Source organism: Beta vulgaris, chromosome 8, assembly GCF_026745355.1.
Source record: "Beta vulgaris subsp. vulgaris cultivar EL10 chromosome 8, EL10.2, whole genome shotgun sequence".
Classification (NCBI taxonomy): domain Eukaryota; kingdom Viridiplantae; phylum Streptophyta; class Magnoliopsida; order Caryophyllales; family Amaranthaceae; genus Beta; species Beta vulgaris.
The window spans coordinates 55137751-55200528 of record NC_079209.1 but is presented as its reverse complement, the minus strand read 5'-3'; the positions used below and the strand labels follow the sequence as shown (position 1 = coordinate 55200528).

At 34.1% G+C, this 62778-nt stretch overlaps 3 protein-coding genes across 8 annotated transcripts; all 3 read right to left on the bottom strand.

Moving 5' to 3' along the window:
* Nucleotides 1-12102: 12102 nt before the first annotated feature.
* On the bottom strand, nucleotides 12103-35684 carry LOC104901968 (uncharacterized). Of its 6 annotated transcripts, XM_048635051.2 has the most exons (17): nucleotides 35357-35684; nucleotides 34735-34802; nucleotides 34267-34334; nucleotides 33594-33752; nucleotides 33337-33504; nucleotides 23548-23698; nucleotides 23083-23162; nucleotides 20226-20498; nucleotides 20010-20153; nucleotides 16466-16600; nucleotides 16084-16182; nucleotides 15104-15157; nucleotides 14586-14790; nucleotides 13784-13902; nucleotides 12891-12968; nucleotides 12618-12716; nucleotides 12103-12513 (listed from the first exon to the last, which is right to left on the bottom strand). In XM_048635051.2, exons 3-17 carry the CDS (start codon nucleotides 34315-34317, stop codon nucleotides 12274-12276), a joined length of 2055 nt encoding a protein of 684 aa, XP_048491008.1. In that variant the 5' UTR covers nucleotides 34318-34334; nucleotides 34735-34802; nucleotides 35357-35684; the 3' UTR covers nucleotides 12103-12273. The 6 variants fall into 6 exon arrangements, with proteins under 6 accessions (XP_048491008.1, XP_010687905.2, XP_010687906.2 ...); XM_010689603.3 differs by lacking the exon at nucleotides 34735-34802; XM_010689604.3 differs by lacking the exon at nucleotides 34735-34802 and having other exon boundaries at nucleotides 13784-13899.
* Nucleotides 35685-38103: 2419 nt separating this feature from the next.
* On the bottom strand, nucleotides 38104-48978 carry LOC104901966 (probable glycosyltransferase At5g20260). The gene is made up of 4 exons (XM_010689600.4): nucleotides 48546-48978; nucleotides 48167-48336; nucleotides 39227-39587; nucleotides 38104-38919 (listed from the first exon to the last, which is right to left on the bottom strand). The coding sequence occupies exons 1-4, from the start codon at nucleotides 48816-48818 to the stop codon at nucleotides 38257-38259; spliced, it is 1467 nt and encodes a 488-aa protein (XP_010687902.2). The 5' UTR covers nucleotides 48819-48978; the 3' UTR covers nucleotides 38104-38256.
* Nucleotides 48979-56426: 7448 nt separating this feature from the next.
* LOC104901965 (probable glycosyltransferase At5g20260) lies at nucleotides 56427-61641 on the bottom strand. Its single transcript, XM_010689599.4, has 4 exons — nucleotides 61270-61641; nucleotides 60962-61152; nucleotides 58779-59142; nucleotides 56427-57715 (listed from the first exon to the last, which is right to left on the bottom strand). The coding sequence occupies exons 1-4, from the start codon at nucleotides 61468-61470 to the stop codon at nucleotides 57062-57064; spliced, it is 1410 nt and encodes a 469-aa protein (XP_010687901.2). The 5' UTR covers nucleotides 61471-61641; the 3' UTR covers nucleotides 56427-57061.
* Between the last annotated feature and the right edge of the window lie 1137 nt (nucleotides 61642-62778).

The following is a 62778-nucleotide window of genomic DNA, read 5'->3' as shown; positions in this document are numbered from 1 at the left end:
CTAAACTGATCTGAACTGAACTGAACTGATTGGAGCTGAACTGAACTATTAGAGCTGAACTGAACTGAAAATAAGCTGGGGAGAACAGGCCCGAACTGTTAACACCTCTATTTATCGCTTAAAAATGATCTTGATCAATTGATTGATTCTTCGGGAGAATTAAAAATCTTCTTATTAATTCATTCAAGGAACGCTTCTCCTCACCTTCTTGCCTATCGATTTATCTTTTGTTCAACTGATCATCTCCAACTTGGATGCTTCCAACTTGATAGCCCCCTTTACGGATGATGAGATCAAAGCGGTATTTTTTAACATGATCAACCCCCATAAACCACGACGTTGTGTCGCTGCTTCTCCCTAGGTGTGGTGTTGCTTCGAGGATAGACAGTGCTCGGGCAAGCCATCATTGTTGATGTCGAGGTTTGTTGCTACTACTAGTGTCGCTTCTCCGTCGTGTTCCTCGATCATTCAAGAAAACCAAATAATTCTTTTTCTAAACATTGTTTTTTGTTTTAAAGAAAAAAACGAGTAGAATAAGGGGTGGCTAAGGAGGGTGGGGGAGGGGGTGGTAAGGGAGGAGAGGCGGCGGATGAAAATGGCAGTAGAGGAATTGTCATTAAATGTCATGAGAGATGCACGTGTAATCTCCCGTGTTATAAATATATTTTAATATATAGTTATATATAATTAAGTATATTTTAGTATTTAAATAATTTATTTCTTCAAAGGTTGACTATTTGAAAGTCAACAGAATTATTTTAATGATTTAAAGAAGTTAAACATTTTGTCTAATCATGCTTTGAAAAATATTTGAAAAGCTTAAATACTTTTTGGGTTGTGAAAAGGATTTTTAATTGCGTATGAGGAACCCAAACACTCGATTCATCAATCATTAAACTCTAGTTTGAGCCCAATGATCTTTTCCTAAATACAAAAGAGGAACCTATATAAACCCCCAAGAAACCCCAAATTCCCACACAATTTATTTTCTCACTCCTTCCTCCCAAATTTCCGGCTTTCCTCCTTTTTCTTCTCTCTCTTCTCTTTTTCTCGCTTCTTCTCTCTTTCCTTCGGCACTCCTCTTCAGTTTCTTCCTCCTCCGTCGACGGCGCAGCAGCTGCTGCCACCGCCGACCATGCCAGCAAGCCGCCAACACCCACTGCCCTTGGTTGTCGTCCGTCTTCCTCCTTTTCCTTCTTGCTTTGGTTATTATTTTCTTCCTCCTCAAGTTTATTTAATGCAAAGTTTGTATTTTTTAGGGTTTATTTTAATATGGTTATGTTTAAAAGTTATAGTTTGATGATTTAAATATATGAATCTAAGATTACATAATATGTAATGAAGAAAATAAAATTCAGATCTACTTATTGTCTTGTTATGTTTCAATTGCCATTTTAATTATCAAAGCATGAATTTTTAGGGTTTTATAAGTTGGAAAAACATAGTGGAATGTTATAGTATATGTGATTGAGTATTGTCTTGTTATGTTGTTGGAGATATGAAAAGAGTATTAATGATGAATTATTTATGATTTAAACATGAGTTTTTGAGAGTTTTTAACAACTAGTATAGTAGTACTATACAAGGAGGTTTTACTAATTAAGTTTTAATGATGGAAAGGTTTTTAAACACTTTTAAGAAGGGTTTAACGTATTTATTATTGCTGTAAATTCATAAAGGATTTATTGTAGTTTTATATTGGTTGTTTTAGGCGGAGAATTATCTTTATGCGACTTCTAAGGTTGTGAAAGTGGCCTCTCGATTTGTCTACACAAGGTACGTACATGCTTATGTGTTGATTTGATTAGTATCATGATTCTAAGGACGAGAATTATGTAGTATCATGTATAGGGAACTATTTTTAATTAATACTTCCTCCGTTCCATAATAAGTGAAACACTTACTATTTTAAAACGTTTCAAAATAAGTGAAACATACCTTAAATGGAAAAAAGAAAGTTATAAAATGACAAGAATACACATCACAAACTTGTGTGGTTTGCTTTTCTCTCTCCTCCTTTTGATAATGAAAAGGGTATTTTATGACTTTTTGGCTTTTGAAAGTGATGTTTATTAAATCTTGTGCCCAATCCCTATGTTTCACTTATTATGGAACGGAGGAAGTATGTGATTTCTATTAAAATTTGATTTGCATGTTTTATGCCGTTGTGTGGAACATGTTGGTTGTGATTTTTATATTATGTTTGTATGGAAGATTGATGCAAGCATATGGGATTTGGGAACTTTATTTTATTAATTTACATGAGGGATTAATATTTATGTTGGTTTGGACTTTGGATCATGATTGAATCATGTTATCCCCTTTTGATTATTTAATTACTTTATAAGGACGAGAGCCTTATTTGATAAGTTGATTTTTATACCTATAAAGGTTGATTGGTTGTTGAATTGGTTCAACAAATTAAATAAAGAGAGGTTGTGGATTAAAGTTGAAATTAATCTTTGGCTGTTTTGTTGTTGTTGATCATCTTATCTAATCCTAAGATAAAAATGGAAGTATATGATTGTTTGATGATTGTATTATTTGTGCTACTTATGAGTCTTAACAAGTGAATAAATTATTAATCATGTAAAGTGAAACGTAGATAGCAATAGCTTTAGACTTGTGCACGTCTGAAGTGTTGGACAAGTATAAGTTGTGTACATGGTGGTAGCCCATGACTTTTCTTGGGACTGAATTGATCATCGTGTCCTATTTTTATATTAAAGGTTCCTCGATATCGCAGGTCAGGGGGAATACAGAGTCGCGCGCGAATTTCATCTTCTAAATTGAAGACTGATTTTGGTTTAGACAACTTGTTCCATTGACTACTCCATCTAAAGTAATTAAATTATTGGTTGTAAAGTTTAGTTCAGTAAAAGTAGTCTGCAAGGTTATTGTACTATTATATATCCCTGCTTACTATTTATTAGTATCATGTTAGGATTGTTTATTCATTTACTAGTTGTTGTACCGCACGCTACGCGCACGCTACCCCAAAAATACCGTAATGGCAAGGGTTAAAATTTTTCCAAAATCAAACACAAAAAAATATAGTTTTCTCAAATTTTAAATACGAAAACATAAATTTTGATTAATACAAGCCAAAACTCCCTCTAGATAATATCGCCTTTTTTATAACGTAGTTCTACCTTGGGCTCCTTGTACACCCTCATCTACCCCCGCATTTCACTTTAATAGTATTTTTTACCTATCAATTTATCCACCTGCTCTACCACATGAGCTAGCTCCTCATCATTATTAAAATGGAACTATTAATAACAAAAAGGAGAAGTTTACAAATCGCAAAATGTCAAATACTCCAACATCCCCAAACAAAGACATGTATATTTAAAACATACTCCCTCCGTTTCATTTTAATCTACACACTTTGACATTTTACACTATTCACAAATTTCACTTTGACCATCATTTGTGATTTATCCGCGGATGAAAATATAGTCATGTGGGATTTTGTTAGATTCATCACCACATGTATTTTATTAATATGTACATTTTATAATTTTTACAAATACAAAGCTAAAAATATATCTCCTCAAAGTTTTGCATTGGCATGCGTGAAAAGCGTAAGTGTGTAGATTAATATGAAACAAGGAGTATAAGTAAAATATATAAAAAGTTCACCTTAAGATTTCAAGTAAACATTCATACAATTAAACTACCAAATAATACAAATTCTTAGTTGGGATATTAGTACAATATAATAAGTTCTTAATCTTGTGTAATACACTTGCTACGAATTAGTGATAAAATGGTCTTAAATCTTAATAGAAATGAAGTGAATCCATCTCATGTAGTGTATGCTTTAATAATGTGACTGAAATTGGCAGGGGACTAGTGTCTCGTGCTTCCTTTTGGCAATATTGTTGGCTGGCCTGGGACCCACCCACCTCCACAGCTTCTCTTTTGGGCTCCACCAAACCTAACTATACACTTTAGCTTAAAATGTCAGCTATTATGCCATAACTATAATAATTTGCACATGATATATTCCAGTCCATCAAGCCAATGTTTCATTTTTTTTTTAATAGGTGACATACTTTCTTTGTGGTAATGTGGGTAGGGGGGAAAGTTATTCTTAATTTGGATTAGATTCGAATTGTGTTCGGATTGGATTCGGATTAAGATTTGAAAAATTGAATTTTTGGATCGGATTGGATTGAGGGTAATTGGATTCAAAAATCCAATATAATCGAATAGTAATATGCCTTTAATTATGTATCGAGATTGGGCCTAAGTGCTTAACTGATTTTTTATATAAAAAGATTCTACTCCATAGCCTAATACACATATCACTTCAGCCCTTCTCCTAAAACACTAATTGCACTTGATTCCTCATTTCCTAAATCTACTTGATTGTCGTTGTGCTTAATTTATTTCATTGAAAACTAGAGTTAAAAAAAATGGATTTTAGGATCGGATCCAATCTAGAGTATGAAAATTCGGATTGGATTGGATCGGATTCAAAACCTAATTGGTTTGGATTCAAATTGAAAAATTGAAATCCAAATTTTATTCGGATTGGATTGGATTAAGCCCTAATCCAAACCGCACATCGAACTTTCACCCCTAAATGTGACAATAAATAATATCGACCTTCAATAAGCTTGAAGTATACTCTCTGTTTTTTATTTTGTTTGTGTTATTTTGAATCTTTTAATAGAGGATAAAAGTAAACGTAAAAATAAATAGGAATAGAGAGAGTATTTATAGCACTAAAAACATTTTTTTTTTGTTTTCGAAATCCGTACTAACTACTAAGTATAGTTCTAGTTATGATTTAACTAATATGGATGTGAATATGTGATTATTTAAGAGTTGTGAAAGAGATTGATACAAAATTGATCGATGAATATGGTTATTCATTTGTTTTGGTTTTGATTGCATGTAAGATCTTCTTTTGTTGATCTAATTGCTTCTAGTCTGTGTTTCTAAACTCATACAACTTTACAAGTTATCTTGTCAGCTCGCTAAACTTTGATATACAAAAGATTTATTATAAATGATGTTTTTGGGTGTGTAAAGAGCGATAAATGGCAGTAATGTAGAAGTAATAAAAATTAAAGTATCATTCGTGTCCTTATTATACTGATCAATGGAAATAGGTTTCATCTTCTAAGAAAAATTCAATTTATGATTTTTTATTTTGGCAAAGAATGCTTAAAATTATTATTTTTCACAAAATTGAACTTTTTTTTAAACAATTTGGGCAAATTTTTCCTAAAAACTGATATAGGATAATGAGTTGGAAGAAAATAAGAAATATGTTATCGGTGATTTTACTTTATAAATATATATAACACTTTTTTATGTGAGAACAAATTTAGGTTTCGAACATATGAACATGTTTTAGAACATATTTTTTTTTATGTAACATACTTAACTTTTTATAAAATGTGAAACACTATTTAGAACATATGCAAACACATTTTAGAACAACATACTTAACCTTATTTTTTCCAGAAAAATATACTTAATTTTTTAGAACATATGCAACACTTTTTAATAACAACATAACATTTTTAGGGAACATACTTATATATTTTTTAAGGAAACAAACTTAGAATTTTAGAATATACACAACACTTTTTAGAACAACATATTTATTTAACTTTTTTTTAAAAGATACATACTTAAGTTTTTTTTTTCAAGGAAGTATCTACTTAAATTTTTATCCATTAGAGTTTTGATGTTCCTAATTTATAAATTTACAAAAAAATAAATATGAATAGTATTGTATCCATAATTATGCATTTTTGGAATTACAAAAATAAAATAAAAAATTACCAAAAACACACTGAAATTTCTCGAAATTATTTGAAAATTACTTGCATTTTTTTTGGAACATGTTAAAAATAATTTAGAACATGCTTGACATAATTTGGGATGCACTTAAAATATTTTAGAACATACTTGAAATTATATAGGACATAAACTTGAAAATTTAAAACATGTATATATCAATATTTATATATGTGTTGATTAGGTCTTACGTAAAAAGATGTGTTCATGTTCTAAAAATCATAGCATATGTTCTACTCCCTCCGTCCCTTAATAGAGTGCCCATTTCTCCAATGCACGTTTGCCAATACACGTTTTGTATCGTTAATATCTTTAATTTCATATTAGTAAAAATTATAAAAGTTTGATTTTCTTAATGTACGTAATGAGACGAATCAAACAAGACCCCACATGACTATGTTTTTTCTTATATATTAGAAATATTTTTTGAGGGCTTTCTTTACCTTTGAATAGTGTCCAAAAAAGAAATGGGCACTCTATTAAGGGACGGAGGGAGTATAAGTTATTGTTTTGAAAATCATAACCTATGTTCTAAAAAGGAATTTTTTCCTTGAATAATGCAAAAGTGGGTTTTAATTCCCAAAATATGCCCAAAAAAATTAAAATTTCCTGCGTACCGTCCACGTAGGACGGCACGCGAGAAAATTGTTTTTTTTTTTTTTTAACCCACAGAAACCGCTACTCAAAGTAGCGATTTATTTTTAAAATAAACCGCTACTCTGAGTAGCGGTGTATAAATATAAACCGCTACTCTGAGTAGCGGTGTATAAATATAACCGCTACTCTGAGTAGCGGTTTACCTGCGCAAAATATGGTAAGCAGATATCAGTTTTAATAATAAACCGCTACTCCGAGTAGCGGTTTTACCTAAGTTGAAAAAAAAAAATTCTCGGCACTTGTAAACCGCTACTGCAAGTAGCAGTTTTACTAAAAAAAAAATCTCGCATGCCGTCCTACGTGGACGGCACGCAGGGAATTTTAATTTTTTTGGGCATATTTTAGGAATTAAAACCCACTTTTGCATTATCCAAGGAAAAAATTCTTTTAAAAAGTGTCGAATATGTTCTAAAAACAAAAATTTAAGTATATTATAAAAATATTGCATATGTTCTAAAAAGTATTGGCGTATGTTCTAAACATAAATCTGTTCTCACATATGATATATATTCTCACATAAGGATCCACTCTCACTGGATCCTGACAAGCCTTTTGAAACTCATTTGAGAACTTTCTGTATCCCCCTCAAGTGAGCTTCTCTCATCTTACCTTAAAAAAATATATTAGAATTCTAGCTCTTTCTATAAGCATAAGAATAATTAGTGAATTTTGAGAGAAATTATTGTAAAGAATGGTTATATATGGTCTATATGGATATCATTAGCACATATCTACGATAATTAGCATAATACCAGCGCAAAAATAATAATAATAATAATAATAATGAAGCCATATCCTTGGGAGTTGGGAGCTAGTTCAATTATCAAATTTTAGGGGAAAAAGTTTGACAAAATTTGACCACAAAGTTAACTTATGACATGAAATCCCTCTTGTTTTTCTGATCTCTGAAAGCTTCGTCAAACATTCTCAACTGATGGTCAGCATCTGAATTAGAAAAATGTATTTAGAAGCTCTTTGTCAAGTCATTCGAAGACCCCTTTGAGTTGGACTGTTCAACAACCATTTTAGATACCTAGATTTGATTCATGTTTGATGAACCCACCAAACTTAGGTCATCCAATTCTATCAAAGATCTAATCCTCTGCAATGATCGTTGAAACATATTCAACTGAGAAAATTACCATAAGATTCCAGCTATTTAGAGAACTGTTCTCCACGAAACATACAAAGAGGCATTTCGATTCTACTAGGTGTGAACCCTGAGCCAATTTTAAAATTTGGGAAAGGAATATCACATGAAAATTTAATCGATATAATCCTGCAATGTACAAGCATCAACTATATATGATGTTCCCAAATCCCAATACTTCCACTGAATATAGGAGATAAAAGTTGTAAATATGATGATCAAAATCGAATCACAAAAATGGCCCTTTTATCTAAGCAATAATTAGTAAGGCATAAGTCATCGAATCAAATTTGATAAAGGTTTTTTAGGGATTTCATAAAAACTCCCTTAAATACAGTGTTATTTGTCATGGCATAAAAACTAGTTCAACAAGAAGAAAGCAAGAAGCAAAGTACCCTCCAGAAAATCGAACACAGAAGCACAGTAAATGAAGGCAGCTGAGGCAAGCTCAACGACCCCCCTTTTTCTTTCCACCATCTAATTTGTGAGGCCTTCTTTTCCGTGTGAAAGCAAACTCTCCAAATTTGTGACCAACTTTTGATTCAGTGATCTTACAGCGAACGAATGACTTTCCATTGTAAATTCGAACAGCGCTACCAACAAATTCTGGCAAGATAGAAGACCTCCTTGACCAGATCTTTTTGTTAGCAAGCTGCTCTTTGTTCTCCTTCAGTCTCAGCAAAAATGCATCAACAAAAGAACCTTTCCATAATGATCGACGAGACATGATTCCGGAATTGTCACTCTGTAACAATGCATAAATTGTGAATGGACGTGGAGAATAGATGTACAAACTCAATGTAAAATAGCCATGGAAAACAGTAAAGTAAGCATTAAATCAACCATTGCATTGATCCAAGGCCAAGTATCTTTACATCGAGCAAATTGACAAACTTGACAATCATACGCCAATTCCGAAACTTGAACGCAAAAGCTCAACATGTAACTCAACCAGAGCATGAACAAGCCTAGCAGGCGAAACCCAAAAACTTGTTTTTTCTCCCGCTACTAATTATAACTAATTTTACTTAATTTCTTAATTTCCATTTTATAATAAATTATGCTGAACAACAAAATCAACAGAAAGTAACAACCCTGAATTTAATAAAAATATCAGGACAGTTTCAATCTTCTCCCATCTGAAAACATAAAAAAAAAGATACTGAAAGTCCCACACTTGTTCAACGTCAACTTTCATCATCCACCATTTCATGATATCTTCACCAATATTCACAACAAAATCTTCCACCATAGGTTTCGAAGAAGAGTCAAGGGCAGATGGTGTTTAGTTGTATTACTAGATGTGGACATATAAATGTGAGCAATTCAAGATTATTGTTAACTTCATACCCCCAATACAAATAGGCCAATAGCGATAGCAAGACTTTGGCTATACAATGCTCCAACAAGCTAAGTTTGACAAATGAAGACCGCAGTCGTATGCCATGAATTTCCATAATCTGATATGCACAACAACGAATACAGGCATATTTCTCGACTCTTTTGTGCAATGTAGTAGGCAATAATCAGCAGGTTCAATGCTGAGAAGGGAATGAAAACAAGGAAAATTCAAAATAGCGTGTCTCATATTATTGGAAACCTCATACGCTTATTCAAACAAGAACCAAAAGATAAACAAACCAAGTCTTCAATTATAGAGGTCCCCAATTCCCATACATATTTTCGATTTAGGCTTCAATATTCGAGATATTTGAGTGAGTTGAGCCTTGTTAAAGAGCAGAGTGATTGCATTTTCGATTAAGTTCATGAGGTGGACGAGGGCTGTCACTTCAAAAACTTAAACCTTCAATTGACACTCGGGGATGAATCTGGAAATGGTGAAATGTAAAGAGACAAGGGTCGGGGACTTGGGGATGGAGTGCGAAAACGGCTGAATGAGTAGAAAACTGCAACACAAAGAAAATAGGGTTCGATTTCCTGATCCCCACTTTCATAGCTCCCCTCCTTTGCTCCTTTTCCCCCAAAAACCTCGTTCCTACTTAGTACTTCAGTGAGTGAAAGTTATTTTACTAGCTTCTTTGAATTTTGTAGAGAATCAATTTCTCTGTCACAAGAATCAAATATTTGTTACTTTTAAAAAGAATCAATCAAATTGGTGTGGTTGCTATTATGAAATTTTAGGATGAGGTGGAGAGGGAAAGAAGTGAAAGCTCCTATCTTAGTATAAGATGACTAATGCGAGTTTCGGTACAATAACTACAAAGGAGATAAAGCTAATTCCAATTCTAATTATCTAAAGCCTACAAGCAAAACAAGGGAGTGATAACTATAAGCTCCCACTCCTACTATCTCAAACTTACTCCCCAAATTCGATCTTGTATCAAAGCTTTCCTCAAACAATCTAAAGAAGAACAACATTGCTAGTACTCAAACCTCCTCACAGTGTCAGCGGAGGCGTTTATAATCAACATCCGGAATGATAGCACACATAAAAAAACACAAACACCCTCAACCAAATAACACTATAAACTGCTTAATCAAGCAACTTCACCAAACCTAACTCATAATTTTCAAACTGTTATAACTTACAACAAACTAAATCACTTACATTTCTTACGCTCTTCCGAAAACCCCGTAATTTCCCCCAAGTTTCTTCCCAAATTTTCTTCATTACAATAAGAGTTAGAAATACATTACTCCTCATCAGTGGCGTATCCAGGATTTCACCCACGTGGGTTCGGAATTAACGAGACGACCAATTTAAATTGCTTAAAAATAAAATACATCAATTCAAATTCGGAATTACAACCGATAAATACGAGAATTATTTCTTAAATTACAAGAAAAAAAACTAAAAAAATCATTCTACGAGTTTTCATATTTTGAAAGCATTCTAATACATCATCATCACTAACTCGAGCAAAAAGATCTCTCTCAAGAAAGGTGACTAAACCATTATTCAATAGTTGATCACCCATGCAATTACGCAACTTGTTCTTCACATAAGTCATTGAGTAAAACATCACTAAATTGAATTTGACATCACTAAATCATACTCTAAATCTCTAATTTCTAATGATGAATAATTCAATTCAACAAAGTTCTCTTCAATAACCAATAACAACACCCAAAATCCAAATTAAACTTCAATAACAATAACAAATTCACCCAACAAATTTGAAACTTGAGAGTCTCAATTAATCTCATGGCAATGAGGCAATCAATAAGACAATAAGACAATAATTTCAATTCATTCAAGCATTCCATTAATTTAATTTGTAAATAATCATCTATCCAAGCATTACTTGATTACTAATTACTAAATGAATTGGTATGAAAGTTTAAGCAATTAAATCATAAATTAGTCAATTACCTAAGCAAATTCGAGTAGAAGACAGAAGAGGAGAAATGAGCAATGCTTCGTGCGAGAATCGGAGAATGCGAGTTGCGAGTTTGCGACTGTGAACTGTCGAACTGTCGGAATGCGAGCAATGCTTACCGGCGTCGGAGACTCGGAGTGCGAGAGGAGAGAGGCGAGTGGTGCGGTGTGCGACTGTGCACTCAGCCGAGTTGACGAGTTCTAAACCCTAATTCAGGAGAGAGGACAGAGAATTGGAGAAAGTCAAAAAAAACCAAGAAAAAAAAAAGAATTGGCTAAATTTTAAGGGAACAGTCTTTATCTTCCATGGTCGACTATACTTGTGTTTATTAATCGTGGTGCCGAATAACCATATTATTCAAGGAAAAAATTATATAAAGTTATCCATTTTTCAATATATTCTAGCAGAGTTAGATGTTATTTTAGATAATGATATTAGTGGTGTGAAAGCACCACATTTATTTTCTTCTTAACTTCTTGTGTTTTATATTTACGTAATCTATGATCATTCAACTGCACCTTAAAAAAAACGAATTTAGAGTTCTTAAATGACAACTTTTATTAAGAAAACTTGATGATTAGAAAAGAGTGAAAAAATAAGTGTTAATGTGAAAGAGAGCAAATAACAAAATGGTTGAAGGAGATAACATCAGCTAGTTATTAAGGACAATTGGATTTTATATCATACGTTGGAAATATATGGTCATAAAATTAAACATGACAAGGTATCTTGATTAATCAATTTTTCAATTTGGGGAAATCTAACGAGTAAATGACCCAAGTTTGATACCAAATCACTAATTGATCCTCTAGGTTGGAGGACTGCTAAACTGTTGACATCCAAATATAATTCATGTTTGGTAATTTCAAGCCACTACAACTTATTACTTTATAAACCAAAAAGAAGAAGAAAAAAACCACTAAACCTCGGGTTAATTTTTATTTTCACAGTTATTTGTCCATACTCACATTTGATTTCAATACTCTAAATCTATGTGCAAACGTCAATTAACTTAGTTGATGAAGTCTTATAAATGTAGTAGTATGTAAAAACTAGGACCAAATCTCGTATACATGTTGCCTTTAAAACTCAAGATATCTATCTGTTCGTCCAAGCTCAATACACCAGATATGCATTGCAAATTCACTATAAGTTTCAATAAATATAAAAAATGAAATATACATACAACTTGTTCTTTACCACTGAGATCAAACAATAAATGATAATGGACAGAATTGGACACACTACTATCAAGATTATTAAGTTACCAGAGAAAACACAAGATTCTTGGGAGTTTAATTTTTATGATCTTTTAACTACTGCTACAGCAAAATTGGGATGATATGTAAACTCTAACGAGATCTTAAGAGTCGAGTCAAGGACTCCAACACGGTTAATCACATTTAGAGCAATACTGTTGCGCTCCGCGACCTGTTCAATGCATCGGAGTTCAGCCATCTTATCAGAGTCACTAGCAAAACTCTTCTTAAGTTCCTTCACAATCTTCTGAGCATCTTTGAAGTGATTATACATAACAAGTGTCTACAAATGAAGTAAAGTTAGGCTATGTAGTCCAAAGACAATCACAATGCAAACTGAACCAAAGAAAGAAAAATTAAGCAGTTATTGTTCAACAGAATACTCACAGAAAGTCGAGCTTGGGCAGTATAATCCTTGAACGAATGGTAAGAAATGTGATCTGGTAGGCAAGCTTTTTGTAAATGCTCGAAGTGTTGAGAAAATCTCTGCAAACGTGGACACCAGAGATTTCATCAGTATAGCTATTTACTATTAGTGCAAGGAAAGGGTTTCGTGGTAAAAAATCAAGCTCTTGAACATGTGATATCGAAATTCAAAAGGGAAAAGGGCAGCAAAAACAAAAAAAATAACACATCAAAACAAATAACATAAAAAACCACCTCATATTCAGTATTAAAAGGGCCCACATGCTGGAAGAGCTTTAGTTCATTTCTGAGCGCAGCAAGCATCTGCAAGATCTAATTCCAATCAGTATTAACTCTCAAAATAGGTAAGCCATGAGTTCTCATAACACAGATGAATGAATTGCCAGTGGTATATAAAAAACGAGGGCCTTCTTCAAATTGGTATAAAACAATCCTCCAGCCACTTCAAGGAATAAAAACATTGGCGGGGACATAGGATGATACGAGCCCAATCTTTCATACATGTACCGTAAATATGGGGCAATTTTTTCACACCTTTTTTCTCTCAAATTCCTCTTGGTTTTCTTATTCCCTTGCTACTCCTCTACTTCACCCTGGCCCAGTTCACCCAAATCTGAAGCAATCCACTTTTTCCACATTCCTAAATTGCCAATTTGTCATATTGCTAAAGTTCAAATCGATAAAAGCTTTCCAGAATGTCTTATCACTCTTTACCAGAATGTCTTATCACTCTTTATAAATCGTCTCCAACATCTTACACCATTTGCCAGTCAACTTTGGTTGTTGCTTTTACACATAAAATCACAAAGCGTATATGAGGAGTCAGTGAGAAAAGGAAAGAACTTGAGAAGATGAGGAGGATCGGGAAAACCATGGAAATCAAGAAAACAGAGGGGTGGGAAAGGGGGGTTATAGCAAAAAATTTGCTCTATTTAGTGAGATCCAACAATAACATAGGCCCATATAATACCAATCTGGTTATTCAGCCACGCACCATTTGTCAGTTTTTGCAGGCCTTAAAGTGGCAAGAGTTTTTTAATACCAATTTGAAAAAGACCCTTCTATAATACCAATCTGGTTATTCAGCCACGCACAGACTGACTGATCAGCAAAACTAGCCAACTTACCATTGCAAGTCCTTCAGCAAGACAAATATAACATTGAAGCAACATTACAGCTGGCGGGATGCGGTAATCCTTTGTATCCACCACCGAGTCTCTTTTTTTCTTCCCTTTACGTTTAGCTGCTGAAGGAGGATAGACAAGTCAAATGCAATGGGAACGAAACTGCAGCCGAAAGACCAAAGCTCTGTTTGGTTAAGAAACTACTCTTTAAAATCCAGAATAGTTAAATTTTTATTTATTCTTTAGCTTATTAATATGAAAGCTGAAGATATGGTATTCCTAGTCCTTGGTGAATTGAAACAGTTACTAAAAGAAATATATTGCAAACCAAATATTTCATTTCCACCAGCCAAAGCAGAAATGAATTATAACCATACTAACTATAGCGTAACATTGTTTAGATTTTATCCATCTTAAACCCCACCAAAAGGAGCATAAAACTGTACATTACACATAACAAATAATTAAGAACCAACACGTCAACGCTAAGCAACTTCTTTGTTGCAATGTAAGTATGAAGTTACAAGCTTTGAATTTTCAAAACACATGAATACAATGTTAAACTCTACTTAGATCATACTGGTGAAACATTACATATTGCAAACACATAAAAAACGTCATCAATCACCACAAAAATTGTTGCAGCAAATGTAAATATGTAATTCTACCTCATTATTTAGAATACTTATATCTTCAACAAACCAATATCTTGATTTTGAATTCTCCGTTTAAACTTTAAACCCTTGAGCCAGAACTAGATATCACTATGCCATGCGATGAAAACTCATAGAAGGTGTAAGCTCACCTGAGTCAGCAGCTGACAGCTGCTTCAAATGTGTTTTCTCTGCAAGCTTCACCAGTACGACATAAAGGTACCAGTATACCATGCAATACTCATTGGAGGAATATAGATCCAAATCAAAGCCCAAGGAAAGAAACCGCAAAGCAATCCAATAGGTTTGCTCCTCCACCCAAATGAGAACGTGTCTGGCAAGTCTTATGCATACATTCTGCAAACCAGCTAAAAGGACATCAATATCTATAAAGATTAATCAACCAACAAAACCACCTGATCTGTTTTCTTTCTATGGCTTTCAAATTTGAAGATGGATTGGGGTCCTGTAGAATTCATAACCCCCCTAAAATTACAGAAATTTATCAAACTGGGAAACGGGAACCATTCACAATCCACAATGAGAGGTAGGTTCCTTTGGTTCTCTAAACTTATCCTGTAATTTCCTAAAAAGTTAAAAAACACTTCAAGAATCTTCAACTCTTCTTCCTATCGAAAGAAAATTACTGGAACCAAATCAACAAACATACCTCATCAGACATGCCAGACAATTCTCCAAACTGTTCCCTGAAAGCAAGTTCCAGCTGTTGCAGATCAAACAAGACAAAGAACTTAACTTCTGGTTCTACAAAAGAGTTACAGATTTATATGGGAATAGTAGCAAAGCCAAAATAGTATTTGGAATAAATTTCAAGACGTATGAACAGGAAACCTATTACAATAAGCTCAATAAAGAGAAACCTGAGCATAGTGCTTTGCCCAGGAGGAACATTCACAGTTAGGAAATAGAGAATCCAGATGTTCTTTCATACAGACACCTCAAAAGAGCGTGTTATTAAAGATAAAAGACAAAAAAATATATATAATAAGAGATCATGTGAAAGTTTTACATACTATTCAAAAGTAGAGATGGATTAATCATTAAACTGACATATACTGCCCAAATTATTTACACATGGTTTATCAACCAAATTTCTCCGCGTGACTAACAAGGAACTCTCTATGCCTACTGCCTACATGGTCAGGCCCAGGTAGAACCAGCATTTCTATGCCTAAGGCCTCGGTTTTTAAAATTGTAAATGGCCATGGAAGACAGAGAAACAATGTTATGTTCTTTCAATTCCATGGAAGTTCAAGCTTCCAATATAATTAAATCGGCATGGAATGTGTAAACTTTCATATTCAACTACTACCACAAAGAAGGATAAGTTCGCCCGTCATTAATAGAGCTTCGTCATTCTATACGCTCTATAAGGACCTGTCATTTTCGAGGCTGAATCATGCTAATTTCTACAATTTACCATTGTCATTCAAATTCAAGGAACGTCATCTTTACATTCTTAGTCCGACTAATTAAATTAAAAAAACAAGTTCTTATTGGAAGTAATGGGAGAAATATGATTTTCCTCATCAATATACAAAATTGAAGGGGTCCCACAGACAAAGTTCAGCTCTTTGTGCTTACAATCATGAGCAACTTAACAGTCATGAGCTTTAAATATTCACATACCTGGACATAGATAACACGCCAATCTTGTAAGACTTTTCCAAGTTTACGCCTTTGCCATGCAACATTCGTGCAAAGGATTCTGAGCAAATTGATCAAAAACTGCATCAATTAACCATACAGCCCTCGTTAAATCATGCAAGATAACTTACCGCTCTAGTTTTAGAAACGAAGAAATTGTGATTACAAGTACAGATGGATTAATAGTTCTTTTAATCTATGCTGAATAGATGACTATCATGATGATGAATGAAATTACATTGTCTACAGCTTATAGCACTAATTGATAAACAGTGAATTTTCCACATGAAATGTTTGAACAAAGAGATTCTAATACAAAATTTGATCCAGGTGATAGGTGTTGTATGTAGATCTGATACATTACCTGTCCTAACTGTACAACAGCTTCATTCTTTTGAATATCAATGTCCTTCATAGATTCAGGTAAAGCGGAGGCTTTACAGATGACAAGAAAGATAGGATCCCGCCCATATAACTTCCCTTCTTGAAACAAGAGAGCCTGCAAACAAGTCAATACTGTAAGCATTCATGTTAATAAAAAATCTCCCTATGCCCTCCACTTTCAGAAGCATAGACATCCAGAATTTTGAGTAATGCATAAGCAATCATGCATATAATTGTATTGGACATATTCTGGTGATGCATTTTGAATCTCAGAGCTCTTGCTGAGGGCTCCTTTTTCTCTATGGTAGCATGTGGTGTCTGTGCGTGTACAAGTCTCTCTAAGGAACTCGGCAAAATAGCCTTGTAACTTTGGGAGAAGGGCAATCCCCTCACAAAGGGGGTCGAAGTGACGAGTCCCGGGTTGTGTGTTTGTGTGTGTGTGGATTGTAAATTTGGATACAAACAACAGTTGTGGAAGAACACCCATGTTGTGGCAATTCCACCCAGAAGGTAATGGGTTACTCCTACAGCACATCCTTGTACAATGCTCAAGGCTCTAGGCTGAGTAGCAGGAGCAACTTTAAATTAATTATGAGCCCAAACGATGGATGGGACCTATTATGGGACATACAATGCATTACAGACGTATGATTATTACGCTTCAATTGAGTTATTCTATTCCACCTTCAAGTAGTGTTCGATCGATTACGTATTAATCAATATTCGATTGATTGGTCTGAGGTTATTGACAAAAAAGATTTGTCTAAGTCACTTCGTTTCTTTTTGTTTAAGTTGTTTCGTTTCTTTTTGTCCAAGTTGCGTCTCAGCTTTTCACTCAAAGAGTTTAAGTCTGTTGGTTCCACAGCAGTTCAACTGTCTTGGGCTCTCAGCTGCTATGAAGCACAGGTACGCCCTAGGGGTGGTGAATCGCATACCGGGCACGGCAAGGATTCGTCCCCAGACAAAACCCAAAAAACTGGGTACATTGAATAACTTGGGTACAGCTGATTCAATTCCGGGTATGTCTTGGGTACGTTTCTGGTCAAGGTAGGCATACCTGTTTAATGTCTTTTAGAGAACAAAAGTCAGATCTAGGGTTTTAGTTTTTCCCCAATTTGGTTTTTGCCTCTCCCTCTTTCACACAGCCCCTTTTTCTCCTTCATCCTTACTAGCCATCAAGAATCGCTGGCGACATAAGCCTCTCCGGCCACCAGAAAGCAGCACACGAAGGCCGAAGCAGTCGGTAAGTCCCCTGTGCCTCTGCTCCTTTTTGTCTCTCTCCTCGAGTTCTCTACTCCTCTCCTCCTTTTTCAGTTCTTCTTTTTGTTTTTCTTTTACTTTGTTTCTTTACTTACATTTCTTTTTTCTTCTACTTCATTTCGATTTCTTTTTTTTTTACTATGCTTCTTACAAGTTACCAGTACCTTAATACAGTACTCGATAGTAGCTCAATGCCTTTAAGCTTTTTCTCTTTTTTTCCAGTTTAGGTAGTCGGTAGTAGCACGTGTGCTATTGTGCTTTATCTACTTGTTACTTTTAAGACATTAAACTTAGTTTTTATGTTATTTTGGTATTTTGAAGAGCTGAGGTATGAATCTTAATTATGTAATTTCTCTTTTTTCATTTGGACGAATCCATGCCATACCCATTTTTGAAAATTTTATTTTTGCGGTAATCTGTCCCCATACCCGTTCCCAAATCTGACTCCGTAGTCAGCTGAAACAACATAGTATTTGATTAATGGTATCTTAACCAGAATATTGCAGGCCCGTTTTGGAGTTATCTGTGTCCCATGGGCGAACTACAAAATGGGGCCCTAGTTAATAATCGATAAAAAAAATTCAATTTCTAGAGTATGTAATGATTAAAAAAATTATTATATATGACACTTCTTATTACCTTTAAAGACCATATATATAATAACAAACATCAAAATTCATACAAAAATTAGTGAAATTACAACGTTCTTGTGTAATTAGTAGAATCTCCTTAAACAGTTGAGTTCTTGGAATATCAAACTAGTGAAAGAACAACTCAGGAACCGAATTTCCAAAGTAAAGGATTGAGAAAAATAACATAAGAGAGAAAATTAATGAGTATGAGATGTGAAGAACAATGGAAGGAGTATTTATAGATAAATTTGAAGCTTTTAACCCATTGGTAATTGAACATTTGAGAAAATCGTTCTTAAGACAAATCATTGTCAAGTTGTTTGTAGATTTTCGTCAAAATTTTTGCAACTGGATTATAATTGGAGAATAAAATGAAAAATAAATTTCAGAATTAAATTAAAAAAAAGAAGTGGGAGAATCGAATAAGTTTGGAAACTGCCAAATATTGGAAAAGAAGTGGATTGAAGAAGGATGTAGATTCAGCGCTATTCTCGGCGGTCGGCAATGGGGTAGTATTTAATAAACTTTTTTAATAAAATTTTCCTTATTTTAAGCCTTAATTAACTTAGGCTTTGCATTTTGGGGCCCTTGGCACATGCCCCTCTCGCCGGTACCCAAATTTGTCTATGTTCAGAGCAGGATTTAAGGGAGCTTAAGAAGAATAATCCTGCTGCCAGTGTAGAGTATGGTAACACTTCTGGTTTCTTATGGCTTCAGTGGATTAAAGTTTAAAAGCAGTAAAATACGGTGGGGGGGGGGGGGGAGGTGGCTGTTCCTAAAGTGAAGGGATGAAAACCTTGTGAAATCCAGTACTCCTGAGTAATAGCCATGTTGTCAATTTAAATTGCGGATACAATATGAAATAATAGCTAGCCATATAAAGAACTGTCACTCCTTGGGTGGTCTATACTCTGCAAAGTTAATATAAACTTCAGGCAAGTGTTGAACACAAATTTTTTGTGTCACAAGGTTTCTGCAACTGTGTCTAATGATGTCACTAAATGCAGCGCGATATGTACAAAGATGTCTTGGAAAAGATAAGCCGACAGCAAGAATTTAAACTGATATGAACATCAGAACATATGTTCAGACACCGGTGAAGAATTGATTTGTAAAATTCTGTGAGAAGCTAAAGCACAAAGAAGGATACACCAATGCACCATTAATAAGCTATGGCCTATGTGTATTTTCACTACACCACTTGTCACAAGGTATATCCCATGTGCTACTCCTTGGATAGGCAACTAGAGATGCGTAATAGTTGAACCTTTGCCAACTATGCCCGAATCCTTTGAAGCTGCTACCACTATCGAAGCCGGTTGCCGAAGAAGAGTGGACGTAAAAGATCATGCACCAAGCGTAAGCACTGAATAAGTGTTCTAATCGTGAAGGCCATCAATTGACAAAGCAAGTATGTAATTAGACTCTCGGTATCAAGGGTAAGAAGGTCTCCACGAAAAAAGCTATTGACTTTTCTTTTAATTTTTGAAAAAAAGCGCCCCATGATTTAGTTATTTTTGTAATGTAACATCAACCCCCAAAGACATTAAGAAAGAAGATTTCAATATAATATTGCCTACTATCAAAATGAAACTATGCCCTTTCTGTTAAAGGGTTACATTAAGAACTCACCTGAAGATGTGCTCTGGCAACAAGATCTGGTTGAAGTTTTTGGAATTCAACAATAAACTGCAAGACTTTTTCTAGCAATGGGTCCAATGAGAATGAACATATAATGTCTAGATCTTGGAGAAGCTTTTTGAAATATTCCAAAGCCTGGTCAAAGAGATGAATTTTAGAATAAGCATAAGAAAGAGCAAAGAAAAGGAAATTTTCAGTATTCTTTACCATATCCCAACTTAAAGTTTTAATTGCACGAGGAGGAGCAGGAGCTGATGTTCTAGCGTTTAAATTGGCATCAAATCCAACAGGATGACGACTAGAAGCTGTAGTTTCCACTGGTGCTGCATCTTTGCATGTCAAGCATCCTATAGACCTCAGGAAATCAGCAGATTTTCGCATGTGTTCCACCTCTATTAAGCAAGATGATATATGTTTTTTTGCCAATTCAAAGCCTCTGCCTTGGGGTCTCCTCATACACATAAGAATGTGGTAGTAATGCTGCAATACACAGTGAAAAGTGGATCCATTACATAAGTTGTTAGAACTAAATAACTTGTGCAGCCATCAAACTATCAAATTTGTGCAAAAGCATACTTTACATTCCAAATAATCTGAACAAATTTGAAATGGAAGGATATATATTTTTGCAAGCAACATATAAAAGATTCTTTCTAGAACTTCTTTAGATTTTTTTTACAAAAAGAAAGATAAAAGGATAGTAAAAGAAACGAACAGCAGAAAGATGCACAAACATTTTAACTACAATACCTCATGTTGCAAGTGTGAAAAAAGAAAGAAAGCAGCTATAGTCAAACTAGGTGAACAATATGTAATTCAATGGAGAATTTACTTAAAGTTGAAAAAGTAAAAAGGCAGGATATATCAGGTAATAACAGAAAAGACCATCCATCCTTTCACCTGACCATTGTCTCTGTTCAGTAATTTTGGCTCTTACCATTGTGTCCAATCCATAGAATCATAAACACATTGCTCCAATTAATGTGGTACATGAATACAGATGAATCTCGCGGATGGGTATGCAGTCACACATCAATATCTGGTGGTAAATCTTTGAATACTCGCAAAACCCAATTACTAATCCCAGTCACAAGCAAAGCTATACAAAGGTGACAAGTACAACAATGTATCAAGGTTAACCCTGTATAGCTTATCAGAGAACAGATCCTCTAGAACGGGAAGATGAAGTTGATGCTACAGTTGACAGCCACATGACATAGTTCTTGGAGGGTCGTAATTTCTTCTTCTCTTCTCTCTCCTCCAACTTTCTTTGTGACTTCCACAACCTCGGTGAACTTCGTCCCTGCAATTAATCATCAATTGCCTCCAAATGTTCTCCTTCTTCATAATCTTACCATACCGCCGCTATTTTCAACTGGCAAACTGTATCGTCACCGTTTACATTTCTGGCGGTGAGATCTTAAGAATACCCTACAGGAAATGGTGAATCTTTTGAGGAAATTGGTGAATTTGGGGTCAATTACAGCATGTATTGGTGATTAGGAAAATAATCTTAAATTGATCTGAGATTGATATTACTTAGACTTATCCCTGGATAACATCGAAAATTCCAGTAGTAGGGCTGTTGGGGAAGGCAGACAAAAAAAAGGAAGGAAAAAACTAGAGTTAATCCTATCCATAGACCGATATTTTAGCCACGTGCTGGCCAGTTATTCGTCAACTGGATCATCCCATTCTTATTAGAACTGGAGAGGATCCTAGTTCAGCTTAACATAGCCTAGATCAATTAGGAAAATCAAAGAAACAAGAGTACTAAGTTAGTACTCTTGTTTCTTTGATTTTCCTAATTGCTCTAGGCTATATTACCTGGACTCGTATACCCATGTCTGACACGGGTACGTGTCCAACAGTCCAAGTGTCTAACTCGGCTATTTTATGACAAGTTGCAATGATTTTGGCCCAAAATGAAGTGTCCATGTCCACGTCCGAGTGTCAAGGATCTGACACGGGTACTTGAGGTGAATTGAAGAGTCCATGTAACTAAGGTACTAACTACGAAGCCTCTCCTTGGCATTAAACTTATGAACAGCATTGGTCATTTTCATCAGAAGGTTGTAGGCCCACAATCCATCAGTCCTAACCATATAGGGATGCTTAAGATGCCTAAATCAAGTGAAGATTAATAGGAAGCCTTGGAGACTAACTATCGTTGAAGTATTGAACACTAATCCCTAAGTAAAACTTCAATATCCTGTCCTTGCGCTGTGTGGATACAACAGAATTCAGACTCATGTAGAAGCAGCTCTCAATTAATCATTGATATGAAGAAATGAACTCCACAAGCCTCTTCCTCAAACCTAGTCTTTGTACCTACTTATTCAGTCGAAAGAATCAAGCCACTTATGCCAAGCTATAAAATGGTCACACAAAACAAATTATACATCTTGAATTTTTGTGAGAGAAATAGAATAGGGAGAAGACAACATGATGCTTTGCTGAGTAAAAAACCCTACTTCTCTAAAGCCCAGCAGTCAAGGAACTCTATCTATTCCGATGCAGGCTTGCCAAACGTTCAACTAGATCTCAAAGTTCCCAAAATTTCATGTGTAGGCACCCATAATATGATTGACTTCCTCGAAAAATGCAATTTAGTCGGCACGCTAGTTTGTTCTTATACGGTAATTTTTGAATGTTTTAAAAACCATAAATCTGTATGTGTTTATACTCGTCAACATATTACTTGAACTTGAATTCGTATACCGTAGAACTTGGAAAGTAGCATGCTTGATCCTTCCCTCGAATAAGTAGACAACAAATAGAGTGTTCTCTTTGGTAGAGATATTTTTCGTCTCAAGATATGCATCAACATCAAAAATATCAGAAAAATTATTGAGTTACATGTGTTCTACTGCAAGAAAATTATAAACTAGAATTTATAAGCTGTAATCAAGAGATGATACAAAAAACATAGCCATAATATAAGGACACCTCGACTCCTATGCAACAAAAACTGAAGCACAAGTAAAGCATCCATGCAAATGCATTTTTTTGTAAGTATTCTGTAGAGGGGAAACAAATGGAACAAGAGTGCATAGGTTAAGACCTTACGAAATCGTAAACGGCACAACAGAGCTCGGCAAAAACCCTCCTCCAGATCTGGATTAGTTTGCAATGGTTCTTGATCTGCAATCCCGGCCTGATCATGTTAGAACTCAGAAGTACCCAAAAGGCTACTCATAACTTACTTTTGACACTTAATATAGGTTTCGGTAACAGTGAGCAAAAACAGTACTGCAGCATGCCTCTCAAGAACTGCTTCATCAGCTCGATGTTCCAAAATCAACACATTACTTAAGAACATATAACAAAAGCCGATTAAAAGAAAATTTACAGTTGTTTAAAAATGGCACATTCTCTGACAGACTGCTCAAAGCCTCAAACAGACACAAAAAAATTTCAGAGAATTTTCTAAACTTATATTACCAACAGACAAAACAGTTTGACAGCTAACTCTAAATTTGCAAAATAGACAATTCAACCACAATGCATCCAGAAATCCGACACAAACCTTCTACTGCTGTCTTTTTGGCAGCTGGAGATTTACAAGCACGTAGTTGTCGACAAAGAGTCTCCTCTACAGCATTTAGAGTAGACAAGAATCTTTCATCTTTTTCTCCACCCAAAGGAAGACCATAAGCCATTGTGAACAAATCTTCTTCCTATCGAAGTTTACAATAAGAGGATAAGCATAAGATGGTATAATCTACACATATCCTGAAAATTACAGCACATTTGTTGTTTTGGAGAGGGGTGGGGGAAATTCCTCCCCAACCCTTGGGCCCAAATTAATAGGTCGCCCAATTGGTGGATTATTATGCAGAATAAGATAGCCCATCCAACGTAATGGAGAAGAACAGGAAAAAAAAAAAGGAAAAGTCCAAATACCTTTATGAATATAAGTAACTATATACTTTACAGAAAAACACTTAAAAGTCAGTAGTTGAACGATCACCATATTGACCGATTGAAATACTTCTGAGACTAGATAACTATGCTAATGTTAGAAAAAATGATGTGTTATAATTTTGTATGGCTCCCTAAAATTATCCCTAACCCGCCATCGGACAACATTATAGATAGAAGCAATAACACCTACTTTACTAATAAAATTTGATATCTCTATGCTATTGAAAGCCAAGTGGTTAGCTACATCCCTCTATTTTAACCCAGCTCCCAACCCCCCTTTTTCAGGGCAACATTAGAATCTAGCATCAAATTAATGCATTTAAGCACAAGATTGAACCAGAAAACTAACACGAATCTTTTAGTCAGTAAGTAAAACCCACTCCATTCCTGTTCTGTGAACCTTAAAGCCTCAAACAAATCTTCCATGTAAACAGACATTAGAAGCCCTCTTCAGGACCAAAAAACATACTTTACTGAATGCAACACTTTGACTTTTAAGCTTGTACACAACTTTGACCATTAATATCTTGAGATTTCTAATAGTATAAACTATACAAAGTTAAATATTCTGGAAGTAAATATTGAGATACATCCAACATCTTTCATAGTAAGATAGCTTATATATATTACTTAACAAAATTCTACTCAAAGTAAGTATATGAATAATGCAGAAGTCAAGAGTTGCAACTAATAAAAAACAGAGGAAGTAACACACAATAATAAGGTTCTAGGTCCATTTGCTCTGCTACTTGGATGAAAAATGGATCTCCATGACTATACTAAAAGCATTGTTGATGATTATGTTTGTATTAAACAAAACTTTGACTAATGCCCTAACGATTCTTATGATTTGGCATCATAACAGTATAACCACATTCCAACTTTTTTACGAGTCCAAAAACATATAACTTTGTGCTAAACAAGCACAGAGACCAAGGCTTAAAAAAGTAAAAAACAATGGGTTCCAGAAGAAATGAAACAAAAGATAAGGTAGAGCTAGGACAGTTATTGAATGAGGTCTACCCAATGCTAGATGGAGAGGCGTATAATAGATTGATATGAACATCATGTCCCACAATAACCAGAATAGGTTGGGTAAAGCCGGATCTAAGCGTTCGCTAGGTAAGCGTCTTGTAGTAAGAGGAGTAGTTATGAACCCTGTAGACCATCCCCATGGGGGTGAAAGGGAGGGCCCCAATTGGTAGAAAAGCCACAACCCCTTGGGGTTATCCTGCACTTGGAACAAGAAGTAGAAAAAGGAATAAATACGTGATAATTTTATTATTCTTCGAGTAGCAAATATGAAATAAAATGAAAATAGAATTCGTTTCTCGACTTCACATAAAAAAAATACAAGAGTCATGAACTGTGAAATGTTCATTAAAAAATCCTTTTGTAGCGAATCACTTATCAAGGGACATCTTAACACTAAGGCGGAAAAAGAAATAATAGTACCTTGGTCACGGACATCTACCATTATACCCATAATGATTGGCCACACAATTGCTATCCATTGGGCGAACGACGGAAACTGAACCCACGCATGGTGGATTCAAAATCCGCTGTTAGTTCTTTCCTTTGATTAATTATTGACTACTAAGGAGCAATAACCAATTTCTTGACAGAACAAGAAACCAACACCACCCCTTTATTTCGAATAACTCGTATACACTAACTAAAAACGAAAAGTTATCCATTTGTACATAGAGCTTCTATAGCCGCTAGGTCTAGAGGGAAGTTATGAGCATTGTGTTCATGCATAACTTCGACACCATGGTTAGCATGGTTAATGATATCACCCAGGTATTAATTACACGATCTTGACTATCAACTACAGATTGGTTGAAATTGAAACCATTTAGGTTGAAAGCCATAATATTAATACCTAAAGCAGTATACCGAATCAGCTATCCTTCATCTCACACACAGTAAGGCAATTTCTATTAATATTGAAATAAAGTACTAGAGAATTTCTTTTTTTTATTTATATAGAATTTTTTTTCAAATACAAATAGTATACAAGTTCTCTCTATGATTGTATTGGTTTCAGACTCGAAACTGATGATCGGGGAAAGGGAGAATATGACAAGTTCGTTTCTATCTAAACTCTGATAGCTTATTGCATTAACTAGTTTGAGTATCTTATTGCATTAACTAGTTTGAGTAGCTCATTGCATTAAAAGTTGGTAGTTCCTTTACGCAACAGCTCCAACCCGTGACGAAAAGCACATCCTTCTCCCCGTGTTGTCTGTTATGTAATAATGACGGGTTGCATTAAAAAAATTCCCATTATATCTCTTGTGTCAATTGGAAAAAAAGGGAAGACAATGTAAAAAAAACATGAACAAAACAAAGAAGGGAAAATAGTGGAATACACATGACTTGGCTTCCTAGTTGGGTGATGTTTATGATTTGAGTCTATTTTATATTAATAATGGCATGGACATTTCATGTTTAAAGTCTTTATTCTTTATATAACCGAATCAAATGATGGTTCGGTCATAATATGTTTGAAGAATACTTCTTTAAGAAGAAAAAAAAAGGAAAACTAAGGTTATAAACCATCAATGTGGATTTTCTCAAAGAATTCAAAATTGCATTCCATTCCATGCATTTGTCACCGCACGTGAGCACATCCACAATTTTCTTCCATGGCTCATTGTGTTAGCCAATTCGACCAGCTGGTGCCTAATTTTGTTAACATTTTGTATAAAAAGTGTTTGCTAAAAATAGATGATCGTTATTAGTGGTTAGCTAATGGAAGATGCAAAGTTACTTAAAATAACGTACATATAAATATATGATTTACCACTTATTCATCTTATTTTTAATAGGTAAGACTTATTAATGATATTTCTATTTATATATATAAATAATACATATATATTAAGAAATTAAGATATATGTATTTTTCTAAATGATATTTTTAATAGGTTCCTGTTGTACTTCATATACTTATTATGTGAGTAAAACATTCTTGCATTCCAATTTCTTCAAGAATACATATTCAAATGATTGAATTTGGAATCTAAACTAAGACTCCCTTCTTTCCTTTATGTTTGATACTATTACTATTTACTATTTGCATGCATATTATGGCAAGAGGATAGTGAAATGTTGTATGGGGTAAAGTAAGGAAAAATGGAGGATAGTGCCCAGAGATAGTGCTATATGAATAAAGTAAAGAAAAGTACATAGTGACATCCTTTTTTAATGAAAAAGAAAAGAGGAACGTGAGATAAAGTCGGGTAAGTTACAGTAAAATTATAATAATAAAAACATAGCCAAAATGGGCGAGAAAGATTGAGTGTATCAGTGTAACCAACTTAAGGGAAGAGACTGCTACAGATTACTATGCAAAATCAATATGACTCAAGGCAAAGATGCCGGATATATTGATGTATCGATCTCCAAGGCAGAAAATCAAATACAACCCACAATACTTTCGAGAGGATTGTGGAGCTCTCCCAATGAGTGATTCTCTTTGTAGTATATTTTCTGGATGCTTATAAAATACTTCTACCTTCCTATTTATAGTCCACACTGGACCTCCACTAACAACCTTCTGAACATTACCTCTCCACTACTAACAAACTTCCTGTAGTCATCATTATATTATTTAATTACAAACTGTAGAATTCCCTTTCTACCCTCTTAGATCTTTTTAGTCCGCCTAGCATAAGTGAACCTGATGGGAGGACGTGTAGGTGGTGTTGCATTACCCCCCTCCCACACTGCCACCTTGTCCTCAAGGTGGAAAGAAGGGAATAGTGTGAGGAGAGCCTGGTAATCTTCCCAAGTTGCATCAAACTCTGGGAGACCCTTCCACTTGATCAAAACTTCGGTCAGAATACATGCACCATGAGGGACCTTACGAACGCCCATAACAGCCTCCGGTTCAGTATCTATGACCATGTCGGAAGTCAGTTGAGGGGGAATAGGAGAAGGTGTCAGGGCTGTACCCACGGCCGCTTTGAGTTTAGAGACATGGAACACATTGTGTATGGTAGCAGTGGGGGGCAACTGTACCTTGTAAGCCACCTTGCCCACCTTTTGGAGCACCTCAAATGGTCCATAGAACCTAGGCGAGAGCTTTTCATTCACCTTCTTAGCTACCGAGGATTGCCTATATGGCTGTAGCTTTAAGTAAACCTGTTCCCCCACCTTGTACTCCACATCTCGCCTATGAGCATCTTCCTGTTGTTTCATCCGCTGCTGAGCCTTAAGTAAATGGCCTCTCAGGTCATCCAATATAGCATCCCGCTCTAGCAAAGATTCTTCCACCGAACCTACAGCACTGCCACCCTTGGTATACTTGAGTAACTGAGGAGGGTCCCTGCCATACAACGCTTTGAAAGGGGTATATTTTGTGGAAGAGTGGGTAGAAGAGTTATACCAATATTCTGCCCACGAAAGCCAAGTGGCCCAGCTGTGAGGTCGGCCTTGAATAAAACATCTCAGGTAGGTCTCGAGGCACTTGTTGACTACTTCCGTCTGTCCATCTGACTGGGGGTGATAGGCGCTGCTCCGGTGGAGGGACGTACCTTGAGCGTTAAACAACTCCTTCCAAAAATGACTCATAAAAATTCTATCCCTGTCTGTAACTATAGTAGAGGGAAACCCATGAAGTCGCACAATTTCTTTCATAAACACCATAGCTACAGAATAGGCGGTGTAAGGGTGTTTTAGCCCAATGAAATGACTATATTTAGTGAACCTGTCCACAACTACCAGGATAGAATCAAACCCTTTTGACTTTGGAAGGCCCTCAATAAAATCCATCGAAATGTCCTCCCACACTTGAGAAGGAATAGGTAGTGGCTGTAAAAGACCAGCAGGGCTAAGATTTACGTGTTTTTGTTGCTGACAAATTGCACACGCTTGAACATAGGTGGAAATCTGCTTCCTCATACCAACCCAAAACCACTCTTGAGCAATTCTTTGATACGTTTTAAATTCACCAGAGTGTCCCCCAACCGGCGAGTCGTGGTACTCCTTCAATAGTACTGGAACAAGGAAAGAATGAGTAGGCAACACTAACCTCCCTTTGTATAACAGGTTGCCCTGATCCACAGCATACCCCAATGGTGGTGGTTGTCCTTCACGAATTGAAGTTAGCAGCTGTTGAATGAAATGGTCCCCGGCAATTTCTTGTTGTAGTCTCGCCCAATCCACCCCACACGTAGCTATAGCTGCCTGCAATTCTAATTTCCCAGCGTACTCTCTTGATAAAGCATCTGCAACTCTATTAGATGCCCCGGTTCTGTAGCTAATCTCAAAATCGTAACCCAAAAGTTTGCTAACCCACCTCTGATACTCTGGACCCACTTCTCTCTGTTCCAATAAAAATCTCAGACTCTGTTGATCGGTCTTCACCAAAAATTTCCTCCCCAGTAGGTAGTGACGCCATTTAAGCACCGCTAAGACGATTGCCATCAACTCTTTTTCATAGATAGATTTAAGCCGTGCTCTGGGGCCTAAGGTCTTGCTAAAGAAGGCTATGGGATGCCCTTCTTGACTCAAAACAGCCCCTAAACCAAATCCCGACGCATCCGTCTCCACTTCAAACACCTTAGAGAAGTCCGGCATGGCCAAGATGGGAGTAGTAGTCATGGCATGCCGCAACGTAGTGAATGCAGCTGTGGCTTCACTATTCCACCCAAAATTATCCTTCTTCAATTGCTCGGTAAGAGGTTGAGCAATATGAGCATACCCCTTTATGAATCTCCGGTAGTAGCCCGTAAGCCCTAAGAACCCTCTAAGTTCCTTCAAATTCTGGGGTACAGGCCAATCCAACATGGCTTGGATCTTACTTTGGTCCACTGCCACCCCTTCAGCAGAGATAACGTGACCAAGGTAGGCCACTTCAGGTTTCCCAAATTCGCATTTCTTGCCATTAGCATACAGTTGCTGCTGTTTCAGCCTTTCCAACACCAACGCCAAATGTTCCTCATGCTCCTTTTCATTTCTGCTATACACGAGTATATCATCAAAAAAAACCAACACAAATTTCCTCAAAAACGGTCTAAACACATCATTCATTAAGGCCTGAAAGGTTGCAGGTGCATTTGTGAGTCCGAATGGCATTACTAGCCACTCATAATGGCCCTCGTGGGTCCTAAATGCAGTCTTATGAACATCTTCCGATCGCATTCTAATCTGGTGATAACCAGACTTAAGATCCAGCTTAGTAAAAATAGAAGCCCCAAATAATTCATCCAACAACTCATCTATCACAGGGATGGGGTATTTATCTGGAACGGTTACCTTATTTAAAGCTCTGTAATCCACGCAGAATCTCCACGATCCATCCTTCTTCTTAACCAGGAGGACTGGACTTGAGAAGGGGCTGTTGGAGGGTTGTATTATCTCAGCTTGCAACATGTCGCGTATCAGTTTCTCCACCTCATCTTTCTGCACCTGAGGAAACCTATATGGCCGCACGCTAATCGGGTCAGCTCCCTCCTTGAGTATAACCTGGTGTTCATGGCCTCGGCCTGGTGGAAGGCCCTTGGGCATGTGAAAAACTCCTTTATACTCCTGCAATATTTTTTGTAAGAATACAGGTGCCCCTGTTATATCAAATCCAACCTCAGACACCCCAACCATTCCCTCCATCAAGTTACATTCCACCAGAATGCCCCCCTTCTGCTTTCTAATAGTTTTGAGCATGGTTTTAAGAGAGATTTTGGTTCTGCCCAAGCTTGGATCCCCCTTGAGTGTCACCGTCTCTTCACCCATTTTGAACTTGAGCGTTTGTGTTTTCCAATTGGTTGTCATTGTTCCCAATTTTTCGAGCCACTGTATACCCAAAATCAATTCCGAATTCCCCAGAGGTAAAGGAAGAAAATCTTCAACCACCATAATCCCTTGGATCTCCACCGCGATCCCCTTGCATTCCCCTTGACCTTGGACGGCCTCCCCGGTTCCCAACGAAACTCCAAATGTGCGTGTGGTGGTAAGCGGCAGGTTCAATTTCTCCACTATCAAGGTTGACACGAAATTATGGGTGGCCCCGGGGTCCACCATAATGACCACCTCTTGACCTTTGATTTTGCCCACCATCTTCAACGTCTTCGGGCTGGTTATTCCCATAACCGAGTTTAAAGAAACCTCCGGTAAAATTTCCTCTGCCCATTCTCCACCATGATGTTCTAGGGTGTTATGCTCCGTGGCTACCTCAATCTCCAGATCCTCTTCCACTTCACCCGTGAGCAACACACTCAACTCTCTCCTTTTACAGCGGTGCCCCGGTCCCCACTTCTCATCACAACGATAGCATAAGCCTTTCTCTCTCTTCGCCTGCACTTCACGCTCACTCAACCTCCTAATCTCCGAGATGGGTTTCGCTACAGGTATGGAGTGGGTTGTTTTTGGGCTGTTGACTGATGTGCTCCCTGCCATGGAGTGAGATACGCTGCTCATTGAGTTATTGGGTCCCCCCCTGGAATAAGCAGGAGAATTATAAGAAGTATTATAAGGCCCTATCATTGAGGCTGATCTATAATTCATTATTCCGCCCTTTTTCCTTCTTGCCTCAGCCCATTTGGCTTTTTCTTCAGCTTTTATAGCAAGGCCCATTGCATGATCCAATGACCTGGGCCCATGAAGATGGACTTCAGCCCTTAAGTCTGGTTCCAACCCTTTTATAAAATTCCCCATGGCCACCTCCTCTGTTATTCCGGTCAAAGGCGCAATTAACTCGATAAACTTTCTGCGGTACTCCACCACCGTCCCTTCCTGTGCCAAGGTAAGCCACTGTTCATGGAGGCTTCCCGCCGCCACCGATCGGAATTGTCTGAGCAGCATGTTCTTCATCTCTTCCCAACTAGTGAGGGGTTTTCGTGACTGCTCCCACTGATACCACAGTAGCGCATCTCCTTCGAAAGCTACCACCGCCGCCTCGACTTTTTCTGACTCCGTCAAACCATAAAATTTACAAAATCGTTCGGCACGTAAGATCCACCCATCTGGATTTTCGCCATTAAACAACGGCATATCCAACTTCCTGTACCGCCAATTTCCTCTAGGATTTATCTCCTTCTCCACTTCGTCCTCACCTCCGTGTCTACCAGCCCGGACTCCACCTCCTCCGGCTTCCTGGAAATTACTTCCACGCCCTCGACTCCATGTATTCTCCCTCGGTGATCCCCGGTTCAACTCAGCTTCAGCAGTTACCTCTTCCCCCTGTCTTACCCCAAGGGATGCTTGCGGTTGTCGCTCACCTAACAAGGTTCGAATCTCAGATTGGAATCTCTCTTGCTCCCTTCGCATCTGAACCACCAGTAAGTCTTGATTCTCCCGATCTCGACTGATTCTTCCCTCTAGTCGTTCTGCGGTGGTCTGGAGATCTTCCTTGAACTGGGAGGTCATTTTCTCCAAGCTCGCCGTTAAATGCTGCAATCCTCTCGCTACATCACTCACTGCCGTCGTCACCTCCGTGGTTACGGTGGTTTTCAACGACGCTACCTCCTCCTCTAGGTGTTCGATCCTCTGCGAGTGCGTTCTAGTCATCATTTCCCGGTGGTAGATCGCAACTGCTCTGATACCAACTTGCTACAGATTACTATGCAAAATCAATATGACTCAAGGCAAAGATGCCGGATATATTGATGTATCGATCTCCAAGGCAGAAAATCAAATACAACCCACAATACTTTCGAGAGGATTGTGGAGCTCTCCCAATGAGTGATTCTCTTTGTAGTATATTTTCTGGATGCTTATAAAATACTTCTACCTTCCTATTTATAGTCCACACTGGACCTCCACTAACAACCTTCTGAACATTACCTCTCCACTACTAACAAACTTCCTGTGAGTCATCATTATATTATTTAATTACAAACTGTAGAATTCCCTTTCTACCCTCTTAGATCTTTTTAGTCCGCCTAGCATAAGTGAACCTGATGGGAGGACGTGTAGGTGGTGTTGCAGAGACTAAAACGAATAGTGTAACCAACTTAAAAGAACAAAGGTGTATATATAGATAGCAAGAAAAGTAACTATGAAATCTTTAGGGTTAAGTATTTCAATATATTCTATCCAATTTAGGAGGTTCTTATAAAAATTTTGGGTTTTTCTTAAATGGTATTACCCATCTGCTTTCCTACCCCATATCTCAGGATACAATGCTAACCCCAAAATTCAAGCAGATTCTTGCTTCATCCCTACTCCCTCCTTCATCTACAACCCAAAAAATCAAAATAATTCAAACGCCCATCTCCACCTTCTAGAACACTTATGAATATGCTTGACAAAAAATGGAAGATCAAAAAAACATACAAGTCAAGAGATTGTGCTTTTGGTCTTCATGAAATTGGCTAGGGATATAAAGAGATAAACTTAACATTCAACAAAACATTAAGGTATGTGGAGATGTTAAGTACGTTACTTCATGTGTGCGTGCCTCTGAAACAACTGCTATCACGGCATTGCATGTTGCACGAACTATTCTAAAAAAAGAATGTAACAGCGGGTGTGATGAAGTACGATCAAGACGCAGAAGGTAAATGCAAGAGAAGACAGTTTGTGCCAATGAATGACCCTTGTGCCATGTGGCCTGCCATTATACAAAGACAGGAGTCAAAAATATGATTCAAATCGGTCCATAAAGGCATAAACAAAAGGCTCGTGCTATATCATTTATACCTCGCATGCAAGCAGGTGATCCATGATATCTAAAATGCAGAGAACATCCTCTGTTTTATCAGTACTTAATGGAACTGGAGCTGCGCCACCCTCTATGGCCTCGTCAATGGAATGATATTGGCCATTTTCCATGCCTGAATCCATCTTTGGGTCCATAATCTAACAACAAAAATTCCAGTATTAGCAAAGGAAAGGTACTGTTACCATTAAGAGGTATTGTACTACAGCCAAAGAAATCATGCATCAGCTGTGGAGCTATTTTGTCACCACAAATGAAAAAAATGAAACTGACAGCAATCAATTTATAGGAACCAACCAATTTCTAACTCTATTAAGTATTTATTGCAGAGTTTCGAGGCAACTAGGCAGATAAAATAGCTACAAGCCAAAGAATGATAACTTCGAAAAGTTCTACACAAACCCCCACCTAAAGGTCAGAAAGTGGAACAGAAGTATTTAACTGATAGTCCATTATGCCAGAATACCCAAAGAAAAAACAAAAAAGAAATCTTATAACTGCAGCTCATACTGAAGCTAATGCCTACGTGCATGAAAGTAGGTAATATATAGAGTTGATATTTTAGATTGACCATGAGACTTCTCACACTTTTCTCAACCATTCAAGCAATAATCACCCAAGAAAAAGGAGCAAATATGAAGCAAGCATGAGTACCTCTAAGGCAGACATGGCAGCGAAGAGACTAAAATTGTCACCATGTACCATCTCACCATCACGAAGTTCTGCCATACACAAAGAAAATGAAAAACAAAACCTGATAATGGAAATCCCCAAAACCCATGGGAGGTAAAAGAGGATAATGTAGAACAAAGCATAAATTTAACAATAAGAAAATAAACATCAAGTTTACCATAAAAGAAGTGGTTAATACCTCAGAAAGTGACATTAAAGCAAACAATGAGCCTACTTTGCACTTATAAGCATCAAGACAACATCAACAAGCATCATTATGACATTATCTGCTCTTGTATGAATTCAAGTAATAAATATATAATGAGAACACCGATGAGGCGATGCTCATACCCTTAAAAGAGAATATTAATTTTAACGTGCAGATTGGTAGACTATGTCGCCATTGAAATAAAAGGATACGTAACCTTAATTTCGATACATTAGTCTTACTTTTTCATCTACGATCAACTGCATCAACAACTTTTTTGCAATGGCTTCAGTAAGATGATAAAACCTTCCTACAAGAATATCTCAAATTTACGCCTCCATGGCAATACAATCAATTACATTACAGTGTGCAACTTAACAAAGCCAAAAACTTCAATTCAAAACAATAACTATACCATATAAGACAATCAATCAGTTCGACATAATCAAATACCTGATAGCTCATTACAAGCTTCAATACATTAATCATTACTTTTTCATCTACGATCTTTCATATCAATAATTTTATTCGCAACGGCTTCAATAAAATGGTAGCCACTATAAAAGTTTCCTACAAAAATATCTCAAATTCACCCTTTCATGACAATACAATCCATTACATAACATTACAGTGTGCCAACTCAACAAGCCAAAAACTTCAATTCAAAACAACAAACATACCATATAAGACAATCAATCAGTTCAACATAATCAAATACCTAATATCTCATCACAAGCTAATAAATTCATAACAAATTGGAAATATTAGTAAATGCAGAATCCTCAACATTAGCAAATCCAATAATCAATTCACCAAAAAATCAAAGATCTTCCATGAATTTAGAGAGAGGAGAGAGAAAAACACCATTGCAAGCGGAAGAAAGAAGATGAGAAATGTCAGCCCAAACAGTGCCGTCGCCGGAAGGTATCGTCGTCTCCCTCGTCGAAACTGTGATTTCTCTCTCCTCCTGCTCGTCCGCCATAGCCGAAGAAATTAAGGATCAATCAAATTTGATATCGATGAGAGAAAAAGTTGAAGAACAAAAATGGCGGTTGAATGAATTTGTTTCAAGTTTAATAGTAGTAGTAGTAGAAGTGATAATTGTATTTGTTCAGGTGAAAAAGGGTTTTGGTTTTGGGGGAACACAATTTCTTTCGTTTTCTACTCTCTTTGAAACATAATAATGAAGAAACTTCTGTACTTTTTTTTTAGTTTTGAGTCCGGTTAGATTTAAAGTACAAACCTTAAACTCTTGCAAAAAGAAAAAATGTGTATGTTTATGGCCCATGAGTCCATATTGAAAAAAAAAAACGGTGTGTTATCCAAGTGTAGATTTGGTGAAATTAACTCGTATAAATTATTGATAGTTCGGTCAAAAAGGAGTCGGCGGCTGGTTTCAGTATCAGGGACCACAATGGCAAAGGTTTACACGTCATGGCCTTCCATCTTGGCTTTGCCCCCGTCTTTGTGGTTGAAGCTACCGCGCTTCATCGATGCGTCTCTTTTACTCTTCAACTTAACATCAATAGTATTTTAATTGAAGGTGACAATCTTCTCGTTGTTAATGCAATCAAAGGATCATGGAAAGCTCCCTGACATATTCAAGATATTATTAGAGACATTCAAATTCTTCTACAGAAGTTTGAGTCTTGGCAGATCTCTCATGTTTTTCGTGAAGTCAATAGGGTTGCTGATTGGGTAGCTAATGTTGGCCACCTTGTTGAATCTTCTTAGTCTATTGATCTTTGTAATGCTCTTGCTTTATCTAAAATTCTTGTAACAGATGCGTTAGGAGTTCCTCTCGACTGTAGGGGTTTCCTGATGCTTTTTTTCCTTACTTTATTAATTGATTTTGGAATAGTTGGAATCGCTTGGATTAGTATTGTAGTTAGACCAATTGAGTTTGAGAAGGATTGTAATTGATTTGATTCAAACTAAAATGGTTTTGGGATTTATATGATGGATTAATTGAATTAACATGGTTATTGGATTGACAAGAGATTGAGTACAAACTAAACCAAAATAAGACAATAAAATTCGAAAATTGAACTGACCAGGCGTGATGTGAATCAAAGTTCTAGTCATGCTGGATCCAAGCGACTCAGTTATAAGGTTTTATGTGCCTTTTTTGTGAAATTAGAGAAAATGTAAACTTAATTTTGCTAACATATTTCTTATAAATTATATAGTGACTTGAAAAGTTGAAAAACATTATTTTATGGTTTTGTTTGAACTATTTGCAATGATTATGTTACTGAATTATTAGTCTCATAGGTCGCTTTGAAAGGACGCACTATTTCAACATTGGAGTGTATACCTTATACTATATGAGTAGAAGTTCAAATTGTTATTAATTTTAATTGTAAGATAATATATATTTTATAATTAACGATTAGTACGTCATTGATATAAGTGAAAAGATATGCATAACAGGGAGCATAAATGAAAATTTATTAATCGAGTATTTCCATTTGTGACCATATCAACTGATAAAAATTGTGAAATTAACTTTTCAAATGTGCTGATGAAATTTTATTGGATGACGATGAGAACCTTGCTCACTTTATATCGTGTAATAATATATTTTGTGAAAACTACTAGTTCAAGCTTTTTGCCTAATTCACCATTTATGCAAGGTTGATCAAATTATGATTTGAATGATACATGTATGTTGTGCACATAGTTTTCAACTCCATTATATGAAATTAATTGATTTTTTTTTAATTTAAAAATTTATAGGCCGGAAATTTTGAGGACTATAAAAATTAAAATTAAAGCTAATATTTTCTCATCTAGTACACAATATCATTAAAGAATCATACATGTAATATCTTTTACATGAATAACATAAAATACACTTTTTTGGGTGTTCAATCACTTTTTAACTTTTGGTAAGTAAGGGAAAATGAAAAATTGTATTATCAACAAGCTAAGTATTAACCAGGCTAATCAGGGGGTAAATCTAGACTGTAATTCTATGCCTTTAGCTAACTTGGCTTCAGGGGGGAAAGCTCATAGGAAAAATGTTAGTTGGGTTTTACCTCCAACTAATTATGTTAAAATTAATTTTGATGGTTCTAAGGTTAATGATGGTAGTACTGCGTATGGGTTTGTAATTAGGGATTTTAGGTAACCTTCTGCTTAGTGGTGCTAGTCGAATTGCTCCGTTTCATTATGTGCTTGTGGCGGAAGCTTGGGGTCTTAGAGAAGGTATTCGGGGTGCTTTGTTTTTAGGTTGCAAGAATGTTATTATTGGAGGAGATAATATGTCTGTTATTCAGGCTATTAAGCGTATTTGGAAAATTCCGTGGTCAATTGATAATTTAATTTGTGATGCTGAAAAAGAATTGAACAATTTTGACTCTTATGAAATTCAGCATGTGTTTCGTGAAGCAAATATGGCAGCTGACTGGATGGCTAATCAAGGTCATTCTTCGGCTAATCTTTGTTATTGGTTCGAGTCACAAAATGCTACGTTTTCCACAATCATCCGTAAGGATGCTTTAGGGTGGCCTGTCCTCTGGACCCCTCCCTAGTTCTCTTTGTGGCTATAAAAAAAAAAAAAACAAGCTAAGTATTACAACCTAAATTCTTTGGACAGGAGACAAGCCTTCAAGGATAGCCCCCTTACCTTCAAAAGTAAAAGCAGCATGGCCAAAGGCCCAATCAACAATCTAATTACAAAAGCTAGTTATTACAAAATATAGCACCAAAAAATTATTAAAATTTGAAACTATCTCGGAACCATGAAGTATAACATTTTATCAATATGGTACTCTTATGTTAAGCCTTCTCAACCACAAAGAATGCAACATCATATGCATTAAATCAAAGGGCTTAGAAGGCTTATTTATTGTAAAATGCCTCTTTACACTTCTTACTCCCTTTAGTAATTTCAAGTATTTTTTTGAAGAAATCCCTTTCAAAATCCTCTTAATATCAGGAATTTTGTCCACGGAAATATGAACTGAAAATTTGCTCCAATCAAGAACATCACTAAATGGAAATGAATAATTATCTTTGATAATCACTGGTACACAATCTCCATGTATAGCCTCAACTATTCTTGGACTTGCCACTTCATAACCACTAGGGCATAAGCAAAACTTGCTTTGGCCCAACATTTGAAAGTAATTTAAATGTTTTGGAAGATAATCATAAACCTTGATATCTTCATCTTTTCCCTTCCAAATTTCAAATAGGTATTTCCTGACATTTCCATGCATACCACCAGCAAAAAAAGCAAAGATTTGTCTCTTACTTATTCGTGTATTAATGCTTCGTGGATTCAAACTTCCAACTGGAATTTTAACTTCAGGGATGGAGACGTCTTTTATGGATCGAAATCCTTCTGATGAATTGGCGTTACAAAGTGCTCTAATAAGATTATGAAGCAATTTTGGGTCTGCTTTTGGAATGTCTGGTGCCTAGACATGAAATCATATCAACACTTACATTATTAGTTAATTATAAACTTATAATTAGACATTGTAGACAATGCATTTTATTTGTCAATTGAAAACAACTTGAGTTCCTAGCTATATTAGGTCGATTAAATACTAATTGGCACAATACATGTTCTTTTGTGGATGTCAGCTAGTTTAATTGATAAAATTTTGCAAATAATGATAGGCATGAGGGACACATAGCACGATACGAGTAGATGACACAACACAATATTGAACCATGCATGCAATAAAACATGTAGCTAGCTAGGACATACATGATACATACCCAATCATGGCAAGAGAGCATGAAATGATCAGCCCCATGACTTCTATTCCAATAAGGATACTTGTGAGCCACCACATTAACATAGTCCAAAGCCACCCTATAGAGAGGTCCTCGATTGTAGGAGACAAGGGGAGTGTAAAGAAAATCCACCATCTTGGATATACTAAAAGGCAGAAAAAACATGTGTGCTTCATCAGGGTGGTGAGCGATGAACTTTTTTGAGCTCATCTCACCCTCCATTTCTTCAATAAACTGGCCTTCTACACCATAAATGTTGCGCGTTGGTCCTTGGTGCACCATGGGTGGTTCCCCTTCTCTATAAGTCCATATTTTGAATCTTTTCACCATCTCTATATGGCTCCTGCTTTGTTTATTCATTATCTATCATTATTTATGTGAAAATGTTTAGCAACTAATATAATAATTGTATATAATGATCATTTTTTTGAGGTCATCCCTCATCTCTTAGCCGAGACATATCCTAAATTAGAACCTCGCCATCTTTCCACAATTAATTAGATTAAACATGTCTTACAGGAAAATAGTTCTCCACAATGACATTGTAGACTAATTGAAAAGGATGTAGCGCAATTTGGTAGCACCTTTGCTTTGGGTAAAGAATATCAGGGTCATGACATAAAAATAATCTTAATAATGCTCCAGAACCAATTCTTCTAGCCCATTACTAAACAAAGTTCAAAGGAATATGGTGATATACGAAAAAGATAATAAATTTGTATTCTTTCAATATGGGACTTGAACTTTTCATGAAAAACGCAACCAATTAACAAATACTCTTTAAAAGTACCTACCTTTGAGGTATTATTTCCGACACCGGAGCCTATGTAGACTATACAAGAGTAAACAAATTTAATTCCAATACATTTATTTCCTAATAAAATTGTTCAAAAACTGAAGCAGAGTTTACAATCAATCATTATTTTAGACAATTAAAAAATAATTAATTCTGTTGAGTTGGACTCCACTGATTATTAATGTCTATCTCTAGTGAGTAGATTACCCTGTGGGTAGACAAAATTTTCTTTATTTTAAATATAAACTAGTTTTCAGGCCCGTGCTATGCGTCAAGTGATTATTATAATACATTTGTTAACATTTTACTTTATAAATATAGCACCAAACATTACTTGATTTGGTGGTTAAGAATTTAGTGTATAAGTTGAAGTAAACACTCTAAGGGATAGTGCCACATGAGATAGTTAATTGCTTGAGAACGCCTTTTAACTAGTTATTTTGGCCCGGGTGATACCTCAGGTCAGTTACAATAAACAAATATGATATTATTCTTAAATTTCATAATTTATTTAGCTACTTTTCGTATTTTTTGTCCATTAAGAAATTGAAACATTCACGTCATTAAGTAAATTTTTTTAAAGGTTTAAAAGTTTGAAAATAATACCTTAAAAGGAATCGTAGTAAGAGAATATGACATCAATAATCTCTTATTAGTTATGTAATAAGAGTATTAGAGATGTATATACTTGTTTAAGTCATTTTAGCTAAGTTTAAGTATCACAAGACTTTATCATATTAGTTGAAACATTAGACAATGAAGTCATAGTGTATTGATGGTTAAGCTCTTACGTATACTTTGCATTTTGAAGGTCACGTGTTCGATACCTTGCAGTTACATAATAATTTTTTTTTTTGAGTGAGGAGTACACAATGGACATAAAGCACTTGCATTAGAAATTTGAGGATAGTGCCACATGGCACATAGACTTCCTTACGCACGCCTTTTAATATATTTGTATAGATATATTAGTACTAGCTTTATATGCACGCGATGCGTGTGGCAAATTCAAAACTTAAGATGTGAAAGATTAATAATTAGATAAATTTAGATATATTAATGTAAAAGACTAACAAAGGTTGTGAGTGATTTCTAATATTAATTTTTTGTGAATGAATTTTAAACAAAAAGAATAGACATAATGAGTTGGTTACTTGGTTTGACTGAATTATAGAGTATCAAAGGTAGTGAATGTTTCAGATTTTTCAGGTGAACATCATGTATACCATCTTCTCTTACAATAAAATAAAGTCAAGATATTTTATCCATTTAATATTTTGGTTACCATTTTAAACTTGTTTAGAATGACAAATTATTAATATGAGAAAGATTGTTAGATTATTTTATTTTGTATTTTTTTTATTTCATTAGATTATTAAAGATAATTTAGTAATTTAAGATGGGGATACCATCTTCATTCCCCCTTCCCTTGTACTCCCTCCGTCCCATAATATAATGCTCATATTCCCTTTTTGGGTGTCCTAAAATGTTGTGCTTGTTTTCTTTTTTATTAATTTGCTTGGACTGAATTATCCTCAATTTCTACATAAACTTTCCAAAATCTTACTGTTCTTTCAAAATATGTGTCCATATATTTATTGTTTTAAACCATTTCAAGAAACATTAATTGCTTTTTGATTTTTTTAAAAAGGAAAAATAAAATAAAGAGCTAATATAATTCAAAGATAAAAGTACCAAATAAATATTTCATTAAATATTATTTTTGAGAATTCTACTACTTCTTTTATATTTCTTAATTCCCATGAGACGAAGGGAGTATAATAGAGGTAGATATGAGTGGACTTTTCAAGAAATGCATTGATAACGGAGTGACAAGGAATTCCGTGTGCAACTAATAGGAATTGTTTTTCTTTTTGTTGCAAATATAGATGGCAATGGGTAGGATCTGGACAAGGTCATCTAGGATCCAGATCCGTTTTTTAGGCATAGATTCAGATCCTACCCGGATCCACTGGGTAATAAGAATGAGGATCCAGATCCAGATCCGTATGGATCCTAAGGATCTGGGTCCTAAACGGATCCAAAACGAATCCTTGCCTATTGTCTTTAAACTACTATAATTTTCACAATAATTAAAGATTCTAAACAATAAAGTCATCTAATATCAACCAAAAAATACATTTAATTTTTGAAAAATAACCATTGCAACTATTTACAACTATTCAATTATCATCAAACTGTAGACTAGTTATCAACTCAATTTTCGAACTCAATTGTCCAATAAATTTTCACATGAAAATCACACATTAATTAAAACAATAATCCGAAATTCAATTAATCCGAAATTCAAGCGAAAATCCATTTTACATGTAAAACTACATCACCATCCACTACATCTTTACTTGCAAGATTTAATAACAATTAAGTCCACACTAGTAGAGCTAGAACCTGCTGGTAGTTTGCCGACGAGAGCAACCGTAATGAAATCCTTCCCGAACCATATTATTTATATAATAACCAAAACTTTGATATGTCAATTTACAATTATCGATCATTTAAAATACCTGTATGATAATTTATTAATAATCATACAAGCAAAGTTTGCCTCACAAGTCACAAATCACAATGCATGTCATCTCTAGTGGCATAAAAATTAACCACCAATTATTGGGAAGTTTTATTGGGTACCCTTTAATATAATTCACGTCACATCTTTGATCGATGGAGTATTTTATAGTACTCATACAATATACCCAGTAAGTATTTAAGAGCAAATAATCTATTTTGTAAACCTAGATTTGTTAGGTTACTCCCTTGAGAGAAGGGTGCCCTAACTTCTCCATTTGTACCAAAAAAAAAAATATTAAGAGCAAATAATACAAAGATTATGCTTAGTTAATGGCTGAGTTCAATTTTATTACTTTCCTCCTTTCTTATTGATATTTCTAATTTGACTTGTACATTTGTCAATTCACATCTTTGATTATAAAGATATGTAATTACGTATTAATATAAAAATTTGACATAATTAAAAGACTCATTGAAACGAATCAAATAGAGCATCTCCAATGACTGAGACTTGCTTGCAATTTATAAAAGTTTATAGCTAGTAACTCAACCATTGGAGTAAAACAAGTAATATAGTTTGGGTGAGCAATGTTGCTCAAACAAGCTATATAGCTTACTTTAAAAGTGGTGGGTCCGTTTTGTTGAATTATCAATGATAGTCAAGAATAGACTAATTGGCAAGTGGGGCACATTATTGCTTGCCATTGGAGTAGTATGTAGCTTAAATTTATTGTAACTCAAAAAGCTGATGACATGACAAGTAACATACGATTGTTGTTTGCCAGATTGCCACGGTAAGAAGTAAGATCCCATGTAACTATATAATTTCTTATATAATTTGTCGGAAAGATTTTACTTCTTGATATCAAAGGAAAAATAGTTGTTCTTTTTGAAATTGACATATAAGTTAAATATATAACTCGGTCCACTATAAAAATATGAAACAAAATATTGCTAAGAATTCTAAAATACTTTTATGATTCCGCCACTTAAAAAAATTGTTGTTCCAAGTATTGAGGCTAATTGTTCCATCACAATCAAGAACGTCATGAGGTTAAAATTGTGAGGTCTAGCTCTGAAATTGGAGATGATAGTTATTGTTTGTTGTATTTTTTTGTTTAATCCTTTTATTTTTGCACATGCACGTATTGCTACTTGGCTACTTGCTACTAGTTTGTACAATGACAAGATGAGATTTTAGAAGTAACAACTTAATTAAGACAATAACATGAGCGGTCCGAACTCACGACATCTCGCAAAAGGAAATAAAAAACATGAGGGAATTTGGCATGTATGTATACTTCAAAAAAAAATATTAAGAAATCTTTTGAGTTACCATCGCACATAATTCCTACTCAGAGACCGATTAAAAAAAATAAAAAAAATACAAACCATACGTTTTTCATTATTAATCCATGTCATCCTTTTTCTTTTTTACGTTGTTTACCTGTCTAAGGGTCTGTTCTCCCCAACTTATTTTTAGTTCAGTTTAGCTCAGTTCAGTTCAGTTCGATGCAGTTCAGTTCAGCTCTGGACAATACTTTTACTCTCACATATCACTATTCATTTCAGTTCAGTGCAATTCAGTTCAATTCAGTTTAATTCGGTTCAATTCAGTTCAGTTCATTTCAACTGTTTTATGCCGAAGAGAAACGACCATAAGGGATAGAGTTTTGGATTCTTGACCTCAAGAGAACTCTATTAATTCTAATTGTGAGAGCGTAAGCCACAATTCAACCTCGTTAACCCATACATGTAAGTATCATATTAATTATGGTTTTCTAGAGATACCCTAAAATTGCCCTTTGTCTTTTATTAGCTCACTGTTTTGCATTTTTACTATCTACATATGAGACACACATTTGATTATTAATAATGTTTTTAACCATGTATAAATAGAATTAAACATGCATATCTTAAAAGTTAAATATATACGTTAAAACAAATTTAACAAGATCTATATAATATTTTTTCTCATATATTGGTGAAAAATAATGGTCTAATCTAACAAGCTTTGATATTGGAAAATGAAAAAGAGTTTATTAGCTAATAGAAGACGGAGGAAGTGACAATGATCACTAGTTCATGTATAAAAAGTTAAAAAGAATTGGTTCGAGAGTCCCACATAAACTAGGCGTGAGACTAATAGTTTTAGCTAGTCCCTTTTTCATAAGATTAAATAATAAATAATAAAGTATCGCAAACAATATATTACATGTAGCAATAATAGAGGCTAACAATAAGCAAAAAAATACGTACATTTGCTAGAATTGTATTAGTATTAGTTTAGAAATTTATGATAAAACCATTCATTGATCGGTGTCATTGATACTTTGTTATTGCTTAATATTCCAATTTCAGATTTATATGAAAGGGCGCATTATTTATCATTCTCTTAAATTATATGTACATCTTATTTAAGGATCCATAAGTGGATATAACAAAATTTATAACTATTATAATAGTAATTTTATAAAATTTATTTACTTAAGCAAGTTTTTCGTTTTCCCTCGTCACTTTTTGTCCTTTCGTTAATTACGATTTTTTCTAAATCCAATTATATATAATTTGTCCTGAAGTTTGCCTCTGTAGTCTATACCATTATTAGCACCATATGCCCAACACTCAACTATAAGTCTATAACAACCAGACATTTTTGGTCCTCGTTTACGCGAGAAAATAAAAATCTTTTAAGCTCATATGGGTAATGGGTAGCCATGTAATACTCACACCGGATGTAATGGGAATGTATATTAGTTGTCAAATCAATTACTTTTTTGCATGTTGAATGCTGTGTTTCATTCTTATTGCCTTGCGTTTTGAAGCTGGTGTAGGATGCTCATCCTACACCTTGTTCCATGATCTACTAATTGCCATAATTCTATATCATGAATATTTGTGTTACATCATAGAAATTCTACTTTTCCCTCCTATATTCTTTATGTCATTTACATATTCATGGCACGAGTTACACGGAAATTTAAATTTTTATCTACTAGTGTGTTGGTATGCAACTCTCTTATAATTTTAGGCCTTGTTTGGTTGTATATAGAAAGTTATATTTCTTAGGAAGTTATTTGACGCAGTCGGAATTAATGGAGAAAAGCAAGCACTAATCTCGAATCAAGAACACACAGATTTACAAACGATAAATTTGTAAAACTCCGGAATCCACCAGAAAAGAGTATAAACTCTGTGATATTATTAAAAGTCAAAAACTCCCTCCAAACATTGACCTAATAATGTTTAAATACGTAAAACAAAACCCTGATACGTAATTAAAGAAATAACAAAATTCGGAAATAATTAAAATGCCTATTTCGGACCTTAAACGAACTCGGATGGCTTAAAAAGCCTATACGTCACAGCATAGCGGTGTGTTTGACTCGTTGGGCCGTTCCGCTTCCGAAAAGGTATCACAATAAGCAATCGGACTTCGTCGGCCCAATTAGCGCAAATCAGTTCAGTTTTCGTCGCGCTTCCTTATCGAACTTATCTGTCAACCGTCCTACGTCATTATTTTTTCCATATATTTGAAATTCCTATAAAGTGTAAAATTGTGTTTGGTTGATAATGGGAAGTAGAACTTCCTATGGGAAGCTCTACTTACGTAGGGGGACCTAGGTAAGTAACTTCCTCCATTTTGGAGGAAGTAGAACTTCCTAAGAAGTGCAAATTCCCATGGTTTTGCCAACCAAACAACTTCATATATTTCTACTTCTTAGGAATTTGCACTTCCCATGATTTATTTTGTCAACCAAACAAGGTCTTACCTGTGTCTTAGATGTAACATGTTACATCATAACTTATTGTGTAACAAACATAATGACATAGACTCCAAAAAGAATGACATGGACTATACAAATAAGATGTCATTTATTTTATTTCTTTTGAGTTCTTTGTACAAGAGACGCGGTGGTTTCTCAGTTGTTACGCCATAAATTATAATGTAACAGTTACACCTAGGGGTGCTTATCGAACGAGCCGAGCCTACATAACATTGTGTTCAGCTCAAGCTCGTTTAACTTTTTATGGGCTCGGCTCGGCTCATGAGCTTGACGAGCTTGTGGGGACGCGAGCTCGGCTCGAGCTCGTGATTAGTTTTTGATGCTCGAACTCGTTTCCAGGCTCGGCTCAAACTCGGGTTCAATTATGGGCTCAAGCTCGATCATGGGCTCGAGCTCGATTATGGGCTTAAGCTCGTTTGACAAATTTATTTGTGAAAAATCTCTATATACCTTAGTTGAGTTAATATTTTAAAAGAAATACTTAATATAATTTTTAACGTATAAATAATTTTTTAATATAAAATATTATTTTATATAAAATATTATTTTAGTATAAAATAATAATCGAGCTGTTCACGATCTCTTCGAGCCAAGCTTTGCTTAGGTCATCTCGGCTCGTTTAAGTCTCAAGTCGAGCCACAACGAGCCGAGCTTTGACCGAGCCGAGCTCGAACTGTCCGCGAGCTTGTCAGGCTCATTATCATTCCTAGTTACACCCAATAATTTATAATTGAAAAATGTTAAAGGATTTAGAGGAATTTAGAGGAATCATAACTCCAAAAGTCCCACATACAAATTTTTTATCTAGAAACTCTCTTCTTCTTTTTTCTTTTAAAACTTCTTCTATTTCAATTTAGTTGTGACACTTTATATTTTAGGAAGTTCCAATTTAGTTGTGACATTTTCATTTTGTAATAATTTCTCTCTATCTCTCTCCTATCACATGGGACCCTTTTATTTTCTTTCTCTATCTTTCTCCTCTTCAAAAATTATCTAGGAGTCCATGATTATAAAAGTGTCACAACTAAATTGAAACGGATGAAGGAATGTATTTGACAAAGAATTTTTCCTTTTTCAAGCCCACACATAATGGAGAGATTAAGCGCAAAAAAAATGTGAAGGTGTCCCAAAAAAAAAATGTGAAGCTAGCTAACTTTCATGGGTTGATGATAGTAGTAATTAATAGCTGATGCCAAAAATTAAATGTAGGATGGATACTATAATAAAAGAGGAAGGAAAAACAATACTCTCTCCGTCCTAAAATATAGTTCCCATTTTTTGGTGTTCTAAAATATAGTTCTCATTTCCATATTTAGTTTCATATTTTTCCGTAATTTTTCTTGAAAAATCATGTCCCATCATTTATTTGCTTCTTGAATATTGGTTTTTCATTTGTTTATTCAATCAAAATGTTATAATTAAGAGTTTGTCTTATAAGAGACCGTCTACTTTTAAATTAAAATTAGGCAATGATAAGTCCAATATTAAAAGAAAATTATCCCAATAATGGTTAGGTTAATTTCTTTCGGTGACTAGTTTAATCAATTTAGTGACTATGTCTACTTTTATATTAAAATTAGACATCTCTTTTAATAATTTTTGTACAATTAATGCTCTTTCACCAATTATTCTCCATTTTCTCTCCTAATATCATCTTTTCCCATACAACATTTATTTAAATAAACAAATTTTTTTTACTATCCCTCTTAAATTCTACTTGCATAAATTACCGTGAAAAAAGAGAAATATGAACTATATTTTGAGACGCGGGTGGTGGTAGAAAAAAGGAGTAAAAGAGAATAACTTAACTGATGAAAAGCATATGGATTCTTGTAAACGGATCCTCTTGGAATGAAAGTCTGTTCTTCCTCCGACGTATAATTCCACGTCCGGGCTGCTTCTCGGATCGCGGCCCGAGCTCGAGCTAATCCATCTTCAATCTTCTCTAAACTATTCTTTAACTCATATTTCTTCTTCTTCTATTTAATCCCCCATTATTCAATATATATAGTCAAAGAAAAAAAAAAGTCATCAAAAGTTCTTCTTACAAATAAATATTCAAGACCATATGTATGTATTTCATCAACATATCCACATGACCACATGATATAATAATACTCAAATTAAAATAAGTTGCTCCCAAAAAAAATAAAGTAAAGAGGAAAAAGATTTTTTGATTAGAACTTACTTCTAGCTTGGTAGGCTCCATAACTAAGTCAATAGGCTCGTGTAGAACAAGTGTCTTTGCATCCGCATCAGGAAAAGTGATGTTGTGATAATGGACATGAATATGAGTTTGATTAATTGTAGTGTTTATGGGTGGAGTTGATGTTGGTGAAAGAAGCTTAGTAGAAGAAAGACTAAAGTTGAAATTGTTTTGATGGAAAGATGAGAAGTAGAAGATTATTAGAAGAAGAGTAGTAGGAAGTAGAAATAAGTATATTGTGGTTGTGTTAGCCATGAATTAAGTCACACAAATGACAAAACCATGCACTTTGTGAAGGTTTTGGGTGTTTTTCTTTCTTCCTTGCTTCTGTTTTATGAGGTTGGAGGTGTGTATGTATTTTTCACCATTTTATAGCTCCTTTTTGTGCTTTAAATTTTCTGTAATTTGTTTCTATATTTTGACTTTTACATTTATTAGAATTAAAGTTTGACTATATATATATTCTTTAAGAAAATGATATTTTAATGGTATACATTAAATTTGTGGAACAATATTTTACATAATAAATTTATATATTTATACATGTAATTTAATATGGTTCAAATTAGTATATAAAAAACCCAAAATATAATTGTTGTAACTATAGAGAAATTGAGGAAGTATGTTAGTGTAAGAATGTTTTTAGGATGGCTAGAACAAATCTATAGCCTTTTTATAGACATGTAAATTGTAATCATGAATATTCATTTGCAGTTTTATATCCAACACATTGATTTATTCAACTTTACATCCAAAAGTTGCAAATGGATTATAATAAAATAATATAACTCCTTCCATTTATAATTTATCCCCCTTTTTTTTTTTACTTTTGTGGTCAAAGTTTTTTATTTTGACCATAAATAAATCACCAATACATGCAAATATATATATTCATATATTCATTTATGAGTTTACTAGATTTATCTTGATGTGTACTTTAAATAAATATTGACTTTACATAATATTTATTAATGTGTAATAATATGAGATATTTATGATTGAAGTTATGCATTGAAAATTGCGCAAACAAAAAGAGGAGAGAAAAAAAAGATGGAGGGAGTAGAAAAGAAAAATAGTATCATGAATTGGCCTGGTTTAAATAACTTATTTATGATATACTAAATCAATGGGTAAGATTAGTAAATAAATTTGAGGGTTGATATTAAAACCATTACAATGGCTACAATATTGTTTATAGACACTAAAAACCAAGATTTTACAATAGCTATAATAAAATTGTAATAATGATAACTTGTCCAATCTAGACCAGATATTTTTAATCTAAAATATATACTATTTATTTAGTTAGATTGTATAATTAAACAATAACTTAAACAAACAGTTATATATTAATATTAACAGTTAACTTAGTTTTCAGCAATTTATTTTGAGTGTTTTAAAGGTCAACGAAATCAATAGTCAAAATAAGTCACTAGAAACGAAGGACTGAGATTAAAAATTGAAATAGTAGCTAGTATTTTACTATTATAGCTACTTAATAAACTTCCAAATTTTACACAAGGTGAATTTTACATAAAGGTTTTTTATATGGTCTACTTCACTACTTCTAACCATCGAGGCCGTTACTCTCAATTGCCAAATTAGTCCACCTTTGCATAACCCTACCGGAATACACGCCAAGGTAAAGTATGAGCTTCAAGCAAGTTTGAAAAGTCATGGTTACTTCAAATTGCTCTGATCCACACAATGAATATAGTTTCTTGCTAGAATCAATAAAACTATCCATACAAGAAAATTATATTATATACTCCTTTTCTCTTCTTATAAGTGTCTTATAATATTGAGTTTGTCTTGTAAGAGACCGCCTACGTACTTTTAAATTAAAATTAGGCAATGGTAGACCCAATATTGAAAAGAGAATTATTCCAATAGTGACTAGGTTAATTTTTTTCGATTACTAGTTTAATTCATTTAGTTACTAGGTCTACTTTTATATTAAAATTAGACTGTCTCTTTCAATAATTTTTGTATAATATTATGCACATAGATCAATTTAAGAAGTTTCGATTACTACATTGAATATATTATCATTTATTAGTAGAAGAGAAATTTATGATAGTGATCTATTGAGATGAAATCTTGGATCATGTAGCAAATTCCATCATTAAGAAATCAAAATTCTTATATTGCTTTGCTAGTTATATTAATTTGAAATTACAAAATTTACTATTTTGGGCAATATATCAAATTCAAGATATATGAGACGTTCCTTTATTTGTATAGGGAGCCATGGATAGCTATGTCAATTGACATACACTACTGACTACAGTTTATTTGTAACTAAGTTTTTGGACTCCGATAATGTCTTGTTGTATTTGGGTAATTCAAGACAACTTATGTCATTTGTGTCCATTAGACCATTTGCCGTGTGGCTTATCTTTTGATTTAGGGAGTGCTAATCACAATGTTGTCTTTTATACCTAATGGCTAATACCCCAAGTCAAAATTAACTATTTTTGGATCGCATGCGTGAATTATTTTAGCGACTATTATTAAATCTCATCTAAATGTAATTTTGAATGATGTAATTTACAATCATTATTATTTCTAATAAAAAAGTCATGTGGTGTAAATACAAAATATAAAAATTACTTGATGAAGAAGTTGTTTTCTTGGTATTTTTATTACTTGCTAATGAACGTTGGTATATTATTATTTCATTTCAAAGTTTAGGTAAAATTAAAATTTTATGTCTTTGGTTTGTAATTGATTTGAAAACTGCTTTAGTTATGTTAAATTGTTCTTCAATCATAAGGACTATGATTGAGGAAAATCTCAAAATCTTAGTAGGTAATCTTTTTTTATTGAATGAAGGGTTAAAAAGTATTTTGAAATGAGGACACCATAGCCCCTTGACTTATATAATAGAGATTAGTTCAAGACATCAAATTAAAAGTCTTTTTATGTTTTATCTAAGCTTAGTTGTTTTATTGCCTTAAGTTTTATTTTGCCATACAAAAACTCGAAATTATATATTTTACGGTGTGATTTATAGTGATGTGTTGACGGTTAAGTTTCCCAAACGTTTCATCGTATCTTTTGAAACATTTAAAAGAGTTAACTACCCAATAAGGACCTAAACTATGAGAATTTTTTCTAACAAGGACCTCAACAATTTTTTTTGATCTACTAAGGACCTCAAATTAACCATGATTACATTTTTCATCCAATAAGTTACATTATTTTCCATCTAATAGGTTACATTTTCTATTCAATTTTATTAACTTTGTTTATTTTTTGTTTAAAAAATTGAAAAGGCCCCACCAACTCAATTATTCTTTATCGCTCTCCATCTTCCTCCTAATTTGACGTTAACTCTTTTTTCATAAAACTGTGAGTATTTTTGTCAAATTGGTACTTTAAGATACATTCTTTGATCATATGATCATTTTTTTTTAAAATCACCACATGTGTTTATTTTTAAAAATTTCCTTTAATCATATGAGTATTTCTTAAAATTTCGACTATATAGATGTTGTAGAAATTTATTAAAAACACATATACCGTAGTAATTTCTTTAAATACTCGTATGGTAAGTTCTTAACTTATGTTGGTGTCCACCTTCCAACGACGTTATCATCAAACTCAATTTTGATGGATAAAACACTTCTTCTTCCACGTCGGCTGACTTTGTTCTGCGTGATTCTAACAACACTGTGTTGGAAGCCAGATCCTTTAAACTAGGCTATGCAAACTCATTGATTGCTGAAGCAACAATCCTCAGAAATGGTTTACTCAGGGCCAAAGCTCTTCAGATTTGTGATCTGTTTATCGAAGGAGACCATCTCGTCATCATCAATGTAGTGCGCCGACAGTTTCGCAGCCCCTGGAATATCCAAACGCTCATCGATGATATTTTTCAACTTTTGTCTTCATTCCGGAAGGTTACAATTGTTTACGTCTATCGGGAAGCCAATCGGGTTGCGAATTACCTCTCAAAGATTGGGCACCATCTCCAAAATCCATCTCAATTAGTTGATGTTCAGTCCGATATGTTTTTCAATTATTTAGTTACTTTAAATAGTTTAGGGTATACTTTTGAGAGAAGAGTTCCCTAAACTTTACTTGTATCTTTTCAAAAAAAAAAAATTTTTTTGAAAAATACCGTTATAGACAGTATCACTATTTTTTAAAAATGCCCACATTGCGAGAGGATACATTTTAAAATTTGCACTATCAATGGAAAAAATTAGGCTAAAGAGGAAAAGAATTTTAACTTTTAGGATAAATTTTGGATTTGTAAAGATGGTGGATGAGAGCTACGACCTACACAAACATGATATATTTTAAGAGAGAGTAAAGGGTTGGACGGTTGTGTAGGGTCTGATTAGTAATTACCAAATGAGTATTTTAAAATATAGCTTCTCGCAATATGGGCATTTAAAAAACATAATGATACAAAGTATAAGGGTATTTTTCAAAAAATCATCTTACTATACGAGTATTTAAAAGAAACACTAGGGTATTTTTTTTTTTAATAAATTTCTTTTGACAATATGAACCACTATTTTGACTAGATTGCAATACATGTTCTTATTTTTCTTTATATTTCTGTATTTTTTTTTCTTTTACCCCTTATTTTTTGCCCTTCATCCTGCTTTTGTGAATAGTTGTGGCATGAATTCATTAACTATTGACCCGAGGCTTTTTATTAGTGCCCGAGAGAGAAAGGTGAAGAATTGAGAGAGATATAATTATCGATTCTTAGAGTTCTTCTGAGACAATTACTCTAAGAATATATAAGATGTAAATAGAGGTGAATATATTACATTAGCTAAAGGGCTTATATGGTTAATGAAGATTTATTAAATACTTATAAGTAGTCCAAATTTCAAGAAATACTCATATGATTAAAGAAAATCTTTGAAAATACACACATGTGATAATTTTTTAAAATATGTTCATGTGATCAAATAATGTATCTTAAAGTACCAATTTGATAAAAATACTCATAGTTTTATGGAAAAAAAAAGTTAAAGTCAAATTAAGAGGAATATGGAAAGAGATAACAAATAATTGAGTTGGTGGGGCCATTTCAATTTTTTAAAACAAAAAGAAAACAAAGTTAATAATATTGGATGGTAAAAATGTAACCATAGTAGATATGAGGTCCTTAGTAGATCAAAAAAATTATTGAGGTCGAAAAAACTCTCATACTTTAGGTCCTTATTAGATAGTTAACTCACATTTAAAATATCATCATATTGTAGTTTTTGACATAGTTTTCTATTTTTAGAACTAAGGTTTGTTTTCCTAAACATGTTAGAACAACGTGGAGTTCAATCTCTAGAGCAATTGTAATTATTACAAATTTGTTTGTTCATTTTTTCAAATAAAACCATCTCAATGTTAAGATTAAAGTATCGAATTTAGGATTTGTAGAACTCGTTGTTTAACTCAATTATACTTATTGGTAGTAACTAGTAAGGCAAAAATATATAACAATTTATGTTGGAATTCGTTTTTTTCATTTTTGTTTGTTATTTCATTTTCATTCGTTTTTTTCATTTTTGTTTTTTTTTTCATTTTCTTTCATTTTTCTTATTGTAAATTTCGACTGTTCTTGATATGTAATTTTTTTTTTTATTTTCGTTCGTTCTTGTTGATATATAATTTCGTTCGTTATTTTTTTTTTTTACTGTAAATTGTAATTTGATGTTCTTGTTGATTGTTAATAAATAATTTCGTTTTGTTTGTTTGTTGATTCGATTTTTGATTTTTCCTGTTGTAAATTTCTTGATATTTTTAGGAGTAAAAAATTGGCAAAAGGTTTTTTTTTGGGTCAAAAGGGTTGCGGTTATGGTCAAAATCACAGCCCTTTGTACAAGAAGGATTGCGTTTTAGGCCAAAACCGCATCCCTTCCAATATGGAAGGGCTGCGGTTTTGGGCCTAAAATGCAGCCCTTCATTGTGAAGGGTTACTATGGAAAGGGCTTCTGGCCAAAAACGTTAGGCCTGTTTTGACCGCAGCCTTTTCGTTTTTTTCCACTAGTGATAGATTATTTACTTAGTCTTTCGGACTCTACTTATTTGAGAAAAATTCTATGACGGTCATGAATAAAAATGACCATGGAATTCTAATAGTCCAAAATGATTTCAGGTTTTTAAATGTGATTTCAGGTTTTTAAATGTATTAGTTTTCTATGATTATTATGACCATAATAGAAATATCTCGTGACCTTGGAAGATATTTTGTCCAACTGATTGATGATGATTGCATTTATATTGCAACGCTCATTAGTCATTATTCATAATTTGATTAAGATTTGTGAAAGATCATAGTGGTTATATCTTATATGCCTTGTAGCAAAACAAAAAACAAATACTTCTAAGATTGTTGTATAGTCATAGTAATCACAGTCAATCAAACAGATTACGATTAGTTGAATATTTAATTGGAGCAAACCAATTGAATTGCCACCACTCATTAAAAAAAAAAAAAGCGTGACGTGAAAACCATATAGACTCATAAATTATGCACAGATCGCAACATTATTCTTTGGAATTTGATACTTCACTGAAAACAACATTTGATCTTCAGTTGGTAGAATACTCTAAAACCTCCAGAAATAATCTGTAGTGTGGTTTGATCAATTTAGGAGCTTGTCTAAACATCTAGAAATTGGTAGAGTTACCAAAGACTTCATCAAGGGCACGTTGCTAAATTTCACGCACTGGACAATTAAGTTGGTCTAAAAAATATAGTGAAGTTGATACCAAATTAGACTATGGTATCAAAATTTTAGGTTGATACCAAGTTATAATTTGATACAAAAATAGAGTGAACTTGATATCAACTTAAATGTATTTCAGTACCAGCAATTTGATATCAAATAGAGTCAAAGTTACTAAGCTTAGCTTGGCTCACTAGTTAGGAATTCCACCTCATGATCTCAAGGTGAAGGATTCGAATTAGAGCTCTTCATGGGCGGGACGACCCGCTAAACTCGTCCAGACCAGCCTGTTAAAGTTGCGGGTTTGGACAATAAATTTTGAAAAAAAATTCTAAATGAGAGAGCCAAGCCCGACCCGCTAATATTAATGGACGAATATGGACAACCTCAAACATATCGTGGGCTAGCCCGCCCACCCCGTTTATCATAATATCTATTTTCTATGAAATTTAATTTTTCAATCTTACTAATTTAGTGTTGATTTATCTTTTGGAATATATAGTTTATTTGCACTAATATATATAGCTTTCATAACACATAATTATCTTTATTATTACCTTTACAATTTAATTTATCGTCCTTTAAAATTTTTAACTTTCTCTTTATCTTACAATGTGATTATCAACTTTTTTTTTTCTATTTTAACCAAAATTATGTTTTAATCTATATATATTAAAGAAAATTAACTAGACTTATTTGAAAAAAAATAAAGGTATTAATAGGTCCGTTAGGCCCGCCGAAAAGCCCACCCGTTTATTAGGACGGGTAATGGACAAATAATTAAGCCCGCATAAAAGGCTTGAACTAGGCGTATTAGGTTACTTGGACAAAATATTAAGGTTAGGGCGGTCCCGCAACCCGCCCAATCCCACAAATGATCACTTCAAGTTCGAATCCCATTAAGTGAAGGGGAATTGGAGGAGAATTTCCCTTACGACTCCCCCTCCTTTCAAGTGCCTAGGTCTTTGGTTGAACTTTAGACGATAATCTAAAAGTTATTCATCTTACCCAAAAATAATAATTAAAAAAGTCAAAGTTGATACCAAAATTGTACTTTGTTACCAGCTTGACAGTACTTTGGTAACAATTTCTCTCCAACTATTGAAATTACTAGCGTTCTCTTTGGTATCAACACTTTCCTATCAACCTAGTGGGCGAGCTTGGGGTTGAGAATACTCGAGATGCTAACCAACAACTAGCTTCGAACTAGCCCATTCAAATCCTAGGGGTGGAACTACATTGTCAAGTGTGTGTTCATTAGTCCCCACTTGAAAGTCACCATAGCATATTCATCTTTGAAAGTCCTAATACTTTGTTAAGTGGTTTTTTTTTTTTTTTTTTTTTTCTGTTCTCGGATTTTCATATTAAATCTTATTGTGTAATCCTTTTGTTGTTTCTTATGTTATTTCTTTGTTATTATTGCTCGCGAATATATTATTGATTATATTGTCGATTCTAACAATCGAAGTCAGACATCATCTTAAAATTTTATAGTTTTAAGCGAAATATATCACGTACAAACACTGCTTTTATCACATAATGTCTCCCTAGAAATAAAAGACTAACTCATTTAATTTTACTCGAATATGAACAAAACAATATTAAAAAAAATTAAATTTTAGGCAGTAACTCTCGAATAAGACAATATAATCATATACAATTTACAACGCTTAATAAGAATTTAGTTGTACTACACACAATTTACTATTTGCATCCAAAAAAACATACAATTTACTATGGTTACAAGAGATATTCTCTATATATATTATATAATATGACAAACAATTCTGGAAATTACTAATACTACAATCTTATATTAAGCCTTCGTAACCATACAGAATGTAACACCATATGAATTAAATCAAATGGTTTAGAAGGTCTATTAATTGTAAAATGCCACTTAACACTCTTTACTCCATCTCTCAACTCCATATACTCTCTTGAAGAAATTCCTTTTAAGATGATCTTAATCTCAGGAATTTTTTTCACAGGAACAAAAATTGAAAATCTAGTCCAATCAAGAACATCACTAAATGGAAATGAATAATTATCTTTGATAATAACTGGTACACAATCTGCTTGAATAGCTTCAACAATTCTTGAACTTGCTACTTCATGACCACTAGGGCATAAGCAAAATTTACTTTTACCCAACATTTCAAAGTAATTTTGATTCTTGGGAAGTTGTTCATAAAGTTGAATTTCTTCATCTTCTTTCCATTGTTGAAATAAAAACTTTCTAACATAACCATGATTTCCACCAGCAAAAAATGCAAAGATTTGACGCTTAATTATTGGTAAACCCAAGTTTGGTTGGTTTAATTGTCTAGCTGGAACGTTAATCTCTGGGATTGGAACATCCCTCATTGGTAGAAATCCCTCGGATGTATTGGCATTACAAAGTGCTCTTATAAGATTCTTGAGCAATTTTGGGTTGGCAAAGGATATTTCTGGTGCCTAAAATAAATAAACATCAACAATAATTATTGTATTAACGGGAAATTAGAAGTATACTATGAGATATGAAGAGAGAAAGATTAATGATAAGGTTGTCACATAGCGCAGCAGGAAGCGGTATCTCTTTAGGATCTACCTCAACATTTAGAAATTGGTTAATTGGTAACGATACATGAACTTGATGCGCTGCTCAAGAAAGAGACCCAAGTCCTAGTAGTCCTGCTAAATAGTGATTCAACATTGAATTTTACTAATCAAGATTGATTTTTTAATATAAAAAACTAATGGATGTTATATCGAGAAGGGTTTTTATATATTAAGGAGAATAATGTGCAAAAAAATTATTTTCACCTAATATCGAAAATTAGACACATCCAAAAGCCATATTTTCTTAGGAATTTGAAGAATTTACTAGAAGAAAATTAACGACATAAAGTATTTATATAATGCAAAATGATTCCATACATGAAGTTTTTTTTTTTTTTTTTTAAAACGGCGGCATTATTTATGACAATGATCATTTCAACTAATTATTTGTATAAGTAAGTTTCAAGGAAGATGTATTCAATATTTCAATTGAACAAAAATAAGTCTAGCATAAATAATTAGTAAATCAAATCTAGTTTTGTGTTATTAATAAATTTAAAAAAGTTAAAGATAATGATCTCAGAATTAATTACACTGTAATAATAAAACTCCTTTCATTTTCAAAGTTTTACTCAATTTCCTCATATATCCTAAAATCCATATTATCAAATTCTATTCACTTTTCCTTTATTTCTACTCCAACAAAAGGCCCGATATAAACACACTTTTTCTACACTCTCTTATACAGTTGTAGCCCATTGGAAAAAAAAACTTCTAATTCCAATTTCTTCTATATTCTACACTATCTTGTACCTCATTAGGAAAAAAAAAATCTTTCAATTTTAATTTCTTCTCTATTATAGAATTTGCGCATTTTACAATTTTCTTCTAACTTATAAAATAGAGGGAGTACGATATTGTAAACTTGACAATGCATGCATGCATGCAATAAATGAACTACTTACATAGAACTTACCCAATCATGGCAGGAGAGCATGAAATGATCAGCCCCAAGACTTCTATTCCAATAAGGATACTTCATAGCCACCACATTAATATAGTCTAACACCACATTATTGATAGGTGCACGATCATAATCGAGGGGCTTGTAAAAAGCTGTCCTCATATTAACGATACTAAAGGGTAGAAAGAAGACATGCGCCTCATTAGGGTTACTAGCTATAAACTTGCTCATTGAGCTCATCTCCCCATCCTCCATTTCTTGAATGAAATGCCCTTCGATGCCATAAAAGTAGCTCATTGGTCCTTGGTGCACCAAAGGTGGTTCCCCTTCCTTGTAAGTCCATATCTTGAATCTTTTTACCATCTCTTTGTGGCTCCTGATTTTGTTTAATAAAATACAATCATAATATGATATGATCAATATTAATACATGTTTGGACGTATGGCTAAGCTCAATAAATATCAAAAGACACCTCTTCTGAGGCCTGTGTCCTAGGCACTAAAAAGGTTCATCAGATTTTCATAAGTAAAAAGCTTTATCATAAAAAGGTTACAACTTTTCTAGGTATTGGGATGCTTCTCAAAAGGATTTCCTGTCTGGAGGGTTCCCAACACTATAAATACCAACAGTCTCATCAATGAACAGGTATTCAATTCTCACCTAACTAAACCAGAACATCTTTCTCTAGACTTACTTACTTTCTCTCTAGCCTATCACTGACTTGAGCGTCGGAGGGGCTTTCTCGGGAACATCCCCGGGCCAATTTTCCTTGTTTTGCAGGACTAGCAGTGACAAGACTCGGGATTATAATCTAACTCGGGATTTGACTCTCACCATAAACACATCACTCTTTTGACTAGTTTCTTAACCGACACAATACAATCACTAATAGCATAAATCTTTTTTTTGCTTTAATAAACTTCCATATAAATCAATGGTATTGAACATAATTATGATTTTCATATGCGACGTGTAATATAATATTAACCAAGACTTGTTGGAAAAAAAATACCACAACTCTATACATTTTTTTAATCATTTGCTAAATTAGTTCTTCTAGGATCAACTCAACCATTATTATAAGTTTAAACTGATGATATGGTTGAAGCTTCAGGATTTGTTTTATATATATTCTGTCATTCCCCTTAGAAATGAGGGGTGGATGAGAATTGAACCTGCTATGATCTTTATATCACATTGACTCTAATACTGTGTCAAATTAATGGACTAATCAACCAAAGATTTAAGTTAATGGTTAAAATTATATCTCATAAATAGTTTTATATTCTACTATACTCTACCACAGTCTTCTCATCTTGCATGCTAATCTTGTCACAATCAACAATATGAAGTAGAGAATTGTAACGTGCACGGGATAATCCATACCTACATGTTAAATGCATGCATACGAGTGCACATACATGTGCATCACGTACAGCATCGACCCCTAGAATAATTACACAATTTTCTTGCTAATTACTTCACTATTATTCATAACTGAGTGCAACACGTACCCCTATAATAATTACACAAAATTTTCTTGCAAATCACTTCACTATTATACATAACTTTATTCAAACTGTCTTTAAGTCCAATAGGATCTTGTGCCACTTGAATTGGACGACCATGTGGTTTGCAACTTACAATGACACCTTCAACTAAGTGTAAAATTATATACAACGAAATATATTCATATATAACGAGGTTTTTATACTCCCACCTCTCTTTTTTCCATTATTCTTGGATCGCTAAAAAAGAAGCTTGTTTACTGGCTAGTTAAGGCATTGAATATTGTATTATAATTAGATGACTTAGATTTAGAATTTGTCGCATCAATATTATACTATACTACTTCTCAATTTAAAATCCAGCAGAATATAGGTCGAGTTGTATCAAAGCTTTAAAAATATACTTCTTTCGTTCTAAAATAAGTAAAATACTTTCTCAAAAAGCTCTAACATAAAAGAAAAGAATATTTCACTTATTTTTTAACTGAAAAAGTACGAAGTTCCCTTAATCAAATTTACAACTCAAACTTTAGGTTTTAACTTTTAATCTTCAACATCAACAAACAATAGTTTAGTGTCACATGTAGTAGTATATTATTTTTTTACAATCAACGACCAAGGAGTAAGACTGACATAATACAATGCAAGATTTTATATATGTAAAAAAAAGAATTAGAAGATACTTACTGTTGAAAAGCATATGGATTCCGGTAAACTAGACCTCTAGGAAGGAAATCTTCCTCTTCCTCCGGCTCATAACTCCGGCTCCGGGCAGCTTCTCGGATCGCGACTCGAGCTCGAGCCAATCCATCTTCAAGCTTATTGAAACTACTCTTGCTTATGTTCATTTTCTTCTTCTTTTCTTTTTCTTCTTCCTTCTATACATGTACAATAGAAAGTTATTAGATTAATATATAGAAGAAATCAAACATAACTATATAAATTAGCACAATGATAAACTTAAAGTAAATAGTTTGCGTTTTTTCAGAACTTACTACTATCATGGTAACAGTTGAAATGTCATTATGTGTATGATTAGTAACGTTAACAAGAGGATTAGATGGAGGTGGCAAAAGTAGCTTAGAAAGAAAACTGATGTTAAGATGATGTTTTTGAGGGAAAAAAGATAAATAGAAGAAGATTAAAATAAGAGAAGTAGGGAAAATTAGCAAGAATTTTGTGGGTGTTTTAGCCATGGATTCTTAGGGGCTCTTCTATCTCTTCTCCTACTTAAGAGATATAGTGAGCTTAATTTAATGAACATAAATATATTCGAATTTATGTAGTATATACTATATATATATTGTTTGGATTTTCCAACGCAAATATATATTTTGTATTAACAAGTAGAAGTAATAAAAAATGTATTTCATGTTTACATTGTTACATGTTTGCCTGCACCTTAAGTATTACAAAATGAAAGTCAAGGCGTACACATAGAGGACTTTAATAGGGTGCGGCCATGCATTATGTAGTTTTAATTTATAAAAACTACATAGATATAAGAGCATTTTACCTTTTACGAATGGGATGTGCAAGAAGTTTAGGATCCGTTTCTTTTGAATTGTAACAATATTTATTTATTTGACTTCAGATTATGAATATGTATAGAATCACGTTTATGTGAGAAGATTCTTTTATGTGAGCAATGAGAAGAGATGTGTAGTTTTAATGGTAAATAGTGATTTAGTGAAGAGATGTGTAGTTTTGATTACTATTTATAGTAGTTGTGAAATACTTTCTCCGTTTCATTTCAACATATACATTTTGTACTTTGACATTATATATATATCTTATTGTTACTATCATTTTTACATCATAGCTAACATTTATCATGATTCATTGAATCAAGCCCTAAAGGGTTTAATGATCATGTAAATGTAGGCCCAATTATATCAAGAAGCCCACGAGAAATAGTCAACAAAAGTCAACAGACAACGATCCATGGAAGAAAGCCCAATTATCAGCAATAATCAAGAGATAATGGTTGAAAGTCAAGCAACGCGAAACATGATGACGTGGCTGGAAGTTAACCTGATTATGAGAGCATGCCAGAATGTGGGTAATGGAACGTGATTAGAAAATGGCAGGTTTGATTTGAATCATTTATGATTCAAATCACTTCCCTCCAAGGAGCAAGGAAGTTATACATGTCTTCGTAGTATAAATACAAGAAGAAACATCAGAGCAAAACAACAAACACATATATACACAACAAACGTCCAATTCACTTTTCTCTAGCATATCTTTACCTAGATTAGCCAACCCCCTTCTGGGGTCATAGTTAGCCTTTAGCCTAGAATTAAAGCATGGTGAGTTACCAAGTTAGTTCAATCTCCAATTTGAGTCGAAATCCATGGAGGTATTCATCTTCATGTTTGTCCTTTAATTGTCCCGCCTGGTCAATCTTTATGTATGTTATAAAATGTTTCTAGAAGTTTGTGATGTAAGCGGGAATATTCAGCTTTAATTAATAGATTAATTATTGCATTAATCATCTTATT

Bases quoted from the DNA above. Each gene is read 5' to 3' on its own strand.
- LOC104901966 (XM_010689600.4), bottom strand. From the start codon at position 48,818: ATGGCTAACACAACCACAATATACTTATTTCTACTTCCTACTACTCTT. The intron at 39,588-48,166 runs GTTAAGTTATTC...TAAACAAAGCAG, and splicing joins AATCCATATGCTTTTCATCA to GAGCCATATAGAGATGGTGA. The intron at 38,920-39,226 runs GTATGTATCATG...TTTCATGTCTAG, and splicing joins TGCTCTCTTGCCATGATTGG to GCACCAGACATTCCAAAAGC.
- LOC104901965 (XM_010689599.4), bottom strand. From the start codon at position 61,470: ATGGCTAAAACACCCACAAAATTCTTGCTAATTTTCCCTACTTCTCTT. The intron at 61,153-61,269 runs GTAAGTTCTGAA...GTACATGTATAG, and splicing joins CAACTGTTACCATGATAGTA to AAGGAAGAAGAAAAAGAAAA. The intron at 57,716-58,778 runs GTAAGTTCTATG...TATTTATTTTAG, and splicing joins TGCTCTCCTGCCATGATTGG to GCACCAGAAATATCCTTTGC.
- LOC104901968 (XM_010689603.3), bottom strand. From the start codon at position 35,474: ATGGCGGACGAGCAGGAGGAGAGAGAAATCACAGTTTCGACGAGGGAG. The intron at 34,335-35,356 runs GTGTTTTTCTCT...TGTGTATGGCAG, and splicing joins TCTTTCTTCCGCTTGCAATG to AACTTCGTGATGGTGAGATG. The intron at 16,183-16,465 runs GTAATGTATCAG...TAATTGATGCAG, and splicing joins CTGTTGTACAGTTAGGACAG to TTTTTGATCAATTTGCTCAG.